This window comes from Quercus lobata, chromosome 5 (genome assembly GCF_001633185.2).
Source record: "Quercus lobata isolate SW786 chromosome 5, ValleyOak3.0 Primary Assembly, whole genome shotgun sequence".
Lineage (NCBI taxonomy): Eukaryota > Viridiplantae > Streptophyta > Magnoliopsida > Fagales > Fagaceae > Quercus > Quercus lobata.
Genome location: NC_044908.1, coordinates 40,128,028 through 40,199,354, shown reverse-complemented (window position 1 = coordinate 40,199,354; position 71,327 = coordinate 40,128,028). Strand labels below are relative to the sequence as shown.

At 35.5% G+C, this 71,327-nt stretch overlaps 8 protein-coding genes across 8 annotated transcripts in view; 6 read left to right on the top strand and 2 right to left on the bottom strand.

The window, feature by feature from the left end:
- The window catches only part of LOC115988716 (protein LOL2), a 4,948-nt gene extending 327 nt beyond the window's left edge, over positions 1-4,621 (top strand). Inside the window, exons 2-4 of the mRNA XM_031112327.1 lie at positions 2,095-2,202; positions 3,274-3,383; positions 4,355-4,621. Of these exons, the coding sequence (XP_030968187.1) occupies positions 2,095-2,202; positions 3,274-3,383; positions 4,355-4,426 (290 nt within the window). The 3' untranslated portion in view covers positions 4,427-4,621. The remainder of the gene's footprint in view (positions 1-2,094; positions 2,203-3,273; positions 3,384-4,354) is intronic.
- Positions 4,622-5,528: 907 nt separating this feature from the next.
- On the bottom strand, positions 5,529-6,224 carry LOC115990459 (stress-response A/B barrel domain-containing protein UP3-like). Its single transcript, XM_031114293.1, has one exon. It carries the CDS (start codon positions 6,222-6,224, stop codon positions 5,529-5,531), a length of 696 nt encoding a protein of 231 aa, XP_030970153.1.
- A 4,100-nt stretch (positions 6,225-10,324) lies between these two features.
- Positions 10,325-11,425, top strand: LOC115990458. Its single transcript, XM_031114292.1, has 2 exons — positions 10,325-10,516; positions 10,874-11,425. The coding sequence occupies exons 1-2, from the start codon at positions 10,325-10,327 to the stop codon at positions 11,423-11,425; spliced, it is 744 nt and encodes a 247-aa protein (XP_030970152.1).
- A 14,451-nt stretch (positions 11,426-25,876) lies between these two features.
- Positions 25,877-26,275, top strand: LOC115990456 (E3 ubiquitin-protein ligase RHA2A-like). The gene has a single exon (XM_031114291.1). The coding sequence runs from the start codon at positions 25,877-25,879 to the stop codon at positions 26,273-26,275; it is 399 nt and encodes a 132-aa protein (XP_030970151.1).
- A 7,122-nt stretch (positions 26,276-33,397) lies between these two features.
- LOC115988846 (putative zinc finger A20 and AN1 domain-containing stress-associated protein 8) lies at positions 33,398-33,899 on the top strand. Its single transcript, XM_031112474.1, has one exon. It carries the CDS (start codon positions 33,553-33,555, stop codon positions 33,853-33,855), a length of 303 nt encoding a protein of 100 aa, XP_030968334.1. The 5' UTR covers positions 33,398-33,552; the 3' UTR covers positions 33,856-33,899.
- Positions 33,900-34,624: 725 nt separating this feature from the next.
- LOC115992254 (DNA ligase 1) lies at positions 34,625-38,648 on the bottom strand. The gene is made up of 8 exons (XM_031116353.1): positions 38,391-38,648; positions 38,203-38,292; positions 36,601-36,660; positions 36,443-36,482; positions 36,227-36,320; positions 35,576-35,635; positions 35,379-35,470; positions 34,625-35,275 (listed from the first exon to the last, which is right to left on the bottom strand). The coding sequence occupies exons 1-8, from the start codon at positions 38,501-38,503 to the stop codon at positions 35,189-35,191; spliced, it is 636 nt and encodes a 211-aa protein (XP_030972213.1). The 5' UTR covers positions 38,504-38,648; the 3' UTR covers positions 34,625-35,188.
- Positions 38,649-51,929: 13,281 nt separating this feature from the next.
- Positions 51,930-53,129, top strand: LOC115990455. Its single transcript, XM_031114290.1, has one exon. The coding sequence runs from the start codon at positions 51,930-51,932 to the stop codon at positions 53,127-53,129; it is 1,200 nt and encodes a 399-aa protein (XP_030970150.1).
- A 9,413-nt stretch (positions 53,130-62,542) lies between these two features.
- Positions 62,543-66,842, top strand: LOC115992943 (uncharacterized protein At2g29880-like). The gene is made up of 4 exons (XM_031117191.1): positions 62,543-62,555; positions 62,666-62,773; positions 65,341-65,652; positions 66,039-66,842. The coding sequence occupies exons 2-4, from the start codon at positions 62,666-62,668 to the stop codon at positions 66,624-66,626; spliced, it is 1,008 nt and encodes a 335-aa protein (XP_030973051.1). The 5' UTR covers positions 62,543-62,555; the 3' UTR covers positions 66,627-66,842.
- The last annotated feature ends 4,485 nt before the right edge of the window (positions 66,843-71,327 follow it).

Genomic DNA, 71,327 nt, shown 5'->3' with positions numbered 1-71,327 from the left:
TTTTTTACACTTTTTGAAGGTTACCCACTTGGTGATTGATTTACTTAATCTTGCTTTGTCTATCAATTGCCTTTTGCTTTTATATTTTTTTTGCTAATCTAAAACAAACAATCAGCTGGGTCATCACCAACACTTAGATACGTGAATTCATATATAGAGTACAACACTCTCGCTTTTGCGATGTGGGTTTGAGAGAGGTGGTTGGTAGGCAGTCTTATCCTAATTCTTTGGATTCTCAAACTCGAACCCGCCACACATAAATCATCAATGAATATCCGGGTCTAAAAGGAGTAGTAAAAATTGGATCTTGCAACTTGAGGACACTAGTTATAAGGCTCTCTAGCTTTCAAAGGGGTATCTTTTATTTATGTTTTGGATGTGTGATCCCTAATTGTGTTCTTAGTTAATGGTGTGGCTTATTGGGAATAGTGTAAGTTCTCTGGCCTGAGCTTAGAAAAATGGATTTTGTTTGTAGTTGTCATCATCCCTAGGATAAGACTGGGTGTTGGTATCAGAAACTGAACTATGATTGATTTGAAGGAATAAGTGTCTTTCTGGTAATTTCCTTTTTTGAAGAGGTATCAGAAAATTGTTAGTTCTTGCTCTAATATCAAGAACAGTTGATTGTCTCTGTTTTAAGTATATTAGACTTAATGATATCAGGTTTAATTAGAAACTTTGTAATTCAATTATGTGATCCTAAAAAGGTGGATTTGAAGAACCATATAGACTTATTATGAGCTGCTTGATTGTTTGAATATCTGAAAAATAGTTTGAAATTCTTTGTTGGCATAAGAATTCAACCTATTTTAGTAGGAACAAAAAGGAATGAGCTTCATTGGAGGGCACTCGCCTGAAAATTTGGTTCAAAACTAAATCTTGATAGTTTTGTTGATTGGTTTGGATGAAAGGAAGCCAGTGCTTGCTTATGGAAGTTTCTTGTAGGAAGACTTATAACTGCTTAGGCTTTATAATTCTGAGAAAGACTCTCTTGTGGCAGGCATGCTAAGTCGGCCATGTAACAAGCCAATAAGCAAATGCCATGTAATTCAATTTTATACTCCTTTGTCAAAGTTAGTCCCACCAACATCCTGCATGGTATTCACTCATTGGCTTGTTACGTAGCTAATTTTGTATGCCTGTTACCAGAGCTACTTGCTCCAACAAATCCATCATGCCGCTATTGCCGTAGTGTGAGCAATGGCATTGAGAGAAAGCTCTTTGCTTGCTTGCTTTAGGAGAAAAGATCAGTACAAAGTGGTAATAAGCTGAAGTTAAAGGAAGAAATCAGAAGTATTTTTATGCTTCTTTCAAATTCTGTAGGGCCTTTTACATGTATTTGACAGTTTTGATTCGATGACTCACCTTTGTCTAATAGGAAGCTTGTTGAAGAGGGCATGAGGGTAATATGTATTGAATGTTGATCACCTCCTCTTGTTTTGGAATGTTGAGTCCTAATTTGGTTTTCCACTGGAATATTCACTTGTAAGGGAAAATTTCTTTTGATAGGCGAGTTTGGCCCAAGCAGAAGGGGAAGGGTGAAGGGGAGCAAAAAAATGATCTTCTAAAAAGTTTCATGGTATTATTTATTCTTGTTTTCCCAGTTAATATGGGTTCAACTTGGAATTTCTCTAGAGAATTTAAACTTGAACTCATGTATCGAATCACATCAAATTGAATGCCAATGGGCTCTAGCTCAACTAGCACCTCCCTCCCTTGCAAGTGCGAGGTCGAGGGTGAAGTTGTGGGTTTAAGACTCAATGTGTGCGTAACTTATTAAAAAAAAAATGTTAACCTAAAAATGATAATGATTAGTGATAAACAAAGCTGCCACGGTGGGGCAGTTTTCACTTTTCAGATGATGATGACATTATTAAAATTTTTGGTTGTTCATCAAAAAAGTTTTCAGATGATTACAGCAGGAAGGAATTAGGATAGATGAATGTTTATTGCTTTTGAACCATGTCCTTGACCTAGAAATCCATTAGGAATTTGATGAATTGATGTTTTCCATACCGGTGCTCTCTTGAATTTCATTAGTAAATTAATTTCTTAATGGTCTTTGTAACTGGTGAACTATGTTTTCTGATGCAGAAATGGCTCAAATGGTTTGTGGTACTTGCCATAACCTGCTTAAGTATCCTCGAGGGGCAAGACATGTTCATTGCTCGTGCTGTCACACAGGCAATTTTGTATTAGAAGGTTCCTCCTCTCTTTTCTTGTACTTAAACAAATGCGTTTCCCCCCCTAGATATTAGCAGTTAAGCTTTTCATACTGTTCTGTTGTTTTTATAAAAAAAGGTTAAAGGTTTCTCTATTATATTTTATATTTCAAATATGAAGGATCAAACTTTTGGAAATTATGAGTTGTTGACAGCTCTGTATTAGACGTTGATTTTCTTGCAGATAACTCAATAATTCTACTGTGAGCTAGCCTTTTGGGAATTTCATAGATAGACCCACATTGGGTTTTGGATATCACCTCCTAACTTAGGTGAAACAACCCCACATTACTTGTCTAGCACTATTGACATGGTGTGACACCAAATTCACTTAGTGGGGCAAGGCTTTGACTATGTTGATGATGTGGAATACCTCTCTTTGCCTCCCTATCACAAAACATGCACAGGCATATCCTCATTGTGGATATATTGGATATGTAGTATGGAGTCAAAGTTGAAAAGCACCGAAATGCACTAACCCAATTAAGGCTAGGCGGCAAATTATATTATGTAGTTTTTATACATATAGAACTTAAATCATATGTAGTTAAAGAATTGAAATATTATCAAGTTTTTTGATGTGTTGCATGAAGAAATTACGTGTCTTAATTTATTTCAAAATAGGCTCAACATGGTTTAGTCTCTGTTAATTATTCTAAATTGTACATTCAAATTCTTGTCTCTGCCTTTTGGTAAATGAATAATTAGTCCCAGACCTTGGTTTTGTGATCATCTTCTAACCAAGGTGAAAGAAATTGTGAACCTTGATTTTTTAATCTCTAGATCTGTGGTGCTGCACAGATAATTGTGGACCTAAGGTCATTGAGTTCAACATTTGACACAAAATTTCAGATTATTATGACAAGTAAATCTTTTTGTCACTTACATGTGTGCATCAGAGTGTCAAGTCTGTTCTTGTCTAAATGTCTAGTTTTGCCTTTTCATAGAACCTCTGTTCGATTTTGGTGAAGATAATCTTTTGTTTTGCAATGTGTTCTGTACTGTCATAATGGCAAGGCCTTTTTATAAAAACTTGATCCTTGTTTCTCAGCTCATGAGGTTGGACTAGTTAAATGTGGCAGCTGTGAAGTATTGCTGATGTATCAACATGGAGCATCATCAGTGAAGTGTTCCTCTTGCTCTGTTGTGACCGAAATTGGAGTGTGTGAACTACATTCTTTCAAGTTTCAACTATATAGTAGCCTATATGTTTTAAATCTATTATTTCTCATTACCTTTATTACTATAATTGAAATTCCTTTGCAAGCATTAATTTCTAACTGTGGCTGACATACCACATTTATACACCAATTGATCAATGCCCATTATGCCAAGTAAATTCTGTGGAAATAAAGTTGGTGAAATGTAGAGTTTGGTTGTTAAATGTTAACATGCCGACCAGGATTTGGCTTAGTTTTCTAATTATGTGACTTTGATAATTAGATAGTTACAACAATGGGGAGGGGGGGATTCGAACCTTGGTTCTCCTAATAAAAGAGAGCAAGCTATGCCACTTAAGTTACAAGGCTTTTGGCCTAAATATTTGACTTTAAGACAGGTTTCCTTCTCTTATTTTCCTGATAAAAAAAAATACACATTTGAATGCATAGACACTTTAAAAATTGATATTACAAAGATATAAGAGTATGTATACTGGCACATATGATGTGGACTATTTGGAGGAAAAGGAACCTACAAAATTTTGATGGAAAGGAACACTATTCAACTCACATATTAGCTGTTGGGTTCTCTTTTTGAGAGGCAGCATGTCTATTCATCAATGAACTTCTTTTTCTTACTGATTAAAGAAAAGAAAATTTGATATTACAAAGGCATAGGAGTTCTGTATTAAAAACTCTGTCCTCAGCTGTTCAATATGTATTGAAACTTGTACCTGAAACAACAAAGATTTCTTTATGGAAATAAAGAAGTAAAAGGTTAAAAAGGATGCTTTTGAAGGGAAAAAAATGATTATGATGTCCTTGGACAATTATATCATCTCATCAACTAATTTTAGATGTTATTGTAGAAACTGACTTCTTAAGATCATATTGTAATTGTTTGTGATTTATATGTGTTATTTGCTTTGGAGGTCATTCTGGAAACTGATTTTGTTAACTGTTTCTTTGTAGGAGCACAATAGGCGACCTCCATGGTCTGTACAGCAAGGGCAACCACCACAGCCTCCCAACCCTGTTCACTAAACTACCTATTTCTATTAGGCACATTAGCTAGGGAGTTTGTTCATTAACTTCAGCATTTTTGTTAATTTCCATCCTTAATAATGCAGATAAAAAGAATTTTGCCCCCATCTTTTATAATTATTTGTATAGAAATACTGAGTTGTGAATACCTGTTGCTCTGATAAATTTATGACATTTTCAACGTGAGTTTGTATATTGTTGCCATTTTGTTAATCTTCTTTTTAAAAGGAGAGGAAACTGCTAAACAGCACGTCTCTGTGCTAAAACACCCTAAACCTGAAGTACCACAAAAAATGTCTTTACCGTTATAATATCACTTGATAATGGATTTAATATAGAGAGATATAAATAAATAATAAAATGAAAAGACCCATAAGTGTATGCACAGATGCAATTATAGGTCCATTATATTGTACGGTCATAAGTTCATTAACTTGTTAAGACATTAGCGGATGAAAAACTAATTGGAAAAATAGTGGATTCACAACTTCGCGTACCCACCCATCACAATTTGAGGTGGCTATTCATCACAAAAATCATATGAAATATGTTAGGCGAAAATGATATTTTAATTCTTATATTTTGGTGTAAGTTAATTTGGTCTATATTATTTTCAATTTGTAGTAATTTGATCCTAATAGTTAACTCAAGAAAATGACTACAAGTAAAAAATAAAAAGAACAAAATTAACTTCTAAAAAAAAAATATACAAATCAAATTAACTATGATCTTAGAATGTAAATACCAAAATGATATTATTGTGAATATTATAAAATGCTAATAGTATTTCTTATAAAAAAAAAAAAAACCAACAAATATTAGATGAAGAAACCAAAATTTCTCTCAAAGTAATAGTAATATTTTACATTGAATGAAAATTACAAGGAGTCCAAACGGATTTGAAAGTTAAATCCTCCATACCAATAAATATGCATGGTTTACATATTATTCTTAGGTTAAAATACACTCGGTCGTTGCACACAATTAAACACAAATAGCAAAGTTTGCAGTGAAATCTTGCTCTTATTCTTTAGATGCACACACACACACACAGAGTGAGGACAAAACAAAGTGAATCCTTCCAAATCCAGTCATTAAATAATTAAACGGAGGAGGAGGAGGAGGGGATGAGGAAATCGACGACGACCTCACTCTCGACAAAATCCTTAAACTTGTGTTTCAACTTCCCCAATTCCTCATTCGAATCCTCCAACTCTGTGTGTCCAGGAAAAACCGCCAGATAAGCTAACGAGTACCCTCTGCTTCTCTCTGGAGAAAAGTTCTCTCCATAACTCAACTCACTAATTTTTTTTTGCTGCCCCAACAACAAACCATCCTTCGTTTCTTTTAAAACCCCAAGTATCTCTGATTTTTTGCCCTCTTCTTCTTCCTTTAGTTTGAAGAAGCTGACTCGAATTGCGGACCCGGGTTTGGGTTTGGGTGTGACCGCCAGATGAAGATCGGGGGCGACCCAATCGAAGGCCATGATGTCTTCGACTATGGGCAAGCCATGATCTTTGACGGCGCTGTCGTGGCGGGGGTGGATAGTGTAGGCTTTGAGGTCTTGCTTGGAGTTGTAGCGGCTGTGGAGGATGTGAGTGAAGTTAAGCGAAGTGGCGGAGGAGGAGGTGGTGGTAGTTTGGATTAATGGGGCGGCGGTGAGCTGGGCCACTTGGTCGAGGGAGGACAAGGCGTTGAGAGCGTCGAGCCACGCCTTCACCTTCGATGGTTCGGCCTCGTCTTTCACCTTGAACAGGACGATGTGTTCGATGGCCTCGGACTCGGACTGCGATGCCATCTTTCAGTATCAGTTGACCTGAGAACTGGAGATTTGGAATTCGGTGAAGATTGAGACTTCTGGAGCTAGAGTGTATGGAGCATGGAGGGACCCAGTGGGGAGTTGATGACCATGCTTTGTACCTACTCTACACTGTGTCCGGGACACAAGTGTGTAAATATCATTTTTTTTAATTAATTTTTTTCAATTTGTTTCACTGACTTTTAAGTTCAAAGCATTAATAGTCTTCTGCTTGTCCAGTGGATTGTAATTAAACTAGTTAATATCTTTTAATATTTGCAATGAGGGAATTTAGTTATAAAATTGGTTGTCGTTTAAATTTATAATTTTATTTAATATTATTTTTATTGGAGGTGTGTTTTAATAAATCTAATATTAGATTATATTTTCTTTTTATATCCTTTATATTTGTAAAATTTTTAGAAAATTAAAAATCAATAGTTATGATATCAATAAATTATTTAAATTGTAATTTTTTGTAATTTAAAATTATGAATAAAATATAAACTTATAAATAATATGGTAAATAATATCTGATTAATACAAAATTTAACATGTACATTAAGAACATAAAGAATACGCGATTCAATGGTTAGATTTTTAAATATGTAGTAATGTTTATTTTATTAAATAAAGTTGTAGTCTTAAGTTACAACTAATTTTGTAACTAAACTTTATTCTATTTTTAATAAGCATCTAAAATTTAAATTATTGTCGATTATTGAATTATAAAAAAAGGGAAAAGTTAATGGATTTTAAAAAAATTTAAAAAAAATTTTTATTAAAAAAATAATTTTTTTTATTTTATAGTTTTTACGATATCAAAAATTTAATAAAATTGTCTATTAATAATGTTCAAATAACACCTATTAACCGAATCCAAATCTAAAATATAAAAAATATTCTAGCCACCAAAAGAAACAAGGAAGATTAGAATATTTTTGCATAGTTTATAATTATGGCTAAATGAATGACACCCTAATTAGTAAGAATTAAAGTCGAACACAAATTAAATTATTTAAGTTGTTAGACAATTTAACTAAAAACAATCGATTTCAAAATGAAAAGTGGGTATAAGTATATCGGTAATATTTCTTTAAACATTAAGATTAAATAGATATAACAAAATAATCCAGGATTAATGAAATTGAAATCTTGACACATTTCAAAAACCATATGAGTTGAAATCGACTAGCAAACAAACATTATGAAATTGTTTATCGAGTTAAGTCGGAACTATTTAAGTATTTATAATTAAATTGGATGGTTTGAACTTGAAGACTTAAATGATTAGGCTGGTTGGTTTGAAAGATGCTTACAGACTTTCTACTCAAGTATAACCGCAGAAGGTGCGGATGATTCGGGTGGAAAAAAAAAAAAAAATCCAATGAGTTTCTTTTTATATTCGTTCTAATTTCTAAGTTAATTTTAGTCACCTATATATGATTCATTTCACGTGCATATGGCTATGGCTATGGCTATGTGCTGGGACCATAATACAGCTAGAGTTATCCCTTCATTTAACAACCTGGTCCAAGCCTAGAAGAGAGAAGAGAGTGGTATTTTTTAAAAAAAAAAAAGAGAGAAGAGAGTGGTACAAGTTTAATTATGATGCAGCAGCCATAGGGAGTAGCTAGCTTCTCTATCAGTAGTAGCAAGAGATTGGAGAGGGGCGGTGGTTTTAGCCAGCTCTAATAAAAAGGTCTTAATACCACAACCATTAACCATCCCCCATCTCTAAGTTGAAGCTGAAGCTTTATTGTGGTCCCAGTTACCTACGAAGAATGAAATTCTTAGGGTAATTGTTAATATAATTATCAGTCTGCACCTACAGATACACCCAAACCAATACTTATAATATGGCAACTTGTGATTAAGTGGTAATTATTGAAGGTGACAATAAGATGTGTATGGATGCAATTTCCCAATAGGCAGAAGATAGGCCAAGGAGGTATTTAGATGGCCTCAATTTCCCAAAGCTTTAAAGACAGCTCTTTTTGGTGGGTTAATTAGAACTTAGAAGAGTCGCAAATAATGCAGCTTATGTTGGTGTAATAGACCCGTGTAGGTGTAGGGCCTTCGGTTTTTGTCGATGTGGTAAGTATGATATAGTGCCACTGCCTACTGTTTCTGTTTCCAGTAACTAGGTGCTGAGCCAAGCTGGGGCTAAACCTCAAAACCATAGGCACTCTGATGGATTAATGGACATTATACGGCCCACTCTATATGAAATATGAAAATTGGTCCTTTTTTTTTAATAATTATTTATTTGTTTGTTTTTCCTATTTGGCCGAAATTGGACTTTCTATTTTTTTTTTTTTTTTTTTTTTTATTGAAAAAATTGGTCTTTCTATTTGATTGCACTATAATAAGACAAGAGGCTCACGGGAGAGGTCTTTTTTTCCTTTTTCTTTTTTTAATTGGTAACCTAGAAAATTATAATGTTTAATTTGAAACCCTTAATTTACAAGATTATATGTATTTGTAATTGTAGGGTTAAGGGTCCAAATCATATATTGGGCCTTAGACCTTGACTGAGAGTGCGAGTAGTCCGAGAACGAATAAATGGTAATAGATGATTCAGACTCAAGACTTAATGAGCAAGATACAAATGGGAAGGTGGTCCAAGGAGAGATATCTCCTTGAATAAGCTAAACACAGATCAGATATAGATCCTAATGATCAAAATGACCTTCCAAGAAACTCTAGTGATAGGGACGTGCGCCATAAACGTACAAGAAAGATGGGAACCCGAAAATGTCTAAAGGAAAGCTGCTACCACCACATTGAATGCTTTGTAAGCTAACTCTTTGGCCGCATTAATGAGGAAGTGCTCTGAACAGTACTTTTTCAGCCCTACAACCACCCCCAAAGACTTCTAGAGGAGGCTGATGGGACAAGTATCAGTATAAACCATCAACTATCCACGTGTAGGGTAAAGATGAAGGAAGAGATGTAGTATAAATGAGAGTAGAGACCCCAGAGGAATGGGATCAGAAAAATAGAGAAAGAATACTGTAGCAATAAAAATTGTACTTGTACTCTATTTAGTTGATTTATATGAAAAATTATCTCCTCGGACAGTAAGTTCATTCATATCAATACCTCTTATTTGTGCTTGATCATCCTCTAAATGCATACTAGCAGTTGTCCAATTCATTAGGATCTAGTTCTTCGATCCACTCTCTACAAATTTATTGTACTAGGCTCACTGGGCCAATATCCCATACATTTTGGGCTTGGGCTGCAAAACGTGTCCATAAAATTGGCGTCGTTTGTGGGAAGAACTTGTGTAATAGTGAGTGCGACGGTTAACTATGGTAAGATCAGGTCCCCATCAACAAGAATCCATGAGTTCCCAACGACAAGATGATTTCCTTAACCTCGAACTCAAGCGGGATCGAGAAGGTAGCGTACACACCAAACATACTAGTAAAAGTTACTCTCAAGTTAAGAGTCACGTCTCTTAGGAGCAGAACAACAGAGCCATGCAAAGGGAAATTGACCATCTAAAGAAGGAATTACCCCATGCACGACGAAGACAAACTCCCTCTCGGTCTGACTCCTCTTCTGATGGTGAGAAGGATGGTAGTAATCGACGTAGATCAATGACTCCTTTTAGTGAGTCTTTCTCATATGAAGAGGAACACCACCGTGAACGCAAATACAAGAGCCTAACTCGCAGAGGACTAGGAAATGATGCTATGAGCAAAGCGTTGAATCAAATTTCCAAGTCGCCCTTCACGCACAAGATTGAAGGGGCAACTCTTCCTCGGCGTTTCCATCAGCCAATGTTCATCATCTACAATGGACGAACGGACCCGGTGGAGCATGTGAGCCATTTCAGTAAGAGAATGGCTGTCCATTTTAAGGACGAAGCCTTGATGTGCAAGATGTTCCCATCCAATCTGGGACCAATGGCGATGAGATAGTTCAATAGCCTAAGAGCATATTCCATAAATTCCTTCAAGGAGTTCACCCGAGTATTTGGCTCTCGTTTTATTACATGTACCAGGGTCCTTCGGCCCATAGATTCCCTACTGTCCTTATCCGTGCGAGAAAGGAAGACTCTGAAGACGTACTTGGACAGATACTGGGAAATGTTTAACGAGATTGATGGTGACTTTGATGACATGACCATCAGCACCTTCAAGGTCGGCCTCCCAGCCGAGCACAGTTTAAGGAAGTCTTTGACTGGCAAGCCTGTCATCAGTGTGTGCCAACTCATGGACCGAATTGATAAATACAAGAGGGTTGAGGAAGACCAGCAGCTGGGGAAAGGAAAAGCTAAGGTTATCCCTTAGGAGATGAGAGATTTCAAGTCAGACCGGTAAAACAACAACACCTAGTCTCGGAGAGACTTTATTAGGCAGTTAGGGTCTACTAATACTTAGGCAGTTAATGCGATGTTCCGAGAATCGATGCATTAGGTTCTGGAGAAGATTAAGAATGAGTCGTTCTTCAAATGGCCAAACAAGATGGCTGGAAACCCCATGAGACGCAACCAGAGCCTTTATTGCCAATAACATCAGGACCAGGGACACACTACGGAGGACTGTAGAAATTTGTGGGACCATTTGGACCAGCTGGTCTGAGAAGGAAAGTTGAAGTAGCTTTTGCATCATCTTTTGCATCATTCTAGTGGCCAGGGGAGTCATTTGCATCATTCTACTGGCCAGGGGAGCCAGATAGGTTCGGAACCCCAGAGAGATACTTCTTCAAGACCTCCTCCAGAAATGATCAATGTCATCTTTGCTGCTCCAGGAAAGACCGATTCTTGTCCCTCTAGAGTGATGTCTGTGGCTCGACTGTCCGCTAAGGATAATAATCTGGAGCCGAAGAAGGCTAGAATGGATATCCAATCGACACTAAGTTTTTCGAACGAGGATAAGATTGGAACCATACAGTCCCACGATGATGCTCTGGTGGTCACGCTCAAAATTGGTGGGTATGACGTGAAGAGGGTGATGGTGGACCAAGGCAGTGGTGCGGAAATTATGTACCCCGACTTATACAAGGGGCTGAATTTGAGACCCAAGGACTTGACCGCCTACAATTCTCCTTTGGTGAGTTTTGATGGGAAGATAGTCATTCCGAGGGGTCTGATAAGATTACTCGTGCAAGCTAGTTCAGAAGTGGTGGAGGTAAACTTCATCGTTGTAGACATCCAATTTTACAACTTGTATTTAACCAACCGGTAAATCTTTAGATTTGTGATAAAAAAACAAATCTTGATATTCTAATAATCATAATGGTGTGTCATGGGTTTTGATCGGACCACCTAATCAAAAGTTATCATACAAACAATTTTCAATGATCATGGCTCGCCTACACGACGGGCCTAATCACATCCTATTTTAAACACTTAATTTTGATTGGATCTCACAAGAATTAATTTAAAATTAATCAAGTGTGATTTTTATTGGATTTCATTCTTTTAAAAGAAATAATAAAAAATGTTTTTCTTTACGGCATCTTATCTGCTCTTTTGAAAAATTTTTGGAGATATGATCCATGAAAAATTCAAAAAAAAAATTCAAAAAAAAAAACAGAAAAATGCTCAAAAAACGTCATTATCTTCAGCAGCAACTTGAATCGCATTTTTGGCCTGGAAAACGTTGAAATTTGATTTTCTCTATTTCTATAAAAGTTGTAGATAATTGAATTTCCTTTCAAAAAAAATTAATCCTGAATCAATTGGAATTTTGAGTAGAAATTTATGGCCAAAATACGAAACAGGTGCAGAAGATAATACAAATTCAGCATCATCTTCTTCTTTCAAAATTTCAAATGGGGATCAACATCAAATTTGTTCAAGCTTATCTAATAGGCTTATCCTTTCCTTTAGCTTCAGAAGAAAAGTTTTTTTTGAAAAATAAATTGGATAAGAAACAGATACATCCTGTGAAAATTTTCAAAAATGCTCAAAAAACGTTACTATTTTCAGCAGCAATTTGAAACGCATTTTTGGCTTGGAAAAAGTTGAAATTTGGCTTTCTATATTTCTGAAAAAGTTGTAGATAATTGAATTTCCTTTTAAAAAAACCCATCTTGAATCAATTGGAATTTTGAGCGGAAAGTTAGAGCCAAAATACGAAGCAGGTGCAGCATCATCTTCAACTTCCTTTCAAAATTCAAATGGGGATCAACACCAAATCCGTTCCAGCTCATTTAAACAGGTTATCTCCTCCCTTAGCTTCAGAAGAAAGCTAATAAATTAGCTTTAAAGCTAAGCCATCCCTTCTCCTATAAATAGAGAAGACCTCTTCCATTTTTTAGATCCCGAATTCCCTCTAGAGAGCTAGTGAGAAAGTAGAAAAGAAAAGCTATTGTGCAACCATTGTTCTTACTTTGGTTGTAGTTTAGTACCTCCTTGCTTTCTCCCTAACCCTTTAAGTGATCACTTCCCCCTTTTAATTTATGTTCTATGCTGATAAGTATTTAATTATGTTCTTAACTTTCTACACATGCTTGAATAAATGCTTAACAAGTCATTATTTGTTTCTTTCATGATATGCTTGGATGAACATGCCTATATGTCTCACTGATATTCCTTTTACATGCTTAGATGAACACTTCTAGGCTAAAGCACAATTTTCTCTTGAATGCTTAGATGAACACTTCTAGGTCAAAGCGCAACTTTCCCTTGAATGCTTAAGATGAACATGTCTAGGTAGTTGTTCTACTTTTTTTCAAATGCTTGAACAAATATGTCTAAGTATTTTGATTTTCTCTAGATTAACATGTCTAGGGATTTTCCTTAACTTCTTTTCATAATCGCTTAGATGATCAAATATGCTCAAATGTTTTATTTTTATTTGTTTCTCTTTGCAATTATGTTGATGACAAATAACATGACAACTTTTTTTTTTTTTTTTTTTTTTTTTTTTTTTCACATGCTTAGATGAACATGTCTAGGCTAGGAATTCTTTGTTTACATTGATTTCTTGGATGAACATGCCATTACCTTAATGCTTTCTTTACATTAAAATTGTTATCTAACAAGTTTCACTTTTTGTTTCTTTTTATGTCTAATTCCCCTACCACATATTTGTTTACAATCCCTGCAAATTAACATGTTTATATGACATATTGTTTGTATTTGTTTGACATGACATGATATTGGCCACCTTAACTTAGGAGACTGGTTTTACCGGGCGAGATGGGTGCTTAATCCCTTCCCATCTCGTAAATTAGTTTCCGAACCAAGATTAAGGATTCTAGACGAAGCTCTTGTATATGTAATTTTACTTTTTTTAGAATGTTATATATGTAATTTTCCTTTTTTTAGAATGTAATTTGGAAATAAAGCAATGTGATTTACTTTTCTTAGATTGTATCTAGGACAAAAAAGCATTGTAAATTTTTGTTACAAAATTTGATGTAAATTGTCATATACATTAATACAACATAAGTATTTTTATTGAAGGTTTTCTTATTTTTCCTTTTAAATTAAATAAGTGGCGACTCCATGTAAAACCCTCGATCTAGGGGGAGTACATTTTACAATCATGGTGGATGCCTATTCCCCCTACACGACCATTGTAGCCAGACCCTGGTTTCATGCCTTGGAGGCTGTCTCTTCCATTCTGCACTAGAAGGTGAAATATCTGTCTGGGGGTCGCTTTGAAGAAATCGTGGGGAGCCAATCCACAGCTAGGCAATGCCTAGTGGCTGCCATCTTACATCAACCCGAAGCCAAGTCCACGGCCTCTGCTGGAGGGGGCTTGTAGTAATCAAAGGCTCCGGCATTGCCTATAAATGGACCAGCCGAGGAGGCAAAATGTGAAGATTTAGAAACAGTTATGGTCGGTGATGACCCGGAGAAGTTCTTTTTGATCAGAACTCAGCTACCTCCTCAGGAGAAGGAAGAGCTAGTAGAATTTCATAGGAAAAATATTGACGTGTTTGCATGGAATGCTTACAAAGAATCGGGGGTGGACCCGAGCTTCATCTGCCATCATTTAAATGTTAATCTATCTGTCACCCCCAAAAAAGCAACCATCTCGGCGCTCATCCAAAGATCATTCTAATGCTGTCAGACACGAGGTGATGAAGCTTAAGCAAGCAGGGGCTATTAAGGAGGTGTTCTACCATGAGTGGCTAGCCAATATCGTGGTGGTAAAAAAGAAAAATGGAAAGTGGCGAGTGTGTATAGACTTCACAGACTTGAACAAAACTTGTCCAAAAGATCCCTTCCCTCTGTCTCGGATAGACCAATTGGTAGATGCAACAGTAAGCCATCCTCGGATGAGTTTCTTAGATGCCTTCTAGGGATACCACCAGATACCATTGGCCTTGGACGATCAAGAGAAGACAGCTTTTGTCACCCCCATTGGAAACTATCACTACAAGGTGATGCCTTTTGGTCTAAAAAACGTAGGATCTACTTATTAGAGGATGATGATTAGGATGTTTGAGTCACAATTGGGCAAGAATATAGAGGTCTACATAGATGACATGGTGGTAAAAATTTATGTGGTGTCTGAGCATGTGGGAGATCTCGGGAGTATTTTTGAAATTCTGAGGAAACACAATTTGCGCCTCAACGCTTCTAAGTGCCCTTTTAGAGTAGGATCAGGAAAGTTTTTGGGTTACGAAGTAACTCATCAGAGAATTGAGGTTAATCCCGATCAGATTAAGGCGATTAACAGTTTACAACCACCTCGGAATCCTAAGGAAGTACAGAAGCTAACCGAAATGGCTACTGCCTTGAATCGATTTATCTCTCGATCAGCAGATAGATGTAGTCCCTTCTTCATATTGATGAATATATGGAAGGGATTTGAATGGATCGAGGAGTGTGCTTTGGCTTTCCAATAGCTTAAGGAATATCTCTCTCATCCACCTATCATGTCCCCTCTTGAGATTGATGAAGTTCTGTTTGCTTATATTGTCGTAGCCCCTCATGTTGTAAGCTTGGTGTTGATACGAGTTGATAGTGGCATACAAAGGCCAGTCTATTACATGAGCAAATCATTACATGAGGCCGAGATTCGTTATCTACCATTGAAGAAGGCCATCTTGACAATGGTGCATGCCACATGTAAACTCCTACACTACTTCCAAGCACACACAGTTGTTGTCCTAACTCAGCTCCCGCTCAAAACTCTGCTCTAAAGTGCTGACTACACAAGGAGGATTGCCATGTGGGGAACGATCTTAGGGGCTTTTGACATCAAATATATGTCCCGTACCTCTGTTAAGGGCCAGGTCCTCACAGATTTGATGGCCGAGTTCGTTGAATCACTATTTGAGAAAGAGGTAGAAACACAACACATGGATGGAAAATAAGTTGGCATAATCACCCCGTAAGGAAATTTAATCTAGAAGGTATATGTTGATGGTGCAGCGAATCAAAGGGGGCCCGGAGTGGGGCTAGTTCTGATCTCACTCGAGAAAATCATCATTGAGAAATCATTAAGATTGGGATTCTCGGCCATGAACAACGAGGCTAAGTATGAAGCCCTAGTGATGGGAATGGCCATGGTCCAAAGAATGGGTGAAAAGGCAGTAGAGATGTTCTCGGACTCAAGACTGGTTTTTGGCCAGACGAAGGGAGAGTTGGAAACAAGAGACGAGAGAATGTAAGGATACTTGAGTCAAGTCAGGAATTTGCAATCGGGGTTTGAATCTTTCAGCCTATCGCATATCCCCAAAAGTGAAAACACACATGCTAATTCCCTAGCCACACTTGCCACCTCCTCAGCGTAGAGTCTACCCCAGATCATCCTTGTAGAGGATTTGTACAAGCCCACAGAGGTGAAGAGAGAGGTGGTCTATATTCACCAAGCTAGAGTAGGGCCTAGCTGGATGGACCCCATGGTAATATTCTTGAAGGAGGATATCCTGCCCAAGGGGAAATCAGAAGCAGACAAGGTATGGAGAAAGGCTCTTCGGTTCTGGCTGTCCGAGGACCAAAAATTATATAAACGCTTTTTTTTCTGAGCCATACCTACTATGCATACATCCTGAGGCAATAAAATTACTCCTTGAGGAGTTACATGAGGGGATTTGCGGAAGCCACACTGGAGGTAGATCTTTGGCACACAGAGCCATCACTTAAGGCTATTGGTGGCTAAACATGCAAAAGGAGGCATAGGAATATGTAAAGAAGTGCGACCAGTGTCAAAGGTTTGCACCAAACATACACCACCGGGAAGAGTCCTTAATCCTCTGTCTAACCTTTGACCATTCGCTCAATGAGGCTTAGATATTGTAGGCCCTTTCCCTAACGCAGTAGGAAATAAGAGATACCTACTAGTCGGCATTGACTACTTCACTAAATGGGTTGAAACTGAGCCCTTGGCAAATATTAGCGACGTGGATGCCAAGAAATTTGTTTGTAAAAATATTGTTACACGATTCAGGGTCCCTCGTACCCTTATCTTTGACAATGACCTTTAGTTTGATAGCAAATCTTTCAAGAGATACTGTTGTGACCTAGGAATTACGAATTGGTATTCTACCCTAGCTTACCCTCAAGGGAATGGACAAATCGAGGCTGTTAACAAGGTCATAGTGAATGGACTCAAGAAGAGGTTGGACGATGCGAAGGGAAAATAGGTGGAAGAACTGTTACATGTCCTGTGGACGTACTGATAACGCCTTAAAATGTATACTTGTTATATATTTATATGGGCGCTATCTCCTTATTATTATTCTTAATTTGTATAATTAAGCCATGATTTGCATTAGTCCCTATTATTTATCTTTACATAATTTCTTGAATAAAATGTTATTCATTGTGTGTAATTTTCTACTTTCAGGAAATTATGTGAGGAAGATGAGTTTACAAGAATTTGTGAGAGAATGGAGGCCAAACTAGAATTAAAGTGGAGCTAAAGGACCATGCTTAAATGTCTAAGGAGGTGCAGCTGGAGTGCTTGGATCGTCTACCATGATTGGAAGCTTCAAATAAGGAAAGAAATCAAAGAAGCAGAATCTGAAAAGGAAAAATCTGATTTGAGCACTGATCAGTATTTTGGGCGTATCTCTCTCTTCAAAAATCCAATTGACACAAGGCTAGATGGGTTGGAACCGTGACTTAAATATCTACAACTTTTCAGTTTTGAGTTTTTCGAAATTCTCAATTTTTGAAGGCCAAAATTAACTCACAAGTTACCGCTGTAAACCTGGACGGAAATTAAAATAGTAAATGTTTTATTTTCTTTGGACACTTAGACATTAGGGTTTTTGAGGGGAGGCTGCGGAGAACGAATTTTGGAGAAAAAACCTTGTATTTTCCTTTCTCTAATGGCAGCCTAAACTCTTTGCTAGGGCTAGGGGTTATGTTTCTTCTATACGGTATGAATATTCAATGTGATTCTTTCTAGGATTTTATCTACAACATATTTGATTGTTCAATTAGATTTCTTTTGATGTATTAGTTCTTCCATGCTTTCAATAAGTTCAATCATGTTTTTCTTATTATTTAGATGAATTTCTAATAGTTTCAAATAGAAATCAGGATTTAAAGTGAACGGGTTTTTTTGAAAACTTTTCTAACCACATTATCAATCAAGGTTATCATGCGTTCTTGAATTGTCTTAGTTCAACCGAATCATAAGTTTTTAATTGTATAAGAACAGTCAATTATGAAATAGATATTTTCTTAGATCACAAAGAATTTCATATCGATATAGGAAAACACCCTGATGCCCTAGTATTTACATTATTGATTTAAATTAGTTTTTATTATTATTGTTGTTAACAATCACCAAGCAAAAGTATTTTTCTTCTTTACCCAAAATTTTTTTTAATTATATTCTCTTTGAATCTATCCTACTCCTTGTGGTTCGACCTTGGTACTCCGAGAATTATATTGTTACGATCTCCTGCACTTGGGAGTGAGTAAGCACATACTGAACCACACCTCGCAGTTCAACGGGGGAGACTCCCTTCTCAACTTATAGAGCCGAAGCTATTATCCCTTTAGAGACTGGCTTCCCATCGTTGAAAAAAGTTCTTTTGATCTGAGCAATAACAACGGATTGCTAGAAAAAAGCCTAGACTTGATTGAAGAGAGGAGAGAGAATGCAATGGTCCAATTGGCATATTACCAACACAAGCTCAAGCAAGGTTATGATGCCAATGTGAAGTTGAGACCGTTGTTACCTAGTGGTTTGGTGTTGAGAAAGGTTCTAGGTATTGCAAAGAACCTAGCATGGGGAAAGCTGGGGCCCAACTGGGAGAGGCTATATCGTATCACTTCGGTAGCTGGTATAGGTGCATATTTCCTCGAAGACCTAGATGAACATGTAATACCACGACCTTGGAAAATAAATAACTTGAAAATGTATTATTATTAATGAAAGTTTCTTTTTTCATATGCTCATTTATTGTGTAAACACATCGTACTTCCCATTATCATCTTTATAAGTGATTAAACAGAACCTTAGTTATGCCTAGCTCTTCAGACCAGATGTTTTGAGGAAATTAACACTCTATGACATCATTATAAGTGATTAAACAGAACCTTAGTCATGCGTGGCTCTTCGGACCAGATGTTTTGGGGAAATTAACACTCTATGACAACCTTATAAGTGATTAAACAGAACCTTAGTTATACCTGACTCCTCTGACCAGATGTTTTGGGAAAATTAATATTCTATGACATCTTTATAACTGTTTAAACAGAACCTTAGTCATGCCTGGCTCCTCAAACCAGATGCTTTAGGAAAATTAACACTTAATGGCATCTTTATAAATGTTAAACAAAACCTTAGTCATGCCTGGTCCCTCGGACCACATACTTTGGTAAAATTAACACACTATGACATCTTTATAAGTGTTAAACAGAACCTTAGCTATACCTGGTCCCTCGGACCACATACTTTGGTAAAATTAACACTCAATGGCATCTATTCATTTTTTTCTAAGTATTAAACAAAACCTTAGTCATACCTGGCTCCCTAGACCACATGCTTTGGCTAAATTAATACTTACTAGCATCCTTCTAAGTGTTAAACTTAGGAGTGTAGAGAGTTTAGTGAGTTGGAGTACTTGAGATCTCCAGAGAACTTGAAAATTCGTAAAATGAGGGGAAAATGATTTCCCTCAAGGCTTTATATAGAGGGTAAAAATGAGTGGGAGTTATACTGCTCAAAATTCCAAGAGAAAGATCAACCGTTGGATCTGCGCCTCACCGTTAGATCTAGGGAACAATGCACCACCTAGAGCATTTAATGGCGCCTCGCGGGCTTTGAAGCGTCAATGGCAATTATGGAGCATGTGAAACGACACTCCCACGCGTGTAAATCAAAGGATCAAGTAGAATTAACTCTTAAAAATTCAAAACCCCAGTTTTCTCCTAGGATGAGAGGAAAAAACCGGAGTTTTGAGGAGCTATTGTAGGGTTAAAGGCCCAAATTATATATTAGGCCTTGGGCCTTGGCCGAAAGTGTGAGTAGTCCGAGGACGAACGAATGGTAATGGATGGTTCAAACTCAGGATTTAATAAGCAAGATACAAATGGTAAGGTGGTCCAAGGAGGAATATCTCCTCAGATAAACTAAACACAGATTAGATATAGATCCTAATGATCAAAGTGACCTTCTAGGAAGCTCTAGTGATAAGGACGTGCGCCATAAACGTACAAGAAAGATGGGAACCCAAAAATATCTAAGGGAAAGCTGCTACCACTGCATTGAATGCTCTGTAGCTAACTCTCTGACCGCATTAATGAGGAAGTGATCTCTAAACAGTACTTTTTCAGCCTTACAACCACCCCCAAAGACTTTTAGAGGAGGCTGATGGGACAAGTATCAGCATAAACCATCAACTGTCCACGTGTAGGGTAAAGATGAAGAAAGAGATGTAGTATAAATGAGAGTAGAGACCCTAGAGGAAGGGGATCAGAAAAATAGAGAAAGAATATTGTAGCAATAAAAATTGTACTTGTACTTTGTTTAGTTGATTTATATGAAAAATTACCTCCTTGGACAGTAAGTTCATTTATATCAGTACCTTTTATTTGTGCTTGATCATCTTCTAAATTCATATTAGCCGTTGTCCATTTCATTAAGACCTAGTTTTTCGACCCACTCTCTACAAATTTATTATATTGGGCTTACTGGGTGAATATCCCTTACATTTTGGGCTTGGGTTGCAAACATGTCCCTACAGTAACTTATAAAATTATATGATTTAAAAGTAGTATTATCACTAGATCTTTTTTTTTTTTAATTATTAATTAGTGAAATCTCTTTTCATCAAATAAGAGATCTAATGTTTGAACTCCGTCTATATTAAAAGAGTAAACATTCAGTCAAGCTGTGGCGTAAAACTAGTGTTTTACACCAGCCAATAAGAAGCTGCCACGCCATTAATTAAAATATCTTTTTCTCCTTCTCTCTTACTCTCTCTCTTGTCTTCTTCGTTTCACAGGTCTCTCTCTTCTCTCTCTTTTTTTCTTTCTTTCTCACTTGTTCTCTTTCTCTCTCCAGCCCTCTCACCCATACCTTTCTTCTCCATCTAAAATCAAATCCAATTAAAGGCTTCAAGGCCATCAGCCCCTCCCCTTCTCCCTTTCAGCAAAGCCAGAGATCTCACTACACAAATCCATACCACTGGCGACGGCAGCAACAGAACCCAATCTAGCCACCACAAGTGACGACCAACATCACACCTAAACATAGAACTTTACTGGAGCGATGGAGATTATAATATGGAGGAGATAGACGTGATGGAGCCATGGAAAAGAGATGGCCCTGAAGATTTGGGTTGGATTTGAATTCAAATAGAGAAGAGAGGCATAGGTGAGAAGGAGAAGGGGAGTGGCTGATGGCGATCTCTCTCGATGGTGGCGACGCTATGCTGGTTGCTTGGTCGTGGCAATGGTGGCATGAGGGTTGTGGGTTGTGGATTTTGTGGCATGGGTTTTTGTTGGGTTGTAAGGTGGTTTGATGGTTGTGGCGTGGGGGTGGAGTGGTCACAGGCCATGGTAGCATATGGGTTGTGGGTTGTGGGCTAGGGATCGACGTCGATGGCGCTTGGTGTGTGGCTGGAGAAAGGAAGAGAACAAGTGAGAAAGAAAGAAAAAAAGAGAGAGAAGAGAGAGACCTGTGAAATGGAGAAGACAAGAGAGAGAGTAAAAGAGAAAGAGAAATAGATATTTTAATTGATGACGTGGCAGCTTCTCATTGGCTGGCGTAAAACATTGGTTTTACGCCATAGCCTGACCGAATGTTTACTTATATGAAAAACCAATTAGTGTTTTGACCTGATAATAAAAACCAATTATTATGAAGTGAATACCCTGAGTTTAAATTATATTACATTTATAAAATAAAATAAAATAGAGAAACAGAGGAGTAAAGAAGTGAAGAAGTAGTAGTACTAGGAGGTTCACCAAACTGCTCAAATCGCACGATCACACTCAAACCGACCAAAATTGCTCGCAAATAGAGTAATTGCACCACACTCATGTATATTTATTTTATATTACATATATTTTTTAATAATTTAATTATATGAAGTAAGTGGCCAGCCCAATGCTAGTGTACCCTATCACTCTCATTAAGCATGAACAATAATGTATATGGTACATTGTTACAGACCTTGTGGTTCTTGCTTGTTAAACATTTTTGTGTTACAGATTTTATTTGTTTAACATGTATAATTGTGTATGGCTTACAGGCAAGGATTATTCTTTTGTTTTGCATATATTTATGATACTTTTATTTACTGTCAATCTGTCATGAATTATTTTTATTTTTATTTTTATTTTTTTGTCTTGTATACATTTGTGTTACTTTTTTTTGCTCTACACAAGTTATATGTTTTTTTTAACTTACTGTTATATTGTCGTCATTGTTATTAATAGTAAACCAGTAATTTGGCCATGACATCTTAAAAAATATATGGGGTGTTTGGTAAGGTATTTTAAACAATGGTTTTCTGTGTTTAAACAACATTACACGTATTTTCACACACTTTCAGCAACACATATTTCCAAAAACTACAAAAAATATTACTAGAACAACATTACCAAACACCTCCTATACTAATCCAAAACCAACCAAACTGCACCTTATACACTACACTGCATCGCAAATATGATCGCAAAATTTAGGTGTTGTGTGGTAATAGTTTTTGCCAAACTACACCACAAAGTGTGGTGCTATAATAACTCAAAACCACACTACGAATACCCCTAAGATCTTGATTGATAACATGGCAACAATCGGCAACGTGGTGGTAAATGGCAGACAATAGTGACTGCTTATTGGCTTATATTATTTTTCCTTTTTTTGTACCGGCCTTTTTTTGATTGGTATGTCCTGAACATTCCGGCATTTAGAGCAGTACGATTCAATTGGATTTCTGTACGGGATGAATAACCGATAAGATAAATATGCCTTAATGGCCTGAACACAATGGCGACTCCAGGAATTTTGTCCAGGGTATTCCTATTTCACTTTGAAAATTTTTTGGGTCATTTCAGTCTATTTCGAGTGTTTCAGGACGTTTCGGTAAATACCGGCCAAAATTCAAGATTTGGCTGCCATAAAGTTTGTGCTTTAAAAAAAAAAAAAAAAAAGTTCTTAAAACCAAAAAAATTTTGCATTTTGTACACCGAAAAACCTCAAAAGGAAAAAAAAATGAAAAGAAAATAAATGAACAAAGGTAGCTGTACAATAAACTATAAGTTCATTTGAAATATTAATAAAATTATTAATTATTGTTGTTTAATTGTTTTATTAATTTGTTTGTCTTTTATAAACTATAATTTGTTATATTGTTATTTCATTAATTATAAAATTATTAATTCTTATTTAGCCTAACATAATTTAATTTGTTTGTCTTTTATAATGTATTGATCAATTAAATTATTAATTATTAGGATCATGAGCCAGCTGCCAATCAGAAAATTTCACAATCACAAATCACAATAACATTACACTAAAAGACAATATCTAACCAACACACCAACACCAACACCAACACACACCAACCAACGGATAAGAATTATAAGATAAAGCCAAAAAGTCAAAAAAAATAGGCAAAATATTAATAAAGTTAAAAGCTACACTGCTTCAGCCAATCACAATTCAGATAAAGTTACTCTTCACAGTTCAGATAAAGACTTAAAGTTACTCTTAAAGAATAAAGAGAGAGAGACAGAGACAGAGATTCATTTCATTTCAGATTTCAGATAGAGAGAGAGAGAGAGTGAGAGTCAGACAGAAAAAGTGAGAGAAATACCTTGAGGGAGCACTGGAGCAGCCTAGTAGGGAGGCCAGAAGAATGAAGGTTGAGGCTGAGGCAGTGACCGTCAAGCGATCTACGAGCGATGTGCAACGATGTGCGACGCGATGTGCGAGCGATCTCCAACGGACGATCTCCGATGAGTGACGATGTGCTCTGGACTGCGACTAGACCAATCTTCGATGAGGGGCGACGATGTGCTCTGGAGTCTGGACTGCAACAATGCGACTGGACCGATCTAACTTCTAAGGGGAGGCGTTGCTCACTTGCTCTGTTGCTCTATTTTTAGGTTTGCTTTAGCTTTAGTGATTTCTGATGTACTGATTTACTGATTTGAGGTTTCTGATTTAGTGATTTGCTCTATATTGGGGTTTTGGTTTTTTTTTTTTTTTTTTTAATCTGTGGGTTTGCTTCTTTGTAATCTGTTGGGCTTGCTGTGGGCTTGATGTTGGGCTGGCCGTCCATTGTTTTGCTCTGTTACAATTTTTTTTTTTTTTTTTTTCAGATTTTAGTTGAAAGTTTTTTTTTGGGCTTTTTTATTTTTTTTTTAATTTGAGGGTGTTCCTATTTTTTTTTTAAGGGTAAACAAATAAAAAAAATTTAATTATTATATATTAAAAAAAAAAATTCAAGTCAGGGTGTTCCTGGGAACACCCAGACCATAACGTGGCGTCGCCACTGCCTGAACAATATATATAGTATCGACTCCACTAATGTATTTAGAACGGTCCTTAAGCATGATATGAAATACAAATATTCATTAGGTATCCAGGAAGTTATCATAGAGGGCGATACGTCGATTGTGATCCAAGCACTCAAACAGAGGACTGCTAGAGATGCTATGTATAGCAATTTGATTGATGATATCCTTGCCCAGGCTTCCCATCTATCTTTCTTTGATTTCTGTTATGTTTAGCGTAATTGTAACAAGGTAGCTGATGCTTTGGTAAAAAAAAGCTAAAACTGGTCCAGAGCTTCAGGTTTGGATAGAGGAGTTGCTGGATGATATTGCTCCTCTGGCTCTATTTGATGTCGATTGAGTTTTTTAGTTTTTTTTATCCAATAAATGCCCAGGCTGATAGTCTGGTTTCTCAACAAAAAGAAAAAAAAATTCATTACCAATTTATGAGAAAACATTTAAGTATGCGTAAGAAATTATTCTTCCTCGGAAATTATTCAAGACACATCCCTTATGGCTTTTCAATAATTGGTCGTTTTTCGATGAACCTAATTATGCTCAAAAACTGTAAAGGTTGGAACAATGTACTCAATTTCAAATTGATTTATTTTTTAATTTAATCAAGCCTATCTGTTTTAGTTACGCTCTACCATATTTTTTTGATAACTTGGTCATCAAAAAGTTGTCAATTGAACTATAAAATTCTAGACTAAACTCTACTATATTTAAAGAATAATAATGCAGTATTAAATTAAAAAAAAAAAAAAAAAAAAAAAACTATATTTGCCTAGTTTTTTTTTTTTTTTCAAAAATAATATTATTTTATTATTAATTATTAAAAATATGTTATGGTAAAATTATTGGGAAAATACCTCTCTTTAAAAATTGATTTTAAAACCACGAATTAAACATTAGAATTTTAAATTTTGCACGGAAACTATGTTTTGAAAACACAACTTTAGTCTCTTCAAAAAAAAAAAAAAAACACACAACTTTAGTGTAAACACATTTTACACTGAAATTGTTAATTGTGTTTTGAAAAAATGATTTTAATTAAAATTTAAAATTTTAATACTTAAAATTGTATTTTCAAAACACTATTTTGAAAGTAATAATATTTTTCAAAATAATTTTCCACAACACTATTTTTATTAAGTATAATGAAATAATTTTTTCTTTTCCCAAAGAAAAAATCCATATCTACCAAGTGCCAAATCATAATGCAAGCAATAGTTATGAAATCTGTTTTGAATTAATATGCCAAATCAAGTTTCTAAGGTAAGATAAATAAACCTCTTGGACTATTCAACCTTAATTAGAAAGAAGAATATCGTGATGGGTCACCTACATTTCATGGTTTGGTACAATGATCAACTATGTTTTTTAGGAGTTAAAATTATGAAATTTGACCACTAAATCTTAGCATAAAAACTTTTACGAGCCTGCCATTGGGCTTAGAGATCTGCGGCAGTAGGTTCTATCTCTCTCTCTCAAAAAAAAAAAATGACCAACGAAATGAAAGAAATGAAGGTCAATAAGAAAACAAAGAAAGGTCAAGAGTACCACTCTGTTTAGGTGTAACCGCTTTGCGATGAGCACTTGAACAATCGTCTCTGCCAATCTAACCACACTTGGAAACCACGCAAAAGAGCTGAGCAACAAAATGACCCGTTACTATCAGACTCTTTTCTTCAAGTTCAACTAAACCTTGGTCCTCTTATTAAAGATAGTATTAGAAAAGTTAAAGACTCCGTCAAACAAAATGGTTTTCAAGAAGCTGGTGTGCTTTATCTATAATCATCTTATTGGTAATGGTGATCATCTAAGAGCGCAACCAACGTTCTGGGAAGCTCCCTCACTTCTTCACAAGGTGAGCTTGGATGAGGTTGAGGTTGAGGTCGAGGTCGAGGTCGAGGTTGAGGGTGAGGTGTGTTGCGTGTGTCTGTCAAGATTAAAGAAGGGACAGGAGGAAATGCGTACTCTTCCTTGCCTGCATGAGTTTCACAAGATTTGTGTTGATAGGTGGTTCAATCATGTGTGCCGGAAAACCTGCCCAGTATGTCGGTTTTCCATGGGAGGAGAGGACAAGTTTCATACACAGCAAGTGCTCACTGATGAGATGGTCATATGGTTTTCTTCTTTTCATGTAGCTGGTTTCTAATAAGCTGTAAATCGCAGTTTCATACCCTACGGCCAGGATGTCGCCCGCTATATATATAGACTGGCCGTGATCTTTGACGGCGCTGGCGTGGCTGGGGTGGAGAGAGTAGGCGATGAGGATTGAGGCTGAGGTGCTAGCTGGTGTGTGGGGTTTCAGCTTCTGGATAGTAACCCAGGGACTAGGGAGTGGTTGATGATGATGCTTGATACTGCTGCATTGTGCCTTTCTTTCTTTTTTCAATTTCACTAACTTTTTAAAGTGTTAATATCAAGAGGTTTATTGGTGTTTCTAATGAAAACATTCATGATTTAAATCCTCTAACTCCAATTATAGATTTTATATTTTCCTTCAAAAAAATAGAAACAAACAATGAAACAATCTATCTACTTCTTTTGAAAGTTTGTAAGTTAATAAGAAGCAATCTATCATCTTTTCTTGAGTATGAAAGGTACTATTTAATTGATATAACAGATAATCCAGGAATGAAATTGAACTCTTGACACATTCCAAAAACCATATGAGTTGAAATCGACTAAGTAAACAAATATTTTGAAGTTGTTTATTTAGTAAAATCCCTACTGTTTATAATTAAATTGGTTTGTTTGAACTTGAAGTCTTAAAGAATTAGGCTGGTTTGTTTGAAGATGCTTCCAGACTTTCCACTCAAAGTAAAAGATGTGGATGTTTCAGCTGGATGTTCCAGTGAATTGTATGTTTCTTCTAACTTCTAAGTTAGTCACCTATGATTCATTTCACGTACCTATGACGTCATAGTGTGTGTGATACGCCCACAAATTTTAGTTAATTATTATTATTTTTGTAGTATTTATTTATTCCAGATATCATAAAAGGGGGGAAAAAAAAGTAATTATATTAATAAAATCAATAAGCAATTGAAACCGATCAAATCTCCACTAATTGAGATATAATGCATCTGTTAATTGTTTTTTAATGCGTATCATGATAGAGTATATATCATCCTAGTGTGCAATGCATAAGGAGCGTTGCAACCAACTAAGGTGCGAAAACTAAAAAGGTAGTATATAAATTAATTAGTGTAATTTATTATGGGAGAGCAACTGAGGAAGTTGAAGGGTTGAGAGAAAGGGAAACCAAGGAATTAACGTGTGGTTTGATTATTCATTGCTGTGTACCCATTGAAGAAGGGATACCCCGTAAAATATAAATAAATAAATAAAAGCACCAGTACCATCAAAGCTGAAAGGGAAAAAAAGTTTAACGGTGATCATAGCAGGTTGACTACCTTAATAAAATCAATGGCAAATAATCTTCACCTGTAAAAGTATTGTATACTAATTTGATATGTCCATACATTGTGATTTACATGTATAAACATGATAATAAGTTGTGTCTCTTCTACTTACTTTGGATTTTGTGAATCAATAATATGCTTGGATGTGTAGATTCTGAACGAGATCTCAATTTACATAGTTACCCATTTGATGAATCAATGATTATATATACGACTAGTTTGACTTCACATGAGTAAATGTGTATATATGCAATATATTTGTGAATCGTAACATGTGTATATAATTCTTAATGATTTATGAATTCAAGCATGTTATTGTGTCTGTTCATATGAAATCTTGCTACTATTTGTATGTTCTATGATTTTTTTTCCCCTCTCTCTATGCGTGTAGATTTACATTTATTTTGAATAACAGGTAAGAAAATTTTACATGTAAAATATTTTCAAGTATTTGGTATGACAAATAAAATTTTGAAACAAATCACCAAAACTAGTGGTTTAGCCACCGTAGCTAGAGGTCCGATGATTGAATTGCCAAAACTAGCAACCAATGACCGCTGTCAGAACGAAGTATCCAATGACCAGACTGCCCACGTTGGTAGTCAAAACAATGTTTTCGGTGACTGAACAAACATTAATTGTCAAAACAGCTGCTCCAACCATTGGACCACCGGCATTGGTCATTGGAGTGACGACTCTGGCCACTAGATTGCCAGCATCAGTCTCCGGAGCAGCGGCTCCAGCCACCAAACTGGTGATCTAGCCACGAGATGGGGTGAGGAAAGCCACTTTGTGTTTTTGTAAAATGTTTTATCAAATTTTTAAAGGTAAAACATTTTACAACATTTTATAAAAGATTTTACAGTCAATAGAAAATATTTTATAAGTTTGACCACATTTTACCTATAAACAAACACCTTTTTTTTTTTCTTTTTTTTTTTTCTGAGAGCTATAATAAACAAACACCTGAAAATAGGAAACTATTTTCTGAAAAATATTTTACATCCAAAAAATCGTAGAGCTACCATTGTAAATCCTTCCACACATTATCAAATGGCTTGGGTTCCTCACAAATTATTGTCGAAACTTAATTTTCCAAAACCCTTTTTCAAAGTTGTTATTTACCTAAAATCATTTAAAAATGCCTTTCTACCGCTTGATTTTAAATCAAATTTTCAAGTTGTTTTCAAAATAAGAGGTCTAACCCTTGTATCTTCAAAATTTGTTTTCCATGAAAACATTTTTCTACCAAATCAAGGGATTTTCATTTCCAAAACTATTTTTTTCTTTTTACAAAATCCCATGAGAATTCACTTTGAAAGTATTTTCCAAGAGATCCTATGTAAAAAAAACCCATCGCTTTTCACTTCCAGATTGTTTTTCTTATAAAAACCATGAACTTTTTTGATAAAAATGATTTCTCAATAGGATTTCCTTAGTAAATATCCTTCCTAAGAACTGGAAACATTTTTTTAAAGACACATGAGATTCACTTCCCTATGAAAAATACTTTTCCAAAGAAAATAATTCACTTTAATCTCATTTTATTTTTTTATTAGTTCAATTTAGCCTTAAAAATATTTTTACCTACCCTAACTTAAAATCTTGCACACCCTAATCACATATTAACCTAGCCCAAAAACGAACAACAACACAAATCTCTCTCTCTAATCTCATTGTCATGTATTTAATCTCATCTCTTTTCTTTATTTGACTATCTCGGCATCTCCGACTTTAAGAGTAAAAAGTGAGTGTTAGTGAGTTTTGAGTCTCTCGCTCTTTATTATAAACTAGTTTAGAATCTCATGCATACGAGTACAATAAAATAAAATAAAATAACACACACACACTATCATATATATATATATATATATATAAAAGTTTCTACCTAATAAGTAATGAACTATTCATAGTATTATTAAAAGTTAATAAATATGAATTATTTTTAGCTAGGCAAACAAATGGCATTAGAAAGAAAAATCTTTCAAACTCTCTTTTCTTCTAATTTTAATATAGAATTATATATATGATTGGGTTTTTTTTTATTGTTCATTTATATTGAACTCGTATTTTGTACAAAATTAATTTACTTGGTACAAAAATTAAAAAAAAAAAAAAAATAGACAGGATATGTCGCACAATCAGTGTGTGTTTGATATTGATTGTGTGCGTTGTTTATTTTTTTTATAATGTTATTTTTGTGAATTTTGATATGTGTGAATATGTGCGTGTATAGTATAAATGTAATATAAATTTATATAATTTAATAATTAGAAAATATAGAGGGCTAGTTACATGTATGTGTATTGTTATCATGTTACAATAACTTTTTATTATAAAGTTAGTGGCCGTTAAGCATTTTTTGTTGTTGTTGAGAATACTAAGTATTTTAACACACACATACGGGGAGAGGAGAGAAAGTTTTAAAGAAATTGACAATAGTGTATATCCAAAATGACCTATTTAAGCATTTGATTGGTTAAATAGACACTTAGGGTCCGTTTGGATACCGCTGAAAACTGAAAAATACTGTAGCAAAATAATTTTTAAATGTGTAAATAGTACCGTGAGACTCATTTTTAATGAAAAAATTGCTGAAAAGTGAAATTTGTGGGTCCGTGAACAATACACGATGTGCACTGATTGGCTGAAAAAAGTTTGAAAAGTCAAAATTTGCGGTTACTGTTCATTGAACAGTACATGAACAGTAATCGCAAATCTAAAAAACGCATGAAAAAAAAAAAAAAAAAAAAAAAGCGCTGAAAAACGCAAACGTGCTGGTTTTCAGCGCAATCCAAACGCAGGCTTAGTGTATTATTTATGTATGAATGAGTGGCTGTGTGGATTAATTTAATATAGTACTAGTAGGTTGAGTTTGTCATTTAGTTTAAAATATTTTTATAAAAACAATGACAATAAATAATGACAACTGCATAAAAATAAAAATATTATATAAACTTAACAAAATAAAATGGTCACACCTATCCACATTAACAATGGATAATGACAATTGATAATGAATTATCTTATAATGATTTCAAAATATAAAAACTTATAGAAGGAAATTATAAATTTTCATGTATTCGCATGCGCATGTGTGTGTATTTTTGTCGATAACTCAATATATTCAATTTTTTTAAATTTAAATTTCTTATTGACCTCCTTGAAAAAAACAATTCCAAAGTTTTTTCCCTTCTTTATTAGCATAGTAGCTCTTAGTTAATTAGTTAATTAAAATAAAATTAGACATTAGATAACCAATCACACAAAAAAATCCAATAGTTGGTAGTGACTCCTCAAAAATGAAAAGTAAAAAAAATAAAATAGCCAACCCACACACACCTCCCTAATGTTTACACATGTCACAAACTTTACGTTGCACATCACCAAGAAATCTTGAAATGAGATTTTTTGAGGTTTCATGGGTATACGGCAATATATACTCACCCATGATCCATATTTAATTTTCAAGGAATAAACAAAACATTATAATTTCACATTCCTAGAAATTTTATTAAATTCACAGTTAAACCAAATATAGAAATAATTAAATTCCTAAGCATCCAGATTGCAAAGAATTACATTTCCAATAATCTAGATGCTAGGAGTAATATGGATTCTCCCTTACCAAGCGCCACCTTAACATAGTCTCAGTCTCTTTTTATGTCTAAAACATAGTCTCGGTCTCTTTTTGTGTCTAAATAATAATAAAACTATTTTCTATATTCCAAAACTATTCTCAATTCTTGAAAAAATAGATACTGTAGCCCAAGAAAAAATCTTATATTCTAATCAAATAAAAGAAAATTAACGCAATCTCTCAATTTTATTTTTCATTAAATTTCTCAATTTTCGTACTTTAATATTTTAAGAAAATAATCAGGTCCAAAACTGATCGGCCTGACCGCCTAAGTATAAAACTAATCAATAGTTTGGATTTTCTTTTTGGGGTGGTTTTTGAGAAATGTCCCTCAAGGCACCCTTTATGACTAAAATTTTATCAAGCAACCAACTTCGAGAAGAAAACATTCAAATTTAGTTTTCCTAAGTCGAATCTTAAATTAACTTTAATCCCAAGTCCAAAATTAAAAGATATTAAAAAAAAAAGAAGAAACAAACCTAGTCTGTGAGTTCATCAAACTCTCCTAGACCAAATCAACTTAGGATTCCTATTTCCAAACTCCCAAGTCCACTAGCCCTTATACATATATACTAGCCTCTGAGCACGCGCTCACGTGCGTGCTCAGAGGCTTTTCTATTTTTTTGGTAAGAGTTAATTTAGAGTATTTATTATAATTTGGGATTACTACATTTTCTAATCACAAAAAAACTTAGGGGTGTGATGAGTATTATGTGTTTATAGGTGAAATAATTTTTCACCAATTTGGTCCAGAAAAAACAAAAAATAGTCACACAGCAATTTGGTCCTCCCGAAAGATAAATTTTTGTCTCTGCCTTAGTGTATCAAGTTCGAGTTACTCAACATAAATTATTTTGGTTCGAAGATTAATTGAGCCTAATGTGGAGCTGTTTAGGTAGGTTAAATTAGTTATCATATTAGCCAAAACATTGGTTTGTTGAGCCAAACGTGAGTGCTCTAATTCAAGGGTGCAATGCTCCTTAATGGAGATTCTTAAAACCAAAGGAAAACATTATCCTAAAGTGTTGCCCCTCCTTAGACATAGGTTGTAGAGATATTTTTGAACACAAAAAAATCTGGTCCAAATAAGGGCAGCCCTTTAAATAGTACTAATATAGATATAGAATAGAAAAAGCAAATAGTAACCAATTATTTTTCTTTCCTGTTAACGATGAAAATTGATTAACCGAGACATCCATATCTACGCTTGTCGTTGAATCCATTTTTTCAATGGTCATCTCTTTTTCTTTTTCTTTTTCTTTTTGAGGGGGTTTCAATGGTCATCTCATGTGTATAGAGTTGCAATTTTTCAAAGAAAAAGGTGAAAAGAAACTATCTTGTTTTCTTTTCCCGTGTATCATTATCTATGGACGCAACATCAATGTCGACAATCTTCCATTACTTATGCTTGGAATTTTCTTGGATCTTTAATCTTTTTTTTTTTTTTTTTGACTGAAAAAAGAAAATGAAAAATGCTTTCAAGGTGACTAGTCTCGTCACAAGTTGAGGTTTTTTTTTAGTGGTCCTATTTTGTAAAAAGAGTAAAAAATAAAACTTTTTATTTTGAAAATCTAATTTATAAGTAGATAAAGTATTTTGAAAATTAACAAGAGATGAAACTTTTTTTTTTAGTGTTTGTATTTTGTAGAAAAAAACTGTGTTTTATTTTATTTTATATATATAATTTTTATTTTGAAAATCTAATTTATAAGTGGATAAAGTAATTTGAAAATTAACCAAAAAGTGGTCCTATTTTTTAGCCAATGTTTTAGAGTTGCATTTTTTACCAGATTGTCTTGTAGTTTTATCTCTACTTAAACATAGGGGTATATGAGCATTTTTTAACTAAAAAATAAGGAATCCAAACAAGAGAAGCACCATAAATAATAATATAGATATAGATACAACCCCTTTGGTTAGCTTTCAACCGCAAAAAATTCTGAGTCTAGGAACAATTAGAAGCAATTAGACGAGCGAGAAACAAGTTAGAAAAATAGATTTGCAGGAGAATATTAAGAACGGGGAACGGCCTCTCTGCGCCAATGGTTGCTGCTTTTATGGATCTGTGGAGACACAAAACCTGTGCTCCAAGTGCTACAAAGATTTTCAAAAGCAAGAACTCCCTGAGACAGCCAAAGAAGACAAGGAACCACAACAAGTTTTAATGAAGATGGATCTTTCTTTCATTTTTTTTTTTTTTTTTTGGTAAACAGACGATTCAATTAACAACTAAGAAAAAACAAAAGGTTCAGGACATAACCTGTCAAAATACATCCCATTGAGGTCATCCTCAAAAACATCAAAAATGTCCACAGACGGACTAAGAAAAGAAGAAAAATCAGCATCTTGAGTAAAGCTCAGCCTATGAAGATGGATCTTTCACCATGCGCTAATGGTTGCGGTTTCTTTGGAATGGCAGACACAAGGAACATGTGCTCGAAGTGCTACAATGACTCTCTTAAAAGAGAACTTGCAGACAAAGTTAAGTGCTGCAACAAGAAAGTGGGGTTGACAGGGTTTGAGTGCCGTTGTGGGAATGTGTTTTGTGGAATTCATAGATATCCAGAAAAACATGCGTGTAATGTGGATTTCAAGGCAATTGGTAGGGATGTTTTGGTCAAACAAAAACCAGTTTGCAAGGGTGACAAGTTACAATGGAGAGTTTAGAAGAGGAACAAGTAGATGGTTTAAGCCTTTTTGTATAATAAAAATTTGACTTGTCATCTGTTTTTTTTTTTTTTTTTTTTTTTTTTTCTTCTCATTTTTTAGTTCACTAATCGGTATTTCTTAATTTGTATTTGTTAGTACACTATCTATGATGTGATTCCCCTCATGAAGAGAAACTGAGTTCAAAAACCTCAAAGTCTAAACCCCTCTCTTGTGTGTTAGTGTGTGTCTATATATATAATCTAAAATGGGAGAAAAGCTTGAACAGCTTCTAGATGTAATGCCTGAAGAAATAAAGGCAAAATCTTCTATGTGAAAAGTAAAAAGGACTACCATATGGATTTTATAGTAATTCCCCCGTTGGGGAAGTAAAAAAGAAAGAAGAATATCGAACTATGCAGTTCAGATTCAGGGATGGATAAATTAAAAGCATCAACTAGAAGGAAGATTGGAGAGATAACAAAAATGTAAAGATGACTAAATAAAAGACTAACTAGAGGGTTTCCAACCAAACAGGCAGCAGGCACCCATTGGAAATGCAGAAGCCATAGAAGATTATTCACAGGTGTTGATTGACCTTATGCAATACATAAAACAGAATCCATATGGGATTTTATATATAGTGTACAAAGAGATAACAATAAGAAAATAATTTAAAATTCAAACCTAGAAAGACAATATTCAAGTCCAATAATTTTTTACACCCATCAAATCTCCACTTATTGAGATATAACGCATTTGTTATCAGCTGATGCATATCATCCTAGTGTGCACAAGGAATGTTGTCTAGACAGCAATATAAGCCAAACCACCAAAAGTGCGGAAGCTAAAAAGTTATAAATTATATTAATGTAGGAGAGGAAGTTGAAGAGATGAGAGAAAGGAAACCAAGGAATTAATGTGTGATGTGATACTAGATTCATTGCTGTGCACCCATTGAAGAGGGGTGCCTGTAAAATAAAAACAGTGCACCAGTACAATCACAGCAAAAAAGGGAAAATAAAGTTTGGCAGTGACCATAGCAGCTTGACTACCTTGATAAAATTAATAGCAAACAATCTTTCAGGTATAAAAGAATTATATACTAAATTGATATTAGAAGTGTTAACAGAATTAACAAAACCAAATTGGTAGGATTTGAGAATTTGAGGGGGAATGTACATAACCATCAAAGCAACTAACCAAACAATAGGACTTTTTAGAGTTTGCGTTTAATTCATGCATGGAAGTGGAAAGCGTAGGACTTAAAAGGATCATCTTAGAGACAGGAAATCATAATTTGCCCATTTCTGACATAGGCGAAAGACCTTGCAGCTGCCTATTGAAGCAATCTTCAATCGTCAGGTGGGAAATCCTCATCTGAGGCATTCCCCAGAAATGAGCCTAGAGTCTTCCTCAGAATGCTGAAAGTTTTATCATCCTGTGTTCCACAAGAGAGTGGATTAATACTATTTGTGTCAATATGTGTGTATGGAGGAAGAGAGAGGCTCCAACAATCAGGGTCAATGCTTAAAATTATGTACCTGCTTCTTCTTTTTCAATGACTCCTCCAATTGAGCAATTTTATCACCACAAGCTTTCTCTTGTTCAGTTATCATGCTCCTTTCTCTCTTCCCTGATATCAACGATAAAAAATTAACAGAATCTATGTTTCGCTATCTTGTTTGGATGAATATGGAATTATACTTTATTATATGGGAGGAAGAGTGTTGTTGCTCACTCAGTTGTTCATATCGTGTGAATAGTTTTTCTTTTTCTTCTTCAAATTTTGAAATAGTATCTGTCAAATAAAACCTGCCAATTATCAATAAAACCAACAACAAAAAAAAGGTGTTTGGAACTAAATTTGTTTATTAATATCATTTGAAACAGAAAAAATGTCATTCTTCAAAGTAAAAAGATGAACTCCAGCTTTTAAAAATTAAAATTATGCTTGGCTAATTAATAGGTGCAGGATGTATATGAATTAAACTACTATATTATACGGTGCTTCTGGAAATATGAGGGCAAGGTTACATCACTATATATAAGAGGATAACATATATTAGTCATGAAGCTCACGTACGACAACAATTAGTTGTTCTATATACAGCTGCAGTGAGGACAAGGTGTATGCAACAATAAAGCAAGAACAATCAGATTATTTTTAATGTCTAAATGTTATTGATCACAGTGATGTTTAAATATTCAAGATATCAAATAGAGGAATGATGATTATTTACACTAGGTAGTGGGTAGACCTTTATATCCTGGTGATTAGAATTTTCTGCAGTATATACATCATGTTATTTTGTCTATGCTATTAAAATAAATTGAAGTCTGACGCTGCTAGTTGAATGATGCACTTTATGACAAGATGTGTAGGGCTTACCTTTTAAGGCCTGCAGATGAGAAGCTTTCTCCTTGCAAAATTTCTCATACAGTGCTTGGAACCTGGCTGTCTCATTCTTCAAGCTATTTTCACACTGCAGGGATTTAATCGCAAAATTCTCAAAACCATTCTCTCACAATGCTTAATTTATAAATCCAAAAACAAGTACTAAGTTTTCATCACTAGTCATCCGTGCTGAGCAGTTTTGCCACAGACCTCTTTTGAGCTCTTTGAAAGTGCTTTGGCAAAAATTTGTCTAACAATAGAAGGACACAAGAGACTCTCATTAGTATAGCTAATCAGGAACACTATCAAGGAACATACTAATATTAAAATATTATGACACTTTAGATGCATTTATAAGTCTACTTTACCTATCCTTTTCAAATTTTGACTTCAACTCATCAATCATTGACTTGATATCAGCGGCCACACTGTCACCAAAACACAATTAACCATCACAAAGTAATTATAGCAAAGGACTACACAAAAATATATGAAGCAGAAAAAATGGCATAAGAAAAGCAAAAACAATTTGTACAACTTAATATCCCATTGTAAGATAAGGAGCAAAAGCAAGCTAATTAGTATTAGATTATGAACCGCAATAAAAAAATAGATGATTTGATCTGATTTGGCTAATAAGTAATGCTAAGAACTCATCTGCATTCCTTTAGGCTGCCAGCCACCACCATGTTGCTTCACACCAGTAGCCAATCCAAGAATGTCACGCACATCAATAATTACCTTGCGAAAGATGAATTTCTAAAGCGATACCTTCCTATTGACCCTTCAACTAATGATCTCTTTGAGAGTGCAAAAGATGGACTGTAGAGTTCTTTGGTAATAATTTATCGTTTCTCTTGTTGTTTCATTGAGTTTTAGATGAGTAATCATTTAGGAAATCTTTTTTTTTTTTTCCTTTGATGCAGTAAGCTAATTAATGCGGTGTTCTTTTTTTCGTTGTTTCATTGAGTTTTCGATGAATGTGGTATTAAACACTAAGAGAGCGCTCAATCCATGGGGAAACGAATGAATGAGAATCATTCAATCTTCCTCAACTCTGCCAAGGCTATTGGATCTACCCTTAGTCAATATAAGCACTCAGGACTTCAATGAAGGGTAATGCATACATGAAATATGTTCTGATCCTTGACTATATCAATGGGTCATCTTAGTTGCTATGCTACAAAATATATATATATATATATATATATAGCATCAACTCTCTTAAATTATAATAATGAATCTGTCATAGTGCTTAAAAAGTGAATATTGACTTGGTGCCTACATTGAAAGGTCATAATACATTTGATATTTCTTGTCTAGTTCTAAAAAGTATGGATACAAACATGACACTATATAGCAATTCTTGAAAATTTAGGACATGACACGATAGATATACAACAATTAACTAATTAGTTAATATATATCTTTAAGTCTATTTTTTTTATAGGTATATGTTATGTTTATTTTAAAGTTTTAAAATAATTTACAACTATCAGAATCTTTAAACACATATTTAAAACGAAAGGAATTTAAAATTACCAAAAAAAAAATCCTCCAAACACATTGAAGACAAGCCTATTTATTTTAAACAAAAGGAATTTAAAATAAATAACAAAATGGATATGCAAACCACAACTTCACCCGAAAAGATTTTATACTTTCAGATTTCACAATTAAAAAAATAAAAATAAAAAATAAACCTGAACGAGCAATATACTTTTATAGATGAAAATCCTTCAGGTTTTTTCAAACAGAACCACTCAGGTTTATAGAGAAACTAAATCACAGTAAAATTTATCATTCAGATCAAGTTTTTCAAAGCAAATAAAATCTCCGATTATGAAAAAACTTGGATTATCGATGAGATTAATTCCTAAAATATATACACACACACACACACCAATTACAGCTTCTTCTAAATTGTGCATTAAAAACCTAATCAGAGTGAGCAAAACGATTCGTATTACCTAGAAATAGTCTCTTCATTCTTCTTCTGGCCGTCCTTCTGAGCCTTCTCTCTGATCTGATGCAGCGCCGACATAATGCCTTTGATATCACTGCGATTCCACCATTTTTTTTTTTCAGTCTCAGATCTCAATCAAAAAAACGCACAAGAAAAAGAAGAAGAAGAAGGATCGTATTGGAGGTAACTAACTTTGAAAGGTCGAGATCGAAATCGTCCTCGACTCGGTTCCGCTTATCCGATACGGCGAACTCGGAATCGGATCTTTGGTGCTTCCTGGTGCTTTTTGCTTTGGACGCTGACATTGTGGTTTTCAGTGAAACTGAAGCTCTGAATGTGAGGGTTTTGGGGACTCAGATTGGTTTTGGAAATGCGTTGTGGACCTCTTTGAAGCAATGGGTTTGAGAAACTGAATCAAAGTGTGAAGGTTTTGCAAGGCGCTGAAGCGCGCTCAAATAGGATTTTGTTTTTAAATTCAAATTTTCGCACGCCTTTTTTTTCTTTATTTTTTTTTAAGTATTTTTTGATGAAAAAAAATACTTAAAAAAATAAAGAAAAAACGCTAAAATATTTAAAAATAAAGAAAATAAGTATTTATGTTAATTTTCTGCTCAATAAATATAAAACGCTAAAATATTATTTTCATTCCTAAATTTTACACTTTTTTTTTTTTTTTGTCTCTAAACTACAAAGAGTTCATTTTTTGACTCTAAAATATTGAAATAGGTATACTTTTGTCCTTAGACTTTAAAAATTGCATTTTCTTTTTTTCATCTTGAACTATTAAAAAAAGTTTTTTCTTTTTGGTCCATATTTTTGTTTCTAAACTATTGAATAAAAATATTTAAAAATTTTAGGAATAAAGAAATAATTATTTTAAATTTAGGGACAAAAAACGAAATTTGTACAAAGTTTACGGATGAAAAAATATATTAGCCAATATAAAAAATATATGGACACTTCTTTTAAACAAATGGGGACATTGTGCAATGATTAGTATATAATAAAAATGATGTTAATTATAAACTCAGGTGAAAGTAATATAAACCTAATCATAACATGTTATGTTTATATATATATATATATATATATATATATATATATATTTAAATCATATATATTTTCCCTATTTTGAAATAGAAATATGCCCATATTTCTCTTGTTTATCTCAATCACTTTAGTTGTCAACTTGTCATGCAAGTTAAAACTCAATAAAAGGAACGAGAAAATTGAATTCTGAATATCATGGACACATCAAGAGATATTAACCAAATAAGCTACAAAACTCTTGGTATTATTTAAACCACTAAGTACTTACTGTTTGTGAATATGAAAAGCTTAACAGCTTTTTTCATTTTTCATTTTCTAATTCAATAGTTGAAAATAATATAAAGTATTAGTTGAGTTACAAGACTCTTAATAAAAAAAAAAAAAAAGATTTTTTATAATAAAAAAAAGTTGTAATCCTTTTTATTGTATTTTGTTTGAGCTTTTTTCTTTCATTTAACGAAAGTATTATCACCTAAAAAAAAAAATGGTAATCTCCTAGTGTAAGTGAGAATTCATCACATACGCACTTATTAAAAGCTATCATATTCATTTCAACATATCCACTTTCAAACTTCTCATTTAAACTTACAATTCTATATGTCTGTTTTTTTTTTTTTTTTTTTTTTTTTGGATATTCGAAAATGGGTAGACGGGGGGACAACCAGTGTGACTTCCCTACCTGGGCATGATCCCATACTCTCGATCTGCGTGAGAAACTCACTTATTTTTTTGGTCAACTGTTTGGGATGGAAATGGGATGTAAGGAGCACCAACACACATCTAACTGTTTGAAGCTTAAACCCAAGTCCTGAAACTTGTTGGCTTGGTATCTTACCAACTAAGCCACCCGAATGTTGGTTAAAATTCTATATATCATTATCATATTGGTTATCATTAAATAAGTACTTCTATACATGACTCAATATCAGTTCAAAAAAAAATATATATATATACATGACTCAATAAAATCGCGTACAAAGTACAAACTCAAAAATTAGGTGAGAGCAAACAGAAGGTTACAACTTACAACTACAAGTCTATCGTGTTTAATGCCTCTATTTATGGAGTTTGTCCATGCAAGTCAAAAGGAGTCAAAGGGTTAAATGCTTTGAACCCTCCCACTTCTGCTTCTGGCTGGATTTGGAAAGTGAAATCTCCTCAAAAACTTATCATTTTCCTTTGGTTATGCTCTTACAATAGCATTCCGGTTAGAGAAGTGTTAGATTCAAGGGGTTTTACCATTGATCAATCATGCCCTCTTTGCAACAACCACTTGGAAACTATTGACCATCTTCTTAGGGAATGCCAGGCCTCAGTTAGTTTTTGGAATTAGCTTGGAGTTCCTACAAAAGCCTTACAATCTTTCAGCCTCTTGCTATTGGATTGGCTGCATCTTAATGGTACTTGTGACTTCACTTCGAAACACCTCCATATTCCTTGGAAAACTCTCTTCCTTTTCGGGTTACGGACCATTTGGCTGAACAGAAACTTTGTGGGCTCTCCAAGGAAAGCAACCCAACCCCCCTATTGTCAAAATCTGTATTGCCAAGGCTGTTGAATTTCACTTTCTCATCCAAGGAGCAGACGCACAAAACCAAAAAATTCAGCACTTCGTTTCTTGACCAAGCCAGAACTAGGATGGTATAAACTAAACACGGATGCATCAGTTCTGATATCCTCAAACTGTGCAGGTGGGGGTGGGCTTATTAGGGACTCAAATGGCTCTTGGATTAGAGGTTTTTCTAGACTTATTGGTGCCTCAAATTGCCTTCTTGCTGAGCTATGGGCTTTGAGAGATGGCATGTGGCGACTCCAAAAAATTTTCTCAAGATGTTCCTTAAGAAGTATAATTTTTCCCTATGGCAACGGCTCTAGGAATTTTTCCCAAATGTATTGTTATTTAGTTGTTTCATTAATTTGTTTATCTTTTATAAACTATGATTTGTTATATTGTTGTTTTATTAATTATAAAATTATTAATTGTTGTTTAACCTAACATAATTTAATTTGTTTGTCTTATATAAAGTATTGATTAATTAAATTATTATTTATTATTTATTAGTTGCTTTCTCCAATTAATTATTGGTTAATTAATATCCCAAACAAACAAAATTAATTAATTCAACTAATTACTATGGTTGTTTGATACTTCCCTACTTGGAATATCACACCATTACTTAACCAAAAAAAAAAAAAAGTCAATAAATTTTGCAGCACAAAAATATATAGGCCGTATAACTTTAGTCCAAGTCTAAAAAAAGAGTGATTTATTACATATTTTATAACCATTAGTTGAACTAATCAACTAGCACACAAAACACAGCCATATTTATTAATTATTAGTTGCATATTTGCACTAGCACTAGCACACAACACACTTGCACTACCTCGGCCCCATGCCGCCATCTACCCTCCAATTCAACAGACAAAGCCCAATGTCCCATGGCCCCCAATCACAAGACTAGAACCAATCAGATAAAGCCAATTTATTGTATCTCACCAACAGACACCAACACCAACACTGGATATTCTCAAAAAAAAAAATTAAAAAAAAAAAACACCAACACCGAATAAAGGCATAAAGCCAAAAACAGGGTAAATATTACTCATAAAGAGAGACTGAGATGAAGACAGAGAGAGACTGAGACACAGAGAGAGAGAGACGAGAGACTGAGATGAAGAGAGAGAGACTGAGACTAAGATAAAATACCTTGAGATTGAGAGAGTAGGGAGGCTTGAGGCTGATGGGCAGTGCTGTCAGGCATAGTGGCGAGGCAAGGAAGACCGATCGGGAAGCACGTCGAGATGTAGCTTCCGTCCGTTTGAATGGGAGATCGAGTTTGAGGCCTGATCTGGCGAGAGATCTCCTTCGTTCGTTCCGTTGGTTGTTGTCGTCCGTGGCTGTTACGTGACTTGCGTCTGTGAAGTGTTTAAGGCCCGATCTGATTTTAGGTTTTTTTTCTTTTTTTTCTTTTCAAGAATCTGTGGGTTACTGGGTTGGCTACCATCTATTGGGCTTGCCATGGGCTTGCAGTCCGTTGTTTTTTTTTTTTTTGGAGAATCCATGGGCTTGCTGCTTGCTCTGCTACAATTTTTTTTTTTTCCAAATTTTAGTTCAAATATTTTTTTTTTGGGCTTTTTTTTTCTTTTTTGCTTGAAAGTAGAAAAAAAAAAAATATTTTTTATGGTGTTCCTAATTTTTTTTTTAAGGATAAACAAATAAAAAATTTAATTATAATATATATATATATATTTTTTTTTTTTCAATTCAGGGTGTTACTGGGAACACCCTGGGACCAACGTGGCGTCGCCACTGATCACTATGGCCAAAAGCCTCAACATTACCAAGCTTGTTATTAATGTTGATGCTACTAAAGTCATTTCCCTTTTCTCTAAACCAAGTTGTGATAATCGGCTAACCCAGCCTATCGTGGATGATTGCAGGAAGATGCTCCAAGCTTTTCAGGAATACCTCATGCAGCATTGCTTCAAGGAAACTAACAAAGTTGCTGATCTTCTTCCTAAACTTGGCCATGGCCAACCTAAACCTTTTATTTCCTATGTAATGCCTCCTTTTGTTGTCATGGAGGCTCTTTCTTTTGACTGTAATGTTGTTCCTTGTACCCGTTTAATTCGGGCTCCAACTGCTTATGATTAATATGATTAACCCCGTATTCTACCAACAACAAAAAAAAGGAGTCAAAATCATGAAATTGAAAATATTTTATCATTTTTAAGTTTATGTTAAGTCTAAGGTCAACTGGAAATTAATACTATTATAAATTATTAATAGGATCGGGCTCTATATAGTTTAAGGCTTTTATTAATATTTAAATATTAATAAAATAATATTTATTTAACTTTCAATATTATAAATTTTTTATATTTTTTTTTTGCTTAATACTACACGCTAGAACCAAAAGTGCATGCAACACTTAGTTCCACGGAGCAGTTTATAAACTCACACACCCTAACACACACACACCTGATGTGGGACATAAATTTTTTTAATTTAAAAATCAGTCATTTTTTCTTTTTTAAATTATAAAATTTTAATTAAGTGTTAGCATTTAGGTTTGGATCTCATTTATTTTTTCAATTTATAATAACTAATGCACTTAATCTTCTTGTGACACAATCATTCTTAAGTAAGATGATATGAATCTTAATTTTAAAATTTATTTCACTAAAAACCCGATTTTTTATGATTTAATTATAAATTGACATTGTGGGGACGCAGGCCCAAGTACATATTGGGCCTTGTCCGAGGAGGTACAGTGATCCGAGAACAGATCAACAATGAGGAGGGAGTAAGACTTTGAATCTCCCAAGCAAGCTATAACTGTAAAGGCTGGGAGAGATAGGCTGAGAAGGAGTATCTCCTCAGCTAAGTGAAGAAGTGGTCAGGAGGAGAGCTCTGTTATCTAGAGTAACGTTTCAGGAAATTCTGTTGATAAGGATATGTACTGTGAACGTATAGGATAAGATGAAGCTGAGAAATATCTAAGGAAAAGCTGCTATCACCGCATTAAATGCTCTGCAGCTAACTCTCTGACCGCATTTATGTGGAGAAGACCCCTGAACAGTGCTGTCTTGGCCACCCCAACTCACAGAGGACCTGTAAGGGTGTCCAATGGGACAAGCACTCAAGTAGTAGCTTGAACGACTAAATAGTGGAGAGCTAGGATCATTCAAAGGGAGGTATATAATGTATGAGACCCCTAATGAGGAGAAGTTCGGGAAATTTAGAAAAAAACACTGTAACAATCAAGAACTACACTTATAATCACATTTGAGAATCAAGATATAAGAGCTGATCTCCTCGGACTGAGTCGAGAACGATTTTCTTTAGTTTAAACTTGTCTGTTTTCATTTTCTTGTCATCAAACCTATTTTACTTGTTGTCTAATCCATTAAAGCCCAGTTTTTCCAACCCACTCTCTACAAATTCATTGTATTGGGTTTCTTGGGCCAAAGTCTATTCACCCTTTGGGGTAGGGACTCAAATCCAGCCCTTACAGACATGATTTCTAGGTTTCTTGTTAAGCATATCACAAGATATTCCACAAATTCAAAATTATAGTATTAGTTAAGCCAATGAAATACAAAAAGAATGTTCAATTATGCCATTGCTTAAAGTAAAGAACCAAAAAAAAATTAAATTAGAAAAAGAGAGGGTCAATTTGATTTTGTGCTAAAACTAAGGGAAGTTTATCATATTTTCCGTTAGAAATTTAGCTAGCTCGGATTTAAAAAGGGTAACCAAAAAAGAAAAAAGAAAAAAAAGAACTTCGTTAACCTACATGATACTTGCCTTAATTTTTTTGCCTCTCGAGAAAATTAGCTACCGGCAAAGTTCATATATATGCCGTAATTATTTTTACGAGAATATATACCATAATAGTAAGTATAGTAATTGTATAAGACTCAGAATATATGGCATGACATTTTGTTCTCTGAGTACAACTGGTCCAGTAAATGGAGTGCCTTGAGGATATTTTTTTAATAGATAATTTTAAAAAAGAAAAATTATTTTATTTTTATGAGAAATATAAAAAGTCATTAAAAGAATAATTATTTTTTTATTTTCATACAAATTTTTTTGGCTAAATTGCAAATTATACCCCTAAAGTTTGGAGTATTTTGATTTTGTACTTTGAAATTTCAAAACTTGGATTTCATCCCTAAAATTACATATCATTTTGATAGTTAGCCCGACCGTTAGTGCCATGTTGATGTGTCCGTTAAGTGACACATTAGTTTGCCACATGTGTAGTGTTAGTCCAATGAAATAGTGCCACATGTATTTATAATGCTACAACTTTAAATAAGTTAAAAAGTGGATTCCAATTAACTCAACTAGTAAAATCTCTAATGGTTGTATAAGAGATATGGGATTCAAATTCAATCCCCGCCTACACCAAAAACTTATTGATGTCTTGGTCTGATAATAAAGAGCTATCATTAGGAGCAGATGCCATAAGTTGAAACTCTCTCTCAAAAAAAAAAGTTAAAAAATATTATAAAAATTAAAAAAGATACTAAAATCTAATTATAATTTAATTTTTTTTAAAAAAATTAATTTAATTTAGATTTTTCTTCCACACTTTCATGACCATTTTCTTGCCACCCAAACAGATGCTCAAATCTAAGAAACCCATAAATTTTCTTTGGAAACAAATACATAAAAAATAAATAAATAAATAAACCCCAACCAATTTGGCTATAAATAAACCCAAAAATTTTCTTTGACCAATTATTAAACACAAAATTTAGATCACAAGAACAACACAAATTCACAACAAACCCAGCCAACCACATGAACCACCATTACAACCATCATGCCCAAACCCAAACTTCAAGCAAACCCAAACACCCAATTTCAATCATCCTCGATTGAAGAGAGAAAATGGGAGCTTAGGGTTTGGAACTTTAAGAGAAATGATTAGAGTGAGAGGCTGAGGTTAGGGTTTGGTTTGAATAGAGAGAAAAGGGAAGGATTTGTCTTAAGAAATTTGAGCACCGTGGGTTTAGAGAAAGGATGAGATCTGAGATGGTTGATGAAAACTCGCCACCAAGGGTTGATGGCGATGAGTAGTGAACAATGATGGGTGGGTTCAGTTGTGAGAATCGGCCATGGATAGATCAATTTAGAGAGAGAGAGAGAGAGAGAGAGAGAGAGAGAGAGAGAGAGAGAGAGAGATGGAAAAAAATCAAGAGTTATCCATGTTCCCTGTTTTTCATCCAAAAAAAAGTTTAAATTAAATTAATTTGTGACCAAAAAATTATTACTTTAATTAAATTTTAGTATTTATCTTAATTTTTAGAAGATTTTTTAAGTTATATAATTATGTGGCATAATAAATCCACTTGGCATTATTTCATTGACCAATAATACACGCATGGCAAGCTAACGTGTCACTTAAATGACATATTAGCACAGTATTAACTATCAAAATGATATGAAACTTTAAGGGGGTGAAATAAAAATTTTGAAACTTTGAAGTGTAAAATCAAAATACTTCAAATTTCAAAGGTGTAGTTTGCCATTTTCCTATGTATAAAATGAGTCTATTAGTATAGCGCTATAGTATAGGACTTTGGTTTATTCAATTCCCACTTTCTCCATTATTATACACTTAAAGGTATCTCATTGAATGTAGGGGTGTGCAAGGGAGCCGAGAAACCGCTACAACCTACAGGAGTCGAGAAACCACATCGCACCTGAAGCCGACCGCAAGAGCCGAGGCCGACAAGCGGAGACTAGTGGTCTTTCCGATGTTGGTGTGGTGATGCAATTGGAAATCAATTTCGACTACCGATATTTGTACCGAACCGATATGTAAATGCTCCAGTCCAGTTCTATAAGACGATTATGCTATGAATCTATGATTCCTATTTCCTAATATATGAATTAATGAAACGGAACGTTTCAGTTTAACAGAGCTATTTAAAAAATAAATAAAATAAAACAATAAAACGATGTTGTTTTACTTTAGGGTTACAGATTTTAACAAGCATATAAATTGTTCTTTTCACATAACCTACCTCAAAACTCTCTCTTTCTCTCTCGCCTCTCTGCTACTACAACACTATAGCTGTTGCTCAGTGCTCACCCCCTGCCAGTCTGCCGTAACACCACCGGTGAGTTTCATAGTCACAAACAATTAATCTGTTTCTTCTTCTTCTTCTCTCTCTCTCTCTCTCTCTCTCTCTCTCTCTCTCTCTCTCTCTAAGTCTACGAGTATTGACATCTTTTTTTTTTTTTTAGCAATTTGATTTTGAGGGAGACTGAGAGAGCTATCACTCTTCAATCATTCACTGAGAAAGATTTTGAGCTATAATCACTAATGATTCAAAATATTGCTTAGTATTTTCAATATTTTTTTTTTTCAGTATTTTTGTATTTTTATATTTATATTTTTTGACTTGGGGATTTTAAGCTACTTAGTGGAACTACTGTGGTACTGCCATACTACCTATTAGGCATTGGCTTTTGTTTATTTGTTGTAGTATATATTCATTGTAAAGCATTTCTTTGGTCAAAAAAATTATTTATTTATTTATTTTTACATGGAAGTCGATATTAATTTTATTTGCATTACATTCTGATTTTAGTTGTTTAGGTTCTGCCTCTCTATTGAGTTGATATATACTGAGATTGAGTAATGTATATTGTTAGTGTCTAATTGAGTAATGAGTAATTATGGTATAAGTATGAGTTGGAATATGCTTTCGTGTGTTGGCTGGATGTAGAAAAATATTATTTGGCATTTTTACTCTTTTTTTTTTTTTCTAATTTGACTTTTCTTTTGCTTCTATTCTTTGTGTGACTAGATTTTTGATGGCCTGCTAAATAAAAAAAAAAAAATAGTTTGTATTTACTTGAAATCTTGAACAAGTTGATATATTGATATTGGGATTGAAAGCCCAATTTTTTTATTATTAAAAAAAAAAATTCTTTTTTTTTTTTTAATATTTCAAACCGACTAAACCGACTACAAAAAACTACATTGCTATAGGTCGGAAAACAGACCCTAGGTGGTATGCATTGGTTCCAATTATGAAAAAACCGATCTCTATTGGTTCGGTAATAAATTTGGAAAAAAATAGCATCGACCGAACCGCGCACACTCCTAATTGAATGGATGTCTCACAAACTCACACTTACACTTGCCTTTTTCTTCTTCTTCTTTTTATCATTTTTTTTTTACGGTATTTGCTCTGCAGCAATTTCGTTGAACTTGATTAAATAATAATAATTATTATTATAATAAATATTAACACAATATTTTCATAACTGCTAATGTGTTAATTCCTTATATGTTATAACAAAATAATAAAATATCATACTGGAACCAACCACAACTAAAAATAAAGGTATTGTGAAAAAAATGTGCTATATTCTCAACATTTTTATAACAAATCTTAGGTGATAAATTGTTATTCTAATTTAAATTTACCGATGAAATTATTTTTTTGCTTACCAATAATAACCTATAACAACCTACTACTTATGATTTGTAATGAAAATATTGTGAACATAATAGCATTTCTCTTGTGAAAATGTTAGAATATCTTCTTGTTGTCACAATATTTTCACAACTGTTAAGGTGTCAATTCTTTACAAGTCAAAATAAAATATAACAAAGTTATAAAGGTATTATGAAAATATTGTGCCATTCTTTGTGTTTCTAGAATTTTTTTTATTAGTCAATTTTTGTTGAGCCAAAATTCACTGTTTCATATACAGTTTTCTTGGGTTGAATATTTGTATTTTTATTTGTATTTTTTTTTTCTTTATGCACCATTTTAAAAGTAAAACACACAGTTTTTAGTTTAGCCAATTTGTTGAGCTAAAATTCATATTTTTACGAACAGTGTTTTTGGACTGACTTTTTTTAACACATTGTTTAAAGTAAAAAACACATAGTTTTACCCCAAAAAAATGGAAAAAAGTTTTTCCCCCCTTTATGTTTGAGGTAGTTAAGTTTCATCCCCCAAACTTGCGTGTAGCTACAGTAGCTATAGTGTTTTGTTTTTTTTTCAATCATCGATTTGTGATTTTTTTACTTTTAAATCTTTATATGAGTTGGTATATATATTGTTATACTGACACAAAAAATTTCACAATATTTTCACAATTATTGAGGTGTCAATTTCTTATAAATCAAAATAAAAAAATATATATGAAATTGTAACCAACCACATCTAAAAATAAATGTTTTGTGAGAATGTTATAACATTTGTTGTGTGAATGTGTAAAAGCTACAGTACTTTTTAGTTTGCTCAATATGTATTGTTCATCACTTCATTGGCTTTTTTTTTAATATTTTTTTATTTGTTTTTTTAGTCATCAATTTGTGCTTTTTTTAAAAAAATATTTATATGAGTTGGCATATATATTGTTATACTGACATAACAAATTTCATAATATTTTCACAGTTATTGAGATGTCAAATTTCTTATGGGTCGAAATAAAATAATAAAATATGAAACTATGACCAATCACAACTGAAAATAAATGTTTTGTGAAAATGTTGTGACACTTGTTATTATCACAATATTTTCACAATTGTTGAGATCTTAGTTTCTTATTGATCAAATAAAAAAATGTTGAGTCCACAACATTTTCATATTAACTTCACTACAAATCATAGGTAAACTACTATTGATGGATAAAAAAGTGATATCAGTTGCGGGTCCATTTTAAAATCACTAACAACTTGCCATCTAAAATTTGTTTTAAAAATATTATGGAGATAGCATTTCTATAAAATAAATAATAATATATTAGACCGAAACTTACCGCAGCTGAAAATAAAGGTATTGTGAAAATATTGTGACATTTTGTTGTGTTCCTAAACTTTTTTTTTGGTTTAGTCAAATTTGGTGAGCAAAAATTCATTAATTCACGCTCAATTATCTTCTGTTGGTATTTTGTTTGTTGTTTCTTTTAATGCATAGTTTAAAGTTGTTGTCCTAATTAAAAACTAATAACAATTTACTACCTAGAATTTGTTATGAATATATTGTGGATGTAGTATTACTCTAAAATAAAATTATAAAAGATCATACTAGGGCCCACCATAGCTAAAATAAAGGTATTGAGAAAATATCATGACATTTATTGTGTTCCTAACTCTTTTTTTTTTTTTTTTTTTTTTGGTTTAGTCAATTTGCTGAGCCAAAATTTATAGTTTTACGGACAGTTTTCTTGGGCTGACTTTTTTTTTTTTTTTTTAATAACACATTGGTTAAAGTAAAAAACACATAGTTTTACTAACAAAAAAGAATTATGGAAAAAAATATTTTCCCCTTTTATGTTTGAGGTAGTTTCATCCCCCCAACTTTAAAGTTGAATAATTTCCTCTTTTATATTTTGTAGACAAGTATATGGTCCCTGACTACTCCCTATTGTTACTCTCTTAATTAAATCTTAACAAAATCTTATGATTCCTAGAATATTTCATTGTGCAATATCTAAAATGCCTCATGAAATTTTAATGTCCCAAAAATTTTCTTCGTGTATTTTGAGTTTTATGTGTTGGTCATACTTAGAAAGTAAAAATGGTGATGTATGGTATTCTATTTATTACCTAGAGAACACTAATTTATTAGTGGTTTAAATCTTCTAGATTTATAATTTTATCTAATTGAAACTTCAATGACATATGTTTTTTATTATTTTGTTCTTTTCTTTTCTTTTTTCTTTCTTAAATAGGTGTTCATTAAAAATTAAGTAAGCTAAGCATCGTAGTTAGGCTCATAAAATAAAATTATGAAGAAGGAAGTATGAATAACAAAATATTCTTTGCAAGTGGTTGTAAGTATTTAATTTGATAAAAAGTTTCAATTGTAGTATATGTTATCATTTATTGCGAAAATTTAAATATTATGACAATATTTTATCAAATCTTAGTTGTTTATTGTTGAAAGATGATGACTGTAGGGGCGAGGGCCCAAGATCATACAATGGGCCTTGGGCCCCGTATGGGAAATTCGACGACGTCCGAGGAGAAGGCATGGGTACCAAAAGGGCTCCCGACCCAGTTCTTGTGGACCTAAAGACGTTTAGAAGACGGTCCGAGGAGAAATGCCTCCTCGGATGTAACAAATATGGCTCAAGCATGCACTCTGCCTACTAGAAGGACCACTCCCAACGAGCATTAGTAACAAGGATGAGTTCCCTAGGCTCGTATGAAGGAGGGAAGCATTAGGTGTCCAAGGAGAGGCTGCAGCTGCCACATTAAATGCATGGCAACTACTTTTCTGGCCGCATTAATGTGGAAAGGACTTGTGAACAGTGTTTCCTTGGCTACCACAACTCACAAAAAGATGGGGAGGATGTCTGATAGGACAGGCACTCAAGTGAAGGTCCAGACGATCAACATATGTAAGGCCCTGATGACTTCAAGAAGGCTATATAAGAAAGGGGAGTCCCCATGAAGAAAGGAACGGAGAAAAAAGGAACTTAGAACAGAAGAATGGTGCAAGAACCATAGCTTATGAGCAGGGACCAGTATACATCCTCCACGTCTCCTCGGACTGAATATCTAACGGACGTGAAGGGGATTTTCTTACTTTCAATTGTTGCATGGCCCAATTTTAGCTAGAATACACTTCGTTAAGGTCTAGTTCTGTAGCCCACTCTTTATAAATTCAATGTTTCGAGCTCCTTGGGCCAGAACCCCATACCTGTTGGGCCTGGGCCCTGAATTGTGACCCTATAATTGGCGCCGTCTGTGGGAAGAACTTGTGCCTCAGCAAGTGAGACCGCTTGAGATGGAAGGGTCAGGTCTGCGCCAAATGGGAAAAGCAGACTCCCAACGGCAGGACAACTTTTTGAACCTCGAATGGGAAAGAGATCAAGACAAGTGACGAGAGGGTAGCGTAAATAACTCCCACACGAGCAGAAGTCGCTCAAAAGAGAAAGGTCACGCATCCCAAAAGCGGGACGATAATAGGGCTTTACAGCGAGAAATCGACGATTTGAAGAAGAAGTTGCGCCGAGCGCAGCGAAGGCATCCTTTCCCCAATCTAGACACCAGCGATGAGGAGGACAATGAGTACAGGCGAAGATCGAAAACCCCACCAAGTGAAACCTTCTCTTATGAGGAAGAGCAACCTCACAAACACGGCCACAAAAGTCCGTCTTACAAGGGCCTAGCAAACGATGCCATGAGTAAGGCCCTGGACCGCATCTCTCAGTCACCCTTCACGCGTAGGATAGAGGGGGTTGAGCTTCCTCGGTGGTTCCACCAGCCCACTTTTGCCATATATAATGGTCAAACAGACCCCGTAGAGCACGTAAGCCAGTTTAACCAGAGGATGGCCGTCCATTCCAGGGACGAGGCATTGATGTGCAAAGTATTTCCGTCTAATTTGGGACCCATGGCGATGAGATGGTTTGACAGCCTCAAGCCAAACTCCATAAATTCTTTTAAGCAGCTAACACAGGCTTTCAGTTCTCGCTTCATAACGAGCAGCAGGGTTCCTCAACCCTTAGATTCCCTCCTATCCTTGTCTATGCGAGAAGGAGAGATCTTGAAGGCCTACTCGAACAGGTACTGGGAGATGTATAACAAGATAAAGGGAAATTACGATGACGTCACCATCAGTACATTTAAGAGAGGCCTGCCGACAGAGCACGGTTTAAGAAAGTCTCTGACTGGGAAACCGGTCACCAGCGTGCGCCAACTTATGGACCGAATTGACAAGTACAAGAGAGTCAAAGAGGACCAACAGATAGGAAAGGGCAAAGCGAAGGTTGTCCCTCAGGAGAGGAGGGACTTCAGGTCGGACCGCTTTAACAACAGTAACTGGCCGAGAAGGGATTACACGGAGCAGTCTAGATCCACCGGGGCACAGGCAGTCCATACTGTGTTCCAAGAACCATTACTTAAGATCCTAGAGAAAGTTAAGAGTGAACCATTCTTTCAATGGCCAAGTAGGATGGCAGGCGACCCTGCGAAATGTAACCAGAACCTATATTGCGAATATCTCCAAGAATCGGGCCACACCACCAATGACTGCAGAAATCTGAGAAACCACTTGGACCGGCTCGTCCGAGAGGGAAAGTTGAGACACCTCTTACATCATCCTATTGGACGGCAGGAGCAGACGAGCATCGAGGCAAGGCAAAGCACATTGAGACCGCCCATTGGCACGATAAATGTCATTCTCGCCACTCTAGAAAGAACCGGCTCCCATTCTTCTAGAGTGATGTCGGTGGCCCGACTCCTCGTTGAAGCTGACGACCGGGAGTCTAAGAGGGCTAAAGGGATGGCCACACCCATGCTCGGATTCTCGGATGAGGATAAAATTGGAACCATCCAGCCCAACGACAATGCTCTAGTCATCACACTCAGGATTGGGTGATATGACGTGAAGAGGGTGCTAGTCGATCAGGGCAGTGTCGTGGAAGTAATGTACCCCGATTTGTACAAGGGGCTAAAGCTAAGACCAGAAGACCTGACAGCATATGACTCCCCTTTGGTGAGTTTCGAAGGGAAAACTGTCACTCCGAAAGGCCAGATTAGACTACCTATACAGACAGGCTCGGACATAGTGGAGGTGGACTTCATAGTGGAGGTGGACTTCATAGTGGTGGACACATACTCATCCTACACCGCCATTGTAGCTAGACCGTGGCTTCATGTCCTAGGAGTTGTATCATCAACCTTACACCAAAAGGTGAAGTACCCGTCGGAGGGTCGGGTCAAAGAAGTGATAGGGGACCAAGCGGTGGCCTGGCAATGTATGGTGTCCACCATCTCGCGACGATCGAGTACTGAAACCTCTACCACTGCCGAGGATGGCTTATAGCAATTAACAACCCCAGCCCTGGCCCCGGGTGGTGGGGGACCCGCCGAGAAGGCAAGTTGTGAGGATTTGGAAAAAGTTCTTGTGGGCTCAGACCCGGAAAGATTTTTTCAGGTTAGCTCAGAACTGCCGCCCTAAGAGAAGGAAAAGCTGATCAACTTTCTTAGAAAAAATATGGACGTGTTTGCATGGGATGCCTACGAGGCTCCGAGGGTCGATCTGAATTTCATTTGCCACCATCTTAATGTTAGTCCAGTCGTGACACCTAAGAAACAACCTCATCGGCGACCATCGAAAAAGCACGCGGATGCGGTGAGGGAGGAGGTGATGAAATTAAAGAAAGCAGGAGCTATCAAAGAAGTTTTTTACCCCGAGTGGCTGGCCAATACAGTTGTGGTGAAGAAGAAGAGTGGGAAGTGGTGAGTCTGCGTGGACTTCACAGACCTGAACAAGGCCTGCCCGAAGGATCCTTTCCTTATGCCTCAAATAGACCGATTGGTGGATTCGACCGTGGGACACCCTCGAATGAGCTTTTTAGATGCCTTTCAAGGCTACCATTAAATACCCCTGACTGCCGACGACCAAGAAAAAACGGCTTTTGTCACCCCCGTTGGAAACTACCACTATAAGGTGATGCCCTTTGGCTTGAAGAACGCCGGGTCGACCTACCAGAGGATGATGATTAGGATGTTTGAACTACAGATGGGCAAGAGCATCAAAGTCTATATAGACGACATGGTGGTGAAGAGTAAGTTAGTGTCTAATCACTTAAAGGACCTCGGCGATGTCTTTGAAATTCTGAGAAAGTACAGATTGCGCCTGAACGCGTCCAAATGTTCGTTCAGAGTGGGATTAGGGAAATTCTTAGGTTATATGGTGACGCATAGAGGTATTGAAGTCAGCCTCGACCAGATTAGAGCTATCCATAGCATGCAGCCTCCTCGGAACCCCAAGGAGGTCCAAAAGCTCACAGGCATGATCGCTGCCTTAAACCGTTTTATCTCTCAGTCGGCGGATAGATGTAGACCTTTCTTTCTCTTATTAAACAAGTGGAGAGGGTTCGAGTGGACAGAAGAATGCGCCCTGGCCTTCCAACAGCTGAAAGAGTATCTGTCTCAGCCGCCAATCATGTCCAGCCCCGAAGCCGACGAGGTTTTATTCGCCTATATTGCCGTGGCCCCTCATGCAGTCAGCCTGGTGCTGATCTGGATGGACAACGGCATACAGCGGCCTGTCTACTACGTGAGCAAGTCATTGCATGAAGCAGAAATCCGTTACCTCCCCCTAGAAAAGGCCATTTTGGCGATCATGCAAGCCACGAGAAAGCTCCCCCACTATTTCCAGGTGCACACCATTGTTGTATTGACTCAACTCCTGCTTAGGTCAATACTCAGAAGTGCCGATTACACAGGAAGAATAGCTAAGTGGGGGACCATTCTTGGTGCCTTTGACATTAGATACATGCCTCGTAGCGCTGTGAAGGGCCAAGTCCTCGCAGACCTAGTAGCTGAGTTTGCTGAACCCTCACCAGAAGAGGGGGGAGAGGTACCGATCGCAGACGAGAAATTGGTCGGCACAGTCTCTCAGTAAAGTCCTGCCTATTGGAAAGCATATGTGGACGGCATGACAAATCAAAGGAGCTTTGGGGTGGGGCTCGTCCTGATTTCCCCCAAGGGGATTAAAATCGAAAAATCGTTGAGACTGGGCTTCTTGGCCACGAATAACGAGGCAGAATATGAGGCCTTATTGGAAGGAATGTCTATGATCGAGAAACTAGGCAGGAAATCTATAAACATGTTCTCGGACTCAAGACTTGTCATAGGATAAGTAAATGGGGAATTGGAGGCAAGGGATGAAAGAATGCAAGAGTACCTAGTCCAAGTTAAGCGCTTGTAGGCACGTTTCAACTATTTCAGCCCAATGCATGTATCCAGGAGCGGAAACGCCCACGCTGATTCCTTTTCCACGCTAGCCACCTCCTCGGCGCAATTCCAACCTCGAGTTATACTCGTGGAAGATCTATACAGACCCTCGGTGGTAAAGACCGAGTTGGTGCATGTTTACAGCATCAGGACAGGGCCTAGCTGGATGGATCCTCTAGTACTGTTTTTAAAGGACGACGTCTTACCCAAAGAGAAGGGTAAGGTCTACAAGATTAGAAGAAAGGCTTCTCGATTCTGGCTGTTCGAGGACTTGAAACTGTATAAGCGCTCATTTTCAGGACCGTACTTGCTATGCGTACACCTAGATGCCATTAAGCTTATCCTAGAGGAATTGCACGAAGGAATTTGTGGGAGTCATACAGGGGGTAGATCCTTATCCCAAAGGGCCATAACGCAAGGTTATTAGTGGCCGAGCATGCAGAAAGAGGCGCACGAATACGTGAAGAAGTGCGATCAATGCCAGAGGTTCGCTCCAAATATACATCAACTAGGCAAGACCCTCAACCCGCTGTCCAGCCCTTGGCTATTCGCGCAGTGGGGCCTAGATATCCTAGGACCATTTCCTAAAGTAGTGAGGAACAAAAGGTTCCTTCTCGTCGACACGGATTATTTCACAAAATTGATCGAAACTGAGCCGCTGGCAAACGTTAGAGACATGGATGCTAAAAAATTTATTTGGAAGAGCATCATCACGAGGTTCAGAGTCCCTCACACCCTAATCTCGGACAACGGTCTCCAGTTTGATAGTAAAGCTTTCAAAAGATATTGCAGCGAGTTGGGAATTGTGAATAGATACTCCACACCGTCTTATCCACAGGGGAATGGGTAGGCCGAAGCCGTCAACAAAGTCATAGTAAATGGGCTGAAGAAGAGGTTAGATGACGCGAAAGGAAAATGGGTAGAAGAATTGCCCAATGTCCTGTGGACGTACTGCACCAGGCCACGTAGATCCACAGGGGAGACCCTCTTTTCAATGACCTATGGAGTTGAGGTCGTCATTCCTCTAGAGACAAATTTCCCGACACTAAAGACCAGCACATTCTGTCCCAATGTTAACAACGGGCTGCTGGAAAAAAGCTTAGACCTCATCGAGAAAAGAAGGGAGAGAGCAATGGTCCAACTCGCCTACTACCAACATAAACTCAAGCAAAGTTATGATGCCAAGGTTAAGTCAAGACCCCTAGCACTCGGGGATCTGGTATTAAGGAAAGTTTTGGGCACTGCAAGAAATCCCGCCTGGGGAAAGCTCGGACCAAATTGGGAAGGCCCATATCGTATCACCTCGGTGGCCGGCATAGGGGCCTACTTTTTAGAAGATTTGGATGAATATGTAGTGCCACGTCCTTGGAATGTAAATAACCTGAAAAGGTACTATTATTAATGAAAGTTCGTATTCTTGGTGCCACCCACTGTGCATTTTTATCTAAGTGTTAAACAGAACCCAAGTCCTGCGTGGCTCCTTAGACCACAGGTTAAGGGGAAATTAACCACTACGCAGTTTTTATCTAAGTGTTAAACAGAACCCAGGTCCTGCGTGGCTCCTCGGACCACAGGCTAGGGGGAAATTAACCACTACGCGGTTTTATCTAAGTGTTAAACAGAACCGAGGTCCTGCATGGCTCCTCGGACCATAGGCTAGGGGAAAATTAACCATTACGCGGTTTTTATCTAAGTGTTAAACAGAACCTAGGTCCTGCGTGGCTCCTCGAGCTATAGGCTAGGGGGAAATTAACCACTACGCGGTTTTTATCTAAGTGTTAAATAGAACCCAGGTCCTTCGTGGCTCCTCGGACCATAGGCTAGGGGGAAATTAACCACTACGTGGTTTTTATCTAAGTGTTAAATATAACCTAGGTCCTGCGTGGCTCCTTAGACCACAGGCTAGGGGGAAATTAACAACTACGCGATTTTTATTTAAGTGTTAAACAGAACCTAGGTCCTTCGTGGCTCCTCGAACCACAGGTTAGGGGGAAATTAACCATTACGGGGTTTTTATCTAAGTGTTAAACAGAATCCAAGTCCTATATGGCTCCTCGGACCACAGGCTAGGGGGAAATTAACCATTACGCGGTTTTATCTAAGTGTTAAATAGAACTCAGGTCCTGCGTGGCTCCTCGGACCATGGGCTAGGGGGAAATTAACCACTACACGGTTTTATCTAAGTGTTAAACAGAATCCAGGTCCTGCGTGGCCCCTCGGACCACAGGCTAGGGGGAAATTAACCACTACGCGGTTTTATCTAAGTGCTAAATTGAACCCAAGTCCAGCATGACACCTCGGACCACAGGCCTTGTCGACACCTTGCCCTCCTCGGCGAATTAGAATTGGTCAATTTCAACCTCGAGGGATGAACGCGAAGAGTCAATTCCCTCCCCGAGAACGGCTACCTCTTGGTGATTGCGTTGAACTGGAAGCTGGACTGGTGGTAGGTCTCTCCGAGCAAGGAAGCCCGGTTTAGAGACATCAATACGGGCTAATTAGGGACTCCTAGCCCTTATTGCTTAGCCCACGTCTACAAAAGCGTGAGAAAGGGGCTCGTAATCCAAAATAAGGTGAGTGGCACGCAGTTGCCCGTCCTCGCTCATAAAGATCTCGGACCTCAGAAGATAGTTGAGGGCTTGGACGTTGACCAAACTTATCCTCGGAGTTGTTTGTTCCTTGTCTGCAAAATACCCAAAGGGAAGGTTATGTCAGTCCGAGAAGGCAAATAGTCAAAACCAAAAGCGAAATAAATGAAACAAAAGCTCAAAACTAAGATTCCCACCGAGGGATCTGACCCTATAGTGCCCCACCTGGTATCCCCGCCCTAACTGGGCAGCGAAGACCGTCGTGCCATGCTCCGGAGACAATCAAATGGTCATCCTTCAAGCCTTTGTTGGACTTGGGAAGGCAGGATATCAGTCTCACCTCGTCGGACCTGGATTTCAGGTAATACAACCCATTGAGACAATGGCACTTGTACAAGTGAACTACATCGTGCCATGAGAGGCCGAGGTTCATCTGCTCGTTCAGAGCGTTTATGCACCCTAGGATCCGGAACATGTTAGCGGTGCACTGGTGGGGGGCCAGCATATGACCACGCAAATAATCCCTAGTTATCCTCCTCATGGGGATCGTCATTCCTCTTTCTATGAAAGCTATCATTGGAATGGTGACCTGCCCCGTCTCTCTCTTGGTCAAGATCTGGTCCGAGGAGCAATATTCCAGACCTACTCCCGGCGGGATACGGTATTTGGCCCTGAAACCTTCCATACCAGCCGGTGAATCTACCAGTTTCTGAAACTTACCCATCCTACTAACCCTAGATGATGCGAAGAAGGTTTACTAAGGGAAGGAAGCCGAAAAGAGCAACAGAGATGAAAAGTTAAGAAATACGAGGAAATGAACACTTATGGGAGCGTAGATCCTAAACCTCTCGAGCTTTCAAAGAACTCGCCGGAAATCCTCACAGAAGTGGCTACGGACTTTTGAGTGTCTTGCAAAAGGAAATACTAGAATGCTCTGAGACGTTTGAGTGCTTTTTCTAAAAAGAGGAAGTGATTCCCCTCAGAAGCTTTATATAGCAAGGAGAAACTGAACGGGATTTCTCCCGCCCAAACAATTGGGGAAATATCAACCGTTGATTAAGTGCCCCACCGTTGGATGCGGGGGACACAAAGCCGCCTGGCGCAATTAATAGTGCCTTGTGGGCTACGAAACGCCAGTAGCAGTAATGAGGCACATGAGGCTATACTTCCACATGCGTGATTCAAGAAATTATAATAAGTTATTCCATAAGTATCAAAATCCCACCTTTTCTCCTCGGATAAGAGGGAAAAACTGAAATTTTGAGGGGCTATTGTAGGAGCGAAGGCCCAAGATCATACAATGGGCCTTGGACCCCGTATGGGAAATTCGACGACGTCTGAGGAGAAGGCATGGGTACCAAAAGGGCACCCGACCCAATTCTTGTGGGCCTAAAGACGTTTAGAAGACGGTCCGAGGAGAAATGCCTCCTCGGACGTAACAAATATGGCTCAAGCATGCACTCTGCGTTCTAGAAGGACCACCCCAAACGAGCATTAGTGACAAGGATGAGTTCCCTGGGCCCATATGAAGGAGGGAAGCATTAGGTGTCCAAGGAGAGGCTGCAGCTGCCACATTAAATGCATGGCAGCTACTTTTTTGGCCGCATTAATGTGGAGAGGACTTGTGAACAGTGTTGCCTTGGCTACCACAACTCACAGAAAGATGGGGGGGATGTCTGATGGGACAGGCACTCAAGTGAAGGTCTAGATGATCAACATGTGTAAAGTTCCGATAACTTTAAGAAGGCTATATAAGAAAGGGGAGCCCCCATGAAGAAGGGAACAGATAAAAAAGGAACTTAGAACAGAAGAACAGTGCAAGAACCATAGCCTATGAGCAGGGACCGGTATACATCCTTTACGTCTCCTTGGACTGAATCTCTAACGGACGTGAAGGGTATTTTCTTACTTTCAATTGTTGCATGGCCCAATTTTAGCTAGAATACACTTCGTTAAGGCCTAGTTTTGTAACCCTCTCTATAAATTCATTGTTTCGGGCTCCTTGGGCCAGAATCCCATACCTGTTGGGCCTGGGCCCTGAATTGTGACCCTACAATGACATTTATTATTATTCTTATTAGAATTTTTTTGTGAGTAGATATATCCTGTCTTCAGTAAATAGGTTCTACAAAATGAAAAAGTATTTCATATAAAATGATATCACGTCATTCGAATCAAAATCCAATAAATGAGAGACATGTGTACAAAAATAACTACCCATTAACACGACTTTCAATTGTTAGTAAATTAGATATTTTTTGTTGACATGTCTCACACTTATTAGATTTTGATACCGTTGACATGGTATAATTTGATACCAAATACATTCTTCTAAAAAATTATCATACTAAATAGATAGCCATATGTTAAATGACTATTTTAAATTTAAATACATGGTTTGAAACTACTTAAAAAAAAATTATATCTTAATTTTTTTTCACTCAAGGGGCAGCACGTGCCTTGCACATGCAACCCTTAATATTATCCAAAAAAATTTAAAATATTCCTTAAACTATGACATGTTTGTGGACAGTTTGGTTAGGGTGTTTGAACAACAGTTTTTAGTATTTAAACACCAAAAACTGTGAGCCCAAAAAAAAAAACAATGCGTTTGGTAAGAATGTTTTTTAATGGAGTGTTTGAGTTACTTTACTCATTTTAAGGTGTTTAAACACTAAATTTAGAAAACTCATGTTACCAATTTTTAGTTTTTAAATAATGTTTCTCAATGACACTTTCGTAAATATTTTGAAAACTATGGGGCCCACTTGATTAGACAACACGTAACTGACTTTTTTCTCCTCAAAAAATATTAAATTGTACTGTGCTTGTTATCTTTTTAAAAACAAAACACATAATTATGTTTTTTCACACACTAAAATGTGTTATTTGAAATATGATACCAAACACATTTTTTACTTTATAAATAGGGTAAAATACAAAACTGACCCTCTAAGTTTTTTCAGATTTTATTTCAGTTCTCTAACTTTGTTTTTGTTCATTTTAATCCTCTAACTTTTAAGTTTATTCAATTAAGGTTTTTCCATTAACTTTTATTATATGTTTTTTTTTATCAACTTTTGTTATATGTTGTGGTTAATTTTTCAATTTTATAAATTTTTCTTCAAAATTTTTAAATTAAAAAAATTCAATTAATAATTGAAAAATATTTTCCAAATTGTTTTTTAAAAAATTTTTAACAAAAGTTAATGAAAAAATTTTAATTAAATAAATCTAAAATTTAGAGAACTGAAATAAATGAGTAAAGTTAAAAAATTAAAATGAAATCTGAAAAAAAAAAATTAAAGGGATCAATTTTAGAGGTAATGTGCAAAACAGCAATGCAAAATAATTGTATATAGTTAGTTAGGCAACATTTGAAACAATAAAGGAAACTAGCATCTCGAGTTTTAGAAACTCGAGATCCATATTACAAAAAAGCCACATGGATCTCGAGTCTTTAAGACTCGAGTTTTATGCGAAAAAAATTTCACTTATAGTGGCGTTTTTAAACCTTTCAGTGACGTTTTAAAACCCTATAGTGACGTTTTCCTGGAAATTTTTTTTTCATAAGTACAGATTTATGGAGTCCTATAGTGGCGTTTTTAAACCCTATAATGACGTTTTATAGATATATAGCGGCGTTTTTAATCAATTTATGAAAATCGAGTCTTTAAAACTCGATTTTCAGCTTAATTTTTTTCCACTTTAAACTAATCCACTTACAAATCGAGATTTAAAAACTCGATTTTTATCTTGAAACTCGAGTTTTAGACACTCGAGATGTTAGTTTTCAATATTGTTTTAAAACGTGACAATTAACTAAATTTTTTAATATTTATTGTTATTTAGAAAAAAAATTCATCAATTTTACCTTTTAACGTAAACACGTATAGAGCCCGTTTGGTTTGCCAACTCAAAACATAGTGTTCAGTGTTTAAACACTGAACACTAGTGTTCAAAAAAAAGAACAATATGTTTGGTGATAGTGTTTAAAATAGGGTTGTTTGAAAATAGTTGCTCAAAAATAGTTGTTTGAAACATATTTTTTTCAAACATGCTTGGGCCACATTTTGAACAATGAAATTGCGTTTCCATGGCACAACGGTAAATAAATTGAAATTCAATTTCCACTGCAGCCGGACCCCACTGATCAAAAAAACACGTTCTCCTGTCATCTCTACCCTCATCTCTTCAGTCTTCACGCCATCATCAGTCTTCACGCCCAAATATTCATCTCATCTCTCCTCTCCTCTCTACTCTCTCCGAACTCCATTACTCCTCTCACCCACCTCCATTACTGCTCTGACCCATCAAAATTCCATCTCAGCCCTCACGGATCTGGCGCCTTTACTCCTAACATAGCTTCATCAACGCGTCAAACTCCCAATTTTCGAAGAAACCCCTATTTTGCTAAGGACGCTCTGTTGCTAAGGAAAAGGCAACTCACATAGTCTGAAGGGGTCGGTCAGGTAAGGTTTTTAATTTTGTTAATTAATTGTTTCAGCTTTCTTTCACATCCCAGCACATCATTTCACATTAATTCATGTTAGGGATTGTTTTAATCTCATATATTGTTCAGATGGACGCCTCACTCCCTTCCTCATCCACCTCTCGAGTTCATTACAGAGCCCCTGCTTCGTCCTCTGCTTCGTCCTCTGCTTCCTCTTCTGACCGTGCTCCCTTACTGGTACGTCTTTGTAATCATGATTATAAGTTCTGTTTTAATCTTCTAAGCACCCAAACCCTCCTGCTAAGACCGTTGATACGCAGTCTGTTTTAGATTTGGGTTTTCATTTTTTCTTGGTGACTTTTGTTTAATTATATGTTGCTGACTATTGAATGCATGTAGTTTTGATGTTTGTTGAAAGGTTTCTTAGAGGATAAATGGGTTGTTTTGGGGTCTGGGTTTATCTATTTGTTATGGGTTCTTCAGTTCTTGTGTTGGATTTTTGTTTCTGAGTTTGTATGGATATTGGGTTCATGATATGCACCTTCTGTTAGATGGGATTTTGTCGTGTATTGGGTTTTTGGGGGCATGCCTTCACTAATTCTGACTTGGCTGAGAAGATGTTTGTTGACAGGTTTGTTACAGGATCAATGGGTTGTTTTTGGGTCTGGGTTTAGAGTTGTTGTGTTGGATTTTTGTTTCTGAGTTTGTATGGATATTAGGTTCATGCTCTGTTATATGTTAGATGGGATCTTTTAGTGTATTGGGTTTTTGGGGGCATGCTTTCACTAATTCAATGGGTGAATGATGTACTTCAGACAACAGTCACATGACCCATCACAATTTCAGATCACTCACCACTTTTATTTTTCAAGCATCTTGCACTACATTTTTACATAGGGTTAGTTTAGCAACCACATTGCTTAAAATGATTCCCCTACATTAACTTAATACTGTGTCCATAAAAATGATAGTTACAAAGGCTGCACTCAAAGAATGAAACAATAATGTCATAGAGAATTATAAGGATAACTCAGCGACTGTATGGGCAAATAATCAAAAACTCAATCTGACCATGGGCTAAATAAATGAGTGTGCCCTTGGCATAGATGTGTGTCACTCCCAAGTCCAAACTAATGAATAGTATCATGTTAGAATTAAAAACAGGAATCTGATCTTCTAAAACTTTACAGAAATTAGTGAAGTAACCTTAATATATAAATTTAAATCGAAATAGAGTTTCGAATCATTAAACAAGCATCTTGCTTATCATATAACCTATAGGGCAGTAGTATACTTACATTAATAAGAATCAAGATTTATTGGATACAGATTTTGAGCAAATGTACAACAAAACTATATACGAAACAGATTTTTTTGGAGTTGAAATTATATTCTGAGATGTTTGTGAAAGAGTTTTATAAGGTCAAGATAAAGATATTTAACAAAGACAAACAAATAGCCTAAGTTTTGTTTCCTAGTGGGAGGAGTGTGAGAATTGGAAGAAAACTGTGAAAGATCCTTCCAACACCACGTTTTGTTCTCTTCTCAAACCCTGTGACCATACAATTGGTATGATCTTCTCATATTAAGACAAAGGGACAAGGAGAGGAGAAAAAAGCCAAAAGTAGATAGCACATTTATCTCTACTTGTGGAGTCTTAGGTGGAAGGCTAGGAAACACAGTTTCATTCTAATTTACTGTTTTTTATCTGTATATTATGAAAATGATTTATTTTGGCATTTCTTTTCTTTTTCTTTTTTGCACAATTGCACATGTAATGTACGTGTGTAAATAAAACCACAAATAGCCAGGTCAATAATGAATTTATTGTTGATATATCATATATCCAAGTTATAAGAATTTATAATCTTGAAAACCTTAGAAATCAATGTACTTTTTTCCTGAATAAAAGAAATTAATAAAATAAAATAAAAAATAATCAAGGAAAAAGGAAGAAGATATTTACAACAAAGTAGCCCAAAGGGGCCAGCCCATCTCATCAACACTGGATGAATGAGCACTGAAGCTGGGATTGATGAGATGGGTGAGCCTTGGAAGAACATGAAGTACGTTAAGCTGCCAAGGCAGCCACATCCTTTCACATCGTTTAGTGAAAATTTAATTCTTCAAAAATGTTAAGATTTTAATTATAATTAATTAATTAATTAATTAAATTCATGACCTCTCTCCCTTTGGAATATGAATATTTGGAACTTGTCCAACAGGGAGAGAGTCAGTATATTACCCCATTTTTCCGTGTAATGACATTGTGGCCTACAACTATGAGTGTGGTTACACATATAATCGTTATAGCTAAGCTCAGCTCTTGGACTAGATAATATTTACAAGTTATAACCAAGACAGTTTTTGTTTCTCAAGTTAAAAAGTTTTCTTTTTATTTATGTTTGCATTAACACTTTTTTTTTCTTTCTTTAATAATGAAAATTATTTCACTAAATACTGTTATTTGAAATTTATTTGAAGAAAAATCAGGTTTTTTAGATCTTGTCTCTTGAAGAGACAATATATTTTACCTTGAAGCTACAATAGCTACTCTGTTCTGGTTACACATATAGTCAACTATAATAATAATATGCTATTATGCCTTCATAAATATACAATGCCACTACAAGTTGACCTAAAACTTATGTGTATGAATGTGTATCTTTGTATTTTTCCTTTATATGGGGTGAATTTTCTCTTATATGCCTGCTGCTTAAGTCTAGTAGTAAGTTAAAGAATTTAATTCCATATCATAGAAGACCGTTTTACGAGTCTATGTAAGTATACGAACATGTATTTAGATGGATGATTCCGACGATAAGAAGTGGCCTGAAGCAGTCGAGAGATATTTTATTGACATCTTGTTAGAAGAGGATGCTAAAGGGAATATGCCCCAAGGCCAGTTCAAGACTGGAACTTGGACAGCAGTTGTCAATGAGTTTAACAAGCGTGCGTCTAAGAGTTACACTAAGGCACAACTTACCCAAAAATATCAACGGCTGAAACAGAGACACCGCACTTTCTCCCAGCTCATCGCACGTACCGGAATGGGATGGGACCCCATTTCAAATACAGTGACGGCCAGTGACGAAGCTTGGGCTGCTGCATTTGCGGTAAGTCCTTAAATCTGACTTCAATATCAAAAATATCAAACATATTAGGTTTATTGGCTTATGAGTGTATTAATAATAGTGGCTTTACATAGTTGTTTTGTAGCATTTTCCCATGATGATACTTTTAGGAATGGAATAAAATCTGACTTATATATGGGGTTTACTGTGGGTGTAATGGGGTTTAATGTGACTTATAAATTTTGACTTATATATTTGACTTATATTATTTTCTACTCAATGTCTACAATTTACTAAAAAACCTTTTTGGCTATCATCAATTTGGAATAAAAGAGTGCTGTTATACAGTTATTATAAATTAGCCATCGACTTTGTATTGGGTTTTACAAATATAAAACATCTAACCCAATATATATGGTTGGTAATAGGTCAATCATAAATTCAAGGACTTCAGGAAAAAGGGGATGAGACACTATGAGCTGTTGGGCACTCTTTTCAATTCAAACACAGCCACGGGTTTCCTGCAAATGTCATCTGCCCAACCAGCTCCCAATAGTGATGAAGAGAGAGAACTTGATGCAGCCTTTCTATCTGAGGGGGTACATGTCAATGTCAGCACCGACGGTTTCGATGACGTGGAGGAGCTGCCCACACCGAGTGAAGCCCAAAGCCGAAGGCAAGCTGAAAAACGGCCAGCTGAAGCATCTCATTCAAGTGGAAAAAGGAAGAAAGGGCACTCCCTTGAAGCCATGACTGAGGCAATATGGGGTTTTACTGACATGAGGACCCGTCGGGGGAAAAAGTCCATCGACACAGGAGACTCTGCTGTGGGGGCTGCCAGTGAGTCAGTTACAGCAGCTATAACTCTTCTGAACCAGCACACCGATGTCGATCATGTCACGTATTGCAAGGTCGTGCAAGAACTTCATCATGCCAAGAGTAGAGCCGCTTTTTTTGCCATGACGGCTGATAGAAGAAGGGCCTGGATTGACTTTATTGGGGGTGGATTGCAGTAGTGGTGGTTGTGGTTGACAGTGTAGGAAGTTAACTAATGATGTGCCTAAGTGTAGACAGCCTAGAAAGTTATTTAGTAGTCTTAGTTTGGTTTAATGTGAATACGCAAAGTTTGTATTATGTTTATACTATGAACAATGTTTGCTTTATGCCTTCCTTTGTTATGTTAACCTCCTTGGGACATGTATGGTATTTGGACTAAGAAATATGATTTGTGGTTGTCGTGCCTCCTATGAATTTCTATCTTTGGTGACATATATATATATATATATATATTTGATACATAAGCTGCTGCATTCCATTTTGGGAATTTCTTTTTTGTGTCACATATTTGCTTCAAACGTTGTTAGCTATTTTAACAATGTGGTATGTTATTGAGCATACAAGTGACATTGGTTGGAATGAGTATTTGGCTTATCCTTTCTCTCTTGTTAGTTATTTGTAGTGTTGGTGGAATTAGTTTGAAAGCAGCACTTGAATTTACTGCAAATTTTGTATACAACTTTGGCTAATAACTGTATTGTACTTTTTATGAAATCTGCAGGTATGAGAGAGCCACGTCTGTTATCATTGATCCAAGTCTATCTAGCTTTCAGGTATTCCTTTTTATAAATCGTTGTGTCATTCTTTGTTAATTACGATTTGAGTTTGCTGGAAGTATCAGTTTCTTCGTTCAAAAATTTTAGATTAAGTCTCCCTTTTTCTGCTCTATGTAAGCTTGATTCATTATGTTTCTTGCTGCTGGTTTTTTGTTTGTGTTGCAAAAATATCAACTTCTTAATTAGAGGTTAGACTGTGTTCTTTCTCTTCGCTGTGCATAGAGTACTGTTCACAGATGTCGACTAAGTTCTTATTGTTTTCCTTTCTTCTGCTTTGCATGCATTTCTGGGTGAATAAAGTATATCAACCTGACTGTCATACGTTCTACGAATCTGTTTTGTTAATGAGTTTGCTGTCAGGCTTGGGATACTCACTACTATACTTATATATATTGTCATTTTTTTAGGTACAATTTGATCAGCCTTTGACAAATAATCCGGAGAACAGTCAAGTGGCCAGAAGCCAATTGTTGCCTCTACGAAGAAAAAAAAGTAAATACACTTTCAGCACTTTACATTACAAAACTGAAATTAGCTTATTTATATCTTGAAGTCAAAAGTTTATAGTTTAAACAATGTAAGGACCTTCTTACTTTTGATAGACGATTACATGAATGATTTTTAAGTGAAATAGAGAGAGAGAAAAACAGTATATGGATTTCTTCTTTGTTTATTTATTATAACTAGACATTGACACTTTCCCAAAAAGAAGAAAAATGGGTATACGATATGTTTTTACTTTACATTACTATACAAGCATAGCATTGTGTTATAATACCAAAATTATGGGGACTTAGTTTAGGGGGGGTTCATGCCATAGGCAGTTGCCTAAATTGCCAAGGAAAAGAGTCCTGTCTAAATTATCCTTTTAAAATTATTCTCTTATTTTTGTAATTATAAAACAGTGCAAATAAACTATAAACAAATTTAAAAGAGAAATGTATTGATAAAAAAATGTTAAAATACATTTTTGTCTTAATAATTGGTTCAAGTTTGATTTGCATCCATAAAAATTTCAAATGATTAAAAAGTGCTAATTTTAGTTCACTTATGTTAAATTTACACTAGATTATCTCAAATATTTAACATAATACTATAAACAGGTGTAACTCCAATTCAGTTTCCCCAAACGGGCTCTATTACAACAAATCCATATACTCAATCTTACTGTATGATTGCCAAGCATCACATAGGTCATAGTGATATGGGATATAGGCTCTTCTAAACCCATTATGATTGCAATAATGTAGCTAACTTTTTCATATTCAATTTCTTTAATATAATTTCCGATATTATGTGACATGTTTTCCTAACAAGCAATCTACAAAGTATTAAGAAATTATATAGTATTTGTTTTGAGATTATAGGAAATAAAAATATCTACTGTGATTCTTTCTCTTTTTCATTTTCACAAATTATTTCATATCTAAATTAATCCAGATTAGAGCTAACAATTTCACATTTGATTTGGAAAATGGGTCACAAAATGAGTTGGTTGTTTCTAACAGGTTTTAAATTTTTAATATAAAAAAGTGATGCCATGTCATTTAAAATTTACCATATTATTGATCTGTTAGCCACGTAGACATTGAGACTAACATCGTTAATAAAAGGATTAATTGTGTTCATATTTTAAACTTTAGGGATAAATAACACTAACCTGAAACTTAAGGAACTAATACCGCGTAATAGACAAATTTTAGGGACCAATGATGTAGGTTTGCCTTAATTTTATGCCGTAAGTGTGATTTTTTTTTTCTTTCCACTTTTGATTTTATAGAGTAAAAACAATTACATAGTGTAAAGTAGAGCCCAAAAAAATAGTACAAAATATTTGATTTGGTGACTGTTGCTTCTTACCTGCCACCATTGTTAGTCCCCGGCCTAGAGTTTACCTCTTATCCTCTTTATTTTATTTCATATTGGACGGAGTTAAAGCCTCTATCTGGTTGCCGCATATGAATTGGCTTGGTAGTAAAACCGTCGTCTGTCATGGCTCTAGCCCAGTAGTCAATATTGGACAGTCCCTTAATTCAAAAGAAATATAAACGTGGCTTAATTATAATATTGGGCGATTTCTGAGCATCATGGATCCCAAAATCTTTTATTTTATTTTAGGAATTTTGCTAAATTCATGGATCTCAATCAATTTAAGAAGACCATCCCCAGTTAGATTTAGTTAGACTTAGTGTTTGTTGGGAATAGCTTATTTAGCTGAAACTATTTTTTTTTTTCCTAAAAGTATTATAGATAAAAGTAAAAACTAACTGAATAATAGAATGAGATCCATGAATAGTACTAAGAAGTACAGTAAAACCCATGAATTGTAGCAAAAATAAGCTGAAGTTACAAATAAACTAAAATTTTCAATTTGTCCCAACGGACACTTATACTTAGTGCCAGCTCAACCATATATTAGCCAGGAAATCAACTAAGGTCCAAATTCTTATCTTTATAAGTAGGAAGTTAAGAAATAGTTTTTCTTCTTCCAATTTTATATCATTTATGCCAAGAAAAATTAAAAATGTGCAATCTGATAATTAAAATTTTTAAATTTACATTGAATAGAAAGATATACAGAGAATTAGAAGTGTTTGTCTTCAGAGAAGAAACATTTTCCTTTTTCTCTTCATCATGGTCAAAACTCCGCTAATACTATAACTTTAAAAAGTTCATTACTTCATAAATAAGCGGAGATATTCACTTTGTAAATAAATTAGTGTCAACTGATGATGAATGGTTTAGACTTTCAGTAAGTTTGAAAACCGCTTATCTAGTTAAAATTGAAAAAAAATTTATTAAAAATAATAAAAATTAGTTAAATAATATAATGAGACCTATAAATAATATCAAAAAAATTCAATATTATTCATAAATAGTAAAAAAAAGCTAAAAAATAAAGGAAAATATTAAAGTGCTTATGAAGGCGCAAAAAAACAAAAAAAAAGTTAGGGAAAAAAAAACACAAAACAGTACATAAAACGGAAAAAATAAAATAAAGTTATAAAAAAGACAAAAAAATTTATCCAAAAAAAAAAAAAGTTGTTTGGGCGCCCATAATAACACAACCCAAAATTAAATACGCCCGTAATATCTCATGCCAAGAAAAATAAAGGAAGTTAAGAAATAGTTTTTCTTCTTCCAATTTTTTATACTACCAATCACAGGAAAATACAAACTGATACTTACATAAATGCAGCAGATAATTACATAAATGCAAGTTCAAATCAAGCTGATAATGACATAAATGCAGCAGAGATGATGTGTAGAGATGAAGTAGTAATCAAACTGATACCTACATAACTGAATTTGAATACTAACCTTGTTGCACCATCAACTTTGACTCCAATTGTTTGAATCTTGGGTTTGTGAGAGTTGAGAGTTAACAATTTCGGAGTCTTTTGTGAGGGATTGGTACAACCTGTTATAATTGTTTTAATTCAAAAAGTCTAAGCCAGTGGGTTTGGGCAACAATGTTATTCTAATTATTACTCTTTTCACTTTTACTTGATGTAGGACTTGACCATGTAACCAACCAACACTGAAACCAAAAAACATATGTGGTGGTGATCTAGAGTTAAGTTGCAAGTGTGGTTAGGCCAGTTAGAGCAAAAAATACATAAAGTAGATGAAAGATATGCAGAAAGTAACTGGAGGAAGAGATAATTTATGAAAATATATATAATATTTCTTTACAGTTTAGGAACACTAGTGGTTACTGTTTGTAACTTTGTATGGACTGAAAGGTTCGTTTTGGTTAGATGGGAGAAATATGTTATGTTAACGATATTTTTATACCATTTTATAAGAAATATATTTTCTATGATAAATATATATTAAATAGTAAATTGTTATTAATAAACAAAATATAATTAAAATGTTATGAACGTAACACTTCTTTAAATTAATTTAATGATTAAATTTTATGATTTTCAAATGCTTGAGTTTAGGAACAATTGATTAGTGATAAATTAAATAATTAAATTACGTTTTGGTGACAATCAATAATAATGTATCAATTTCAGAATATAAATTAAATATAGATATATATACATAAAGTGATATATATATATATATGTACTTCTTTATAGTGGCTGATGTGAA

Excerpts from the sequence above, each read along its gene's own strand:
- LOC115990456 (XM_031114291.1), top strand. The coding sequence starts at position 25,877 with ATGGTTTTCAAGAAGCTGGTGTGCTTTATCTATAATCATCTTATTGGT.
- LOC115990459 (XM_031114293.1), bottom strand. The coding sequence starts at position 6,224 with ATGGCATCGCAGTCCGAGTCCGAGGCCATCGAACACATCGTCCTGTTC.
- LOC115990455 (XM_031114290.1), top strand. The coding sequence starts at position 51,930 with ATGAGTAAGGCCCTGGACCGCATCTCTCAGTCACCCTTCACGCGTAGG.
- LOC115988846 (XM_031112474.1), top strand. The coding sequence starts at position 33,553 with ATGAAGATGGATCTTTCACCATGCGCTAATGGTTGCGGTTTCTTTGGA.
- LOC115992943 (XM_031117191.1), top strand. The coding sequence starts at position 62,666 with ATGGACGCCTCACTCCCTTCCTCATCCACCTCTCGAGTTCATTACAGA. Across the intron at positions 62,774-65,340 it reads CTGACCGTGCTCCCTTACTG|ATGGATGATTCCGACGATAA; the intron begins GTACGTCTTTGT and ends ACATGTATTTAG. Across the intron at positions 65,653-66,038 it reads CTTGGGCTGCTGCATTTGCG|GTCAATCATAAATTCAAGGA; the intron begins GTAAGTCCTTAA and ends GGTTGGTAATAG.
- LOC115992254 (XM_031116353.1), bottom strand. The coding sequence starts at position 38,503 with ATGTCAGCGTCCAAAGCAAAAAGCACCAGGAAGCACCAAAGATCCGAT. Across the intron at positions 35,636-36,226 it reads TCATCTGCAGGCCTTAAAAG|ATACTATTTCAAAATTTGAA; the intron begins GTAAGCCCTACA and ends TTTATTTGACAG. Across the intron at positions 35,471-35,575 it reads CACACGATATGAACAACTGA|GGAAGAGAGAAAGGAGCATG; the intron begins GTGAGCAACAAC and ends CGTTGATATCAG.
- LOC115990458 (XM_031114292.1), top strand. The coding sequence starts at position 10,325 with ATGTTTAACGAGATTGATGGTGACTTTGATGACATGACCATCAGCACC. Across the intron at positions 10,517-10,873 it reads TGGGGAAAGGAAAAGCTAAG|GGGAGTCATTTGCATCATTC; the intron begins GTTATCCCTTAG and ends TCTAGTGGCCAG.